We start from the raw sequence: 71,386 nt of genomic DNA, 5'->3' as shown, positions 1-71,386 counted from the left end.
TTTGAATGGTTTATTTTAAAATGCAGACGAGGTTGTATTGCAGCTTCTCCCTGCCCTGCAATGAAAGGATGGGATGTTTGGGGTCAGCACCGGAGTAGCTGAGGCAGCATTTTGGTGACCTGAAACCAGAGCTTTGGCGCTGGGTGTGGTTTCTGTTGGTCTCCCTTATCATTTTGGCAAATGCTTGAAGGAGCATTGTCTCTCCCTCTTCTATTTTTGGGCAGGGAGATGAGAACACTTTGTTCCCTTCAAGTAGTGTTTCAGTCAAGTTAGCAGAGAGCTCCCCAGCACGTGTGCTTCCACCTCGTGCAAAACAACATCCCTTCCTTTCTAGGCTATTAACCACATTCTTCCCAGCCCACAACTGATGCCAGCAGTCAAGGAGCCTGATCTGTAAAATGCACTGCTTCTCTTGATTTCTTGGTATGGAAAATAAGAGAATAAAAATATCCTCATTTTATACAAGCAAGCTTTTCTAGTTTGTATGGAAAAGCAGAGAGTTTGATACTTCTGCCTGGCAAAGTGGTCACTCGTGGATGGAGGGGTAAGGGTATCCCACAGGTTCACAACCAAATACTGAACTCTGATAGAGCTCAGACTTTTGGCAAACCTGTTCTCACATGCCTCAACTTTGAAATGGGTATTGTTAATTTGCCACTGTGAAAATGACTTGCTTTATCAAATAGGTTCAAAATTCTTCCCTTGTAAGCTAACAAGTAATTCCTGAAAGGCATCCACAGAACAAGCAAACAGAACAGTAGGGTTAAGAACTACCAAAATATTTCCTGAAAGTGCAAAAACCTGGCCTGGAGAGGGTTCCTCGGAGCCAAGGTGAGCTTGGCCTGCTGCTCTACAGAGGTATTTCAAGTGCCTGCTTGTGGAGCCTGACTCCTCCGTGGCATCACTTTTGCAGGGCTGGCAGCACTTGTATCTGTCACGAAACCCTGGCACACCAGAAGACTTCTCTTGTAAGCCTGGCATCTCTCATTTTGTACCAGTGGGTTGCTTGACTGTTTTGCTTTGGATACAGTGCAGTTCTTTCTATGAAAAGCAGGAACAAAATGTTGCTAAGTCAAATCACAGATGTAGAAATGAATTACGACATGTAGCACAGTCCCTGGAAAATTCTCCCCGGGATGTTCTTTGACTGTGCTTGCTGCTCAGTATAAACCTGTGAATACAATTCTGTCTGGTGAGACAAGGGAACAGACAAGGGAACAGAAATCTGCAGTCAGGCTCACTACGGAAAACAGCATTGAAAAGGTGTAACTAAGCATGCAGGCATGCCCGGTGCAATTATATAATCAAAAATGCAGTCATTAATCTGCTATTTCCCATGAAGTTTACTAATCCTGTAAAGCTACCTTAAAATGCTTTTGCTGACAGGTGAGTTGCTCGATTAATCCATTCAGTAAGTACGTGGAGTCTGTACCTCACTTTCAAAAAATCATTAAGATTCCTTTGCAGGATTCCTTTATTGGACGGTGTGATGGCCAGGTGTCAGAAATATATGTAATTCCCATTCCCAGGGTTTAGTTCAATCATCAGAGCATGACCATGTTTAAAACATAAGAAAAATTGAATTAAGTACATCCCTTCAGAATATGGATAGATAAAAGCAAATATAGAGCCAGCTAAATAAGCATCCTTCTGGATAGCCTTTGGTATGCAGTAAATTGCAAATTGATCATAAAAAAATAAGTTTTAAAATAGTTTTAAAAATAAATAATTAATGAAATTGTTTTATTTCCTATTTTATTTTTCTGTATGGAGAAAAAAGGTTTGTGGGGGGGTTATGCTGAAGCACAGCTGAGTAAGCAGTACATAGTCCACCCTTTAAAAGGGATTTCTTCATGTAGTGGGATTTTGCTTCCCCTGGTTTACGGCAGTAATTCACTTATATCTATTACTTTAAAATTTCTCCTTGCTCTTGGCTTTAAATAATGTCACAGAACAGCTGAAGCTGGTGTCAGCAGAAACCCCTCTCAGCAGAGCCAGTGATCCCCACTGGAGCTGCACCACTGCTGGTGCTGGCCATGGGCTTTTGTGTGGCCAAGTGAATCGCTCTGATCCTAAACACACAAATTACACTCATCTGCTACAATTTAAAATAAGCCAGGAGCTCTGCACAACATAATTAAGAGTGGTGACAGGGCTCTCTAAACGCTGCTCCCAGCCTGAAGTAAATCACAGAGCCATGTACTCGACCTCCAACAAACTGGATTTGGTTTTGCGTGAGGAACACTTTCATGTTTCTAACCTTCCCCTCACAGAGTAATTCCATCTCTGGGTTAAAACACCTAGGAGGAATTGGAAAGTACCCCAAATGCTACGGTGACATTCTGCTTTGCACTGTCCACTCTACTGCCAGGATGTCAGATGCTCCAGCATCCCCCCAGGCAGTGCCCTCCCAACAAGGGTCTGCATATGGCAGCCCAGGATCTCCTGTCCCATCAGCGATCCAGGCACCTTGCCTGAGATGTGATCAGAAGCCCACACAGCTGAAAGCTCCTGTGATGACCCAGAAACCTTGAATGCCAACAAGATTCATCACAGTAAAGACTGCACCCAGTAAGGACAGGAACGTCCCCTGAGCAGGGCTTCTCTGGCAGTGCTATTTCTGTGAGAGGGGACTTAGAATCACAGAATCATAGTCATTCAGGTTGGGAAAGACCTCTAAGATCATCTACTCCAACCCTTAACCTAGTATTAAAGTCCACCACTAAACCACACTGCTAAGTTTTACATCTACATGCTTCTTGAAGACCTCCAGGGATGGTGACTCAGCCACTTCCCTGGGCAGCCTATTCCAATGCCTAACAACCCTTTCAGTAAAGAAATTTCTCTTAACATCCAAGCTAAACCTCCTCTGGTGCAACTTGAGGACATTTCCCTTTGTCTTTTCTTTTTCAAATCAAAGGCCTAAGGAATGGACGCAGCCAGTCTTACCCTAAGCAGACATCTTTCCCTTCCATCCATCCATCCAACCATCAAACACAATGGCCACCTAATCCCACCAGTATGGGCAACTATGAGATGAGTAAAACCTGTTTCCCAGGAAAGAAAAAAAAAAAAAAAAAGAAAAACTTAATGTCTGGTTTTGTAACAGATTGAGTTCACATTGGCTGCCCACACACAAAAGGAAAAGGAAACGTATCATACGTAGCCGTGGGATAGCTGATACATCCACCAAGTCATGGCTTCCCCGCTGAGTAAGATGACCCCAACAGAAATTCAAAAACATTGGTGCTTTTCAGAGGCCTGTTGGCAGCAACCACACAAATAAATTTTGAGAAGGTTATGCATCAGCAGAGGCCCCAAATGTACAGCCTGAGTATCCCCTTGCTGATGTTTTGAAAGCCAGAAGAAATTCTCATCACAGATTACGTTTACTTCTGCGCTTGCATGTTAGTTTTACCAAGGGGGAAGTAAGCGGCAGTGTACGTCTCTGTGTTGTTTTAAAATTTCATTATTCAACCACAATTCTCTTATGCAGAGCAGTGCTCAACTTTTGAACTGACTCTATCTGAAACGGAGGAATTTTCTTTGTCCTCCATACTTTTCCTCCTAGAAAATATATATATATATATATATATATATATAGCTATAACAGTCAATTGGGTATGTCTGTTTTAAATGGTTATTTCAAAAATGCCCAGGGTTGAACATCTAAAGGCCAGGACCTCAAACAGAAGATAATACATGCATCTAAAAAAATCCCAGCTCAATATAAATCTGAGTTGTGTTTATGTTCCTGAAATAACTCTTTAAAGAATCAAAGCAAAGAGTTTTTTTGGTTGGTTCGTTGGTTGGTTGTGTTTTGTGTGTGTGTGTTTTAGCTTAATATTTTCTGGACCCTGATATATTTGATTTCTGTTAAATTTAGCTTTATTATTTTTAGGTTGTGTTTGCTTTGGACTGATTCTGGCATGCTAAGCTATTTTTATTTTTTGTTTATGGTGCATACTTACAAATTTAACATGGTTACTTTAGCTATCCTTGATTATGAAAACTTTTGTGCCATCAGTATTAAAACAACAAAAGTTGTGTCATTTGTAGTGATATAAAGAAAAGTAGCAAACTTTGAGGTCAATGGATTTTTTCATGGTAGATTAAACAATTCTTTGGTAGTTGTATTTTGTTTTGCAGTAGTAACTAAGGAATAAATATCTCTGGCAGCTCCATCTAGATCTCTAGCCTGTCCCAAGAGTGGGCTCAGTGTCCTCCTGCCCTCTGGCTGATGAAGAACAAGGGAATGAACTGCTGGGGAGCCTCAGGAGGGCTGCTCTCCTCTTAACTCCCAGCAAACCATCATCTGCCCATATCCAAAGGGAAGGAAGAGCCTTTGGAAGCACCAAAGCACCTTAGAAAGCAGATGCTGCACATTAAGGAGTGATATTCCTCCATTTTCATGCACCAGGGCTGAGACACCATGACGAGCCACCACACCTGATGTATAGCTGGAGGCATGTTCTGAGGGGATCCTGCAGAGCCCTTGCTTGTAGGTGATGCTCTTTGCCTGGGTGCCTTCGGGCTCATGGCTGCACAGCATGCTCATCAAAGCTCTTGTTCAGCACCCTCTCACCTGATCAGTCATCAGAGGGAAAGAGGTTCTCTGTCAGCACCCAGAGAGCTTGATGCTGGACGTGGCACTGACTCATTGCATCTCAACAGTGTTGTCTCTGTGTGGGAATTTTCAGGGAGACCTTGAGGAGTTTCAACATTTTTTAATATCTTTGTGAAAACCATCACCCCTGTTGCTACCAGAGATATGAGCTCCATCTTACAGTAAGCAAAAAATATTTTTCCATATGAAAAGTTGTAGTGGTTGAAACTTCAGCACTTTGTCAGCACTTGGGACCTGAATGGAACTGAAAATTGGCATCTAGGCAATGAAAGACTGACCTCAGGATAATTTTATCATCTGGGCCACGGCAATCCCATGCACAAATACAGGCTGGGTGGAGAATGGACTGAGAGCAGCCCTGAGGAGAAGGACCTCAGCGTTTTGGTTAATGAGAAGCTCAACATAAGCCAGCAATGTGCGCTTCCAGCCCAGAAAGCCAACCGTGTCCTGGGCTGCATCAAAAGCAGCAAGGCCAGCAGGGCGAGGGAGGGGATTCTCCCCCTCTGCTCTGCTCACGTGAGACCCCACCTGGAGCCCTGCGTTCAGCTCTGGGGCCCCCAGCACAAGAAGGACGTGGATGTATTAGAGTGAGTTCAGAGGAGGGCCACAAAGATGATCAGAGGGCTGGAGCACATCTCTTAGGAAGACAGGCTGAGGGAGTTGGGGTTGTTCAGCCTGTTGAAGAGAAGGCTCCGGGGAGACCTTACAGCGGCCTGCCAGTACCTAAAGGGGGCTACAGGAAAGCTGGGGAGGGACTCATTGTCAAGGGGTGCAAAGATAGGATAAGATAGAATGAATTTAAACTACAAGAGAGTAGATTTGGATTAGACATGAGGAAGAAATTTTTTACTCAAAGGGTTGTGAGGCCCTGGCACAGGCTGCCCAGCGAAGCTGTGGATGCCCCGTCCCTGGAGGTGTTCAAGACCAGGTTGGATGGGACTTTGGGCAACCTGGTCTGGTGGGAGGTGTCCCTGCCTATAGCAGGGGGGTTGGAACTGGATGATCTTTAAGGTCCCTTCCAACTCAAACCATTCTGTGATTCTACGATTTGGTTTGTAATTTGTCCTACACAGAGAGCTACATTAAGATTGCCAAGTCAGCAGTCATGGCAATGTCACGTTGAAGGCTGCCAGGCAATTCTAAACTGCCTCCTCACATGCATTATTTATGCTTAGTCACTGTAATATAGTCTTCAAATAAATACAGCTACAAATTATTTTCCATACAGAAGCACACTGAAAATATCCAGTGAGTGAACAACCAACCTATACTATGTAAAAGATTATTTGGAAAATAGTGGTATTTCAAATATCCTTGTGTCATTGCACAATGAAAATCATTCTTAGGGTTTCCCACTACTGTAAAACTTTTGGGATCTTTTTAGATCTTTTTCTCTATATATCTTCATAGACGTTGTTTTGGTTTCTGAATTTGTATTTAAAGTAAAAAAAATAAAAAAATAAAAAATAAAAATTCTAACAAACCCTTCCAGCACCCCTGGGAACAGCTGCTCTTCTCAGACCAAAGCTCTGTGATGCAAGTTCCCCATTGCCAGGAAAGGGCTGCAAGCACAGGATGGTTCATGGTGTTAGAAGTACAGAGTGTAGCTCTATTATCATGGACTGTGCTCTGGAGGTAAGGTGTAGAAGCCCTGAATGCTTCCTGACACATGGCAAACATTTCAATATTTGCTACATCATGTGGCTAATTAAACATTGTGCAAATAGCCATTGCCTTTTACATGTTTTGAACCTGGTCCCTGCCCATGTCCTCTGATATCACGCATCATTTTTGCATCAGAAGAGAAGGTAATTGCTTCCTGTCCTATAACTGCTTGTTTTTTATCATTATTATTATTGATATTATTATTATTATTTTAGTTTAATTTTTATTTGTACTTTCTCCTTAGTCCTTTCTACTTTTGAAATGAGAAGCTGTAGCTTGCTTAAGTGCCCTCTGTGTGAAATTGGTCCACAGCTTCCGTCACTTTTTTGCCCTTCTTTGAACCTTTCCATTTCTACACCATCATTTTTGAAGGAGAAAACTGCCCAGAGCTTTCCAGGTATGAGCACGCCCTGTACTTCTCCAGTGTGCAATGCTGTCATCTCATCTGTGCTCTCATCTCTACAACTTTCAAGCCATTCAGGTCAACTAGCTCAAACTGGAACAAACCGACCTTAACAAAGGATGTCATGTATTTATTCTAAACAACGCTTGGTTGAGAACAGCATTTTCAAGGAACAAGGAGACTGTAGAAAGATCACACCTGGATCTTTCCCTTATTCCTTCTTTTCAGTATTGCTTACTACTGTGACATTTCTGTGCCTAACTGTGATACGAGTTGATTCCTACACCATGATTTGAGGTCCAAGCTCATACCACTAGGTGGTATTGCCCAGTTGTGTGCTGATGGCATTGGTTGGCCAAGAGGCTGCTGCTGAGCCACCCCTTGCCAGCAAGCTGGCCATGCAAGGCCCTCGCCCAGAAACTGTCAGTGCTGGTTTGAAGGACAACAAAGACCATCCTTGAGCACAAATTAAGAAGGCAGCTGGAGAAGGGGGCCAGGATAGTTCTGTATACCTAACAGAGGAACAGGGATAACATGTTCTCATCCTGGGCACTGCAAGCAGGAGGAACCATGTGTGCCAGTGGACTTTCAAATTTCTGCTGGTGACAGAGGAAAGGGGATGGCCTGGGCTCAGCTCTGGGCTCTGGAGAGCACATAACTACCACCAAGATTGGTTTCTTCCCTCTCCTTGCTGTTCTCCTTCCTCCTTCTCATCTTTTCCCACCAGACACCCACCCTCCTTCTGGTCCTGGGCTCTTTGCTAGGTGGTGGTGCTAGTATTTACTTTCCCAGTGATTTCTTTCAGCACAGTTCTGTTCTCTCTGTGTTGTAATCAAGCACCTATTTACCTTGCTAATGCATCCCCATTTCCCTACTCCCACCCCCTTTGAGCGCTGAGCCCCCCAGTTCAGCTGCAGCCCTGTCCCTGGAAGGATGCAGCTGCCCCTGCTCCAGGCTGGTGGCCAGTGGTGGCCCATGGTAGCCAGCTCTGCTGGGGACAGCCCTGCTGGGGGCTGGCAGGGGATGGAGCGTGCCCTGTGCTGGCACAACCCTCTGCAAGCCCATCTGCCAAGCTGACAAGTCTCTGCTGAAGTACATGAGCTGAGGCTTTTTAAAAACACATTTATTACTTGGCTACGTCTTCTGGCATCAGGGTGACCTCCCCGCCTTTTGCCAAATTTCAGACTCTTGCTCAAATAAATGGTTGCCTAATCTTGCCCTGAAAACCACTGAACCATTTTTACTGAAACTGCCCTCCCCTCCCCTCCTCCTAAAAGAAAATGGAGGGGGGAAAGAATCAGCCTGAGGCCAGTCCTTGGCAGAAGACATTTCAGCCTGGGTGAGTAACATCCAACAAACTCATGAGCAACCGAAAGCAGAATCTCATAACGAGAACTGTCAGGCGGTGGTAATTACAAGCAGTGCTACCAGCCCTATCTGTAATATGCATCACCCAGAAAGAAAAGTGGGAAGTGCATAAATGGTAAAGATAATTTTATGTAACCCAAAGAGTTGGATGTGTGCCCCAAAGTGTCTGTTCTCATCCTGCTTCATCCATCGTGAGCTTCCCTTCATTGCTTCTTGCCATCATGCTCTTCCTCCTCTGCAGTTCCTGCCATCTGGAAGAGCGTTCTCATATTCTGCTCCCTAATCTCTAATTTCAGTTTTCTGTTAAATACATATGTGGGGTCCCTTGTCTTTTGGTCTTACTTTTCTCCTCATTCTGCTAACATTCATCTCTGCAATGGTTTACTCAACTCAGTTTAAAATATTTTGATTTTGTTTTAAAACGTATTAAAAAAGGAGGCAAATCATCAAATATTTATGATCCTGAATACATTAATACTTTTGTCTTTTCAGTGGACAGTTTATGTAAAGCTATTTCCTTATCATAAGCCATTATTTAAATTAGAAGAAGGCAAAAAAAATCAGTTGCAAAAAAATCATTGACATCTTAGTGTATAATAGCTCCATCTCCTAGAGCCCCTTATTAAAATTTATTCTGTCCCCAAAATTAGAAGCACTAATAAATGCTTCATCCCTCACTGCCTACTTCTAAATTATTATTAAACAAACCAACCAAACAACAACAAAAAATGCTAACGCTGCAGAAAATACCCGTGAGAAGTAAGGAAGAAGTATTAACTTACAGTTTAGCATAGAAGTGAGCTTCAGATAAAGCCAATTTAGAAAAACATAACAAAACAGCAGTCTGTAACTCACAATGAATCTCACTGGGGCATTTCATTTGTACCATCTCTAGATATAAGCTTAAAAATAAGCTACTAGATAAGCATGGCATATTTGTGAGCGGATTTTGCTGCCAGCCAGGCAGTGTGAACTTATTCACAGGTCGGCTCACCCAGCCAGCTCTTGCTTAGATTTCCAGGGGGTAACATCGTGCCCAGTCAGTTGGGGTTTGGACTGAGCCATTTTGCAGTTGTAAATCCAGGAGACAGCCTTGTAAACCTAATCTGATGTCTTGCACAACCCAGGCTGTGGGGCTTCCCTGAGTGGATGTTTACTTAATTTAGAGCAGTCTTCCTGAAAAAGGCCAACATCCAGGCACAGTTTTGTGGTAGCTCAAGGTGCTTCACACACTGAGCATTATGAGCCCCAGATTTTGCAGCCGTAATGCTTCAGACCACGACTAACCATGTGTGTGACTGGAGAGCCCTGCAAGTTCCCTAAATAGCTGGTGTCTTCTTAATGGCGAAGGCCTGCGATGCACAGTTATCCAGCTGCTAGCTAACCCCAGCAGCTTAATCACAGTGATGCTAATGAGCACCTCTGTTACCCAACAGGTAAACGTTTTCCTCACTTGGATGCGAAGTGTTCCACCTACTGCAGATGTTAAAAAGCAATATTTGCTTTGAAACGAGCCGATTGCATTTCAGTAGCAGGCTCGTTTACGTAATTTGCTGTTAAACTAATTTGCAGTCTAGTAATATGTTAAATCACCTGGGTTTTCTATCAGTGAAAAGTCTATTATTTCCCACAAACTTTGAGAAGGTGGGACACATTTCACTGAGAGGCAGTTGCCTTCACACAGCTGTTGAATCCTGCTCCAGAGACAGGTTGCAGGTGTCATTGTAAAGATGCCCCAAATGGAACTGTTGGAACAGTAGGAAAAATCAGAGTTTTACTTAGAATCACAGAATGGTTTGGGTTGGAAGGGACCTTAAAGCTCATCCACTTTCAACCCCCTGCCATGGGCACACCTCCCACCAGACCAGGTTGCCCAAAGCCCCATCGAGCCTGGCCCTGAGCACCTCCAGGGATGGGGCATCCACAGCTTCTCAGGGCAGCCTGTGCCAGGGTCTGTTTCCATGTCTGTTTTCTGTTACCCTGATAGTGGCTGGTGATTATGAGAAGCAGCTATGTAGGCTCAGGACGAGAATGGTTAATTGCTCGCTGGTGCCTCCTGGGGTGGATCACAGCCCAAAGATGGGACCAGGTGACAAGCAGGTCTCCAGAAGAAGGGAGATAGTGGGATCTGCTGAACCAGCTGGATTTAGCTCTCTAGGTTGTATCTTCCACTGAAGTTCAGCAGGGAGATAAAACACTTTGCTACATCTCCAAAAAGTCCTGCAGTATGTAAACCAGACTGAGGGCCTGATCTGGTCATGTGGCAACAGGGATAAGGGAGACCCAAGCTATGTATTATATCTGTGCTTTTTAAAGCATTCCGAATCCTCACAAAATGAAAACCTAGAGACCAAATTCCTTGGTTTCCTTAATGTCACTGCCACAGCTGAGCGAGCTGGAACAATATCTTCATTGTATTCAAATGAATTTGTGGTCCTCGCTTTCTGTTTTCCTTTTCCCTTTGCTGTGAAGTACTGAGACAGCTGTGGGGTAGTACAGGCTTAATCAGCCTTGTTCCAAGGGAGGTCTGGGAATTGCAAGGTCACAGATGCCGGGTTGTGAAACTGCTGAATGAATCAGGCAGGAGCAGGTTTGTTTACACAGAAAGCTGGTACACAAACAGCTGGGCAGCACAGGACGAGGAGGGATGAAATGCAGACACTGTGCTCCAGCCAGAACTTAGATCAAATATGCTTTCTAAACAAGCTCGGTAATAGATTTCCCAGATGTTGAGAACCAGATGTAAAACATTATTTATGTGCTTACAAATTGAATGTTGCAAAGCCAGACTTTAAGGAGCTTCCTATGCAGAATGGAAGCTGGACCCCGTGTTAGGTACCCACCTTCCCTGTGTGCAACGTTAGGAGGACTCAGCTATCTCAGAGGGATCCAAAACACTAACTTAAAGAGTGAGAGCTATCTGATGCTAGGCTGTTTGGTGCAAAACTACTTGGAATGAACTGGCAAGAAGTTCATAGCTTAGCAGTTTGTGTTTCAGGGTTCTCACTGCCTTGCTTTACTCAGGGCCAGTGGAAGAAAGGCTCAGTCTCATTTCAGAAAAGAGAAGATGGTAGAGGCTGTCATGATAGGGCATATTGCATGTGATTGAAGAAGCTCTTTTCATCTTCTTACTGATTTTGAGTAATTTCTGTGTCCCCATGTGTTCAGGTATCCAGTCCCAAGAGCTGTGTCAGTGTCCATGTGCTAGTAAAAGGCTGTGCTCTTGGGACTGCAAACTAGTGCCATCAGCAGAAGAAGATGACCCAGCAGTGGCATCAGGGCCGTCTTGCTGACCTAGCAGCCTGCTGTACCTGGTGAGAATCCTCTCCTTACTCTGAAGGATTTAAACCAGTACAACCAACAGGGCCATACAAATGGGTTATAGATAACTTGGATTAATGCCATGGTTGATTTGCCTGTCTTTGTATAGGTAGCTGTGCTGTTGAGCTGCCAAGGACTAGAGAGTGCTGGACATGACTGCCTCATCTATTGCAGGAGAGTGGCAGGCAGACAGGAGGTGGATTCTCCCAGACCAGCTCCCTATCAAACACAGAAACAGCTATCAGGTAAAACAGAAATGGTCTTAAGGGCAGGGAGTGGAATTCAGGCCTCCAAGGTACATGCTGGAAATACTAGGTTGGTAACAAACAAAATAGTGGTCAGGCTCTTTCTTGCTTTCTTTAGAGCCAAGACTCTAAGTTGTCTTTGGCTGTATTATTTGGACTTGGGCACTCAAATTTCTTACCAACAGCTGAGAAACCTACTGTCAGACCTGGCTCTGAGTGTTTGCTCGACCCCCAGATGTGTGTGATGGGGTGAACGAGGGCAAGTACGCAGCAAAGGTTGGCTAGAACTGGAGGTTGGCACCCTTCAACTTCTGAAGGGGATTTTTCTCCTTCGCTCAGAGCTGAGAGGGCCTAAGATGGCAGAAGTTTCTTAAATGCTTCTGTTTTAAGCAGGCTGTATGTGATAAGCAAGCAACAAACATGATATGAAAAGTGGAATTTGCAGAAAACGTGTAGTCTGCACCTGCACTTGTTCCAGGACAGCTCTGCTGCCTGCAGAGTTGTAGTCAAGTATCCTGAAGGATGCTTACCATTGCTCCAAACTTCAACTTTTGATAGACTGCTTTTCAGGAGAGCAGCCTCTCCTTTCCTCCTTCTCCTACACAGCCACGCAGGCCCTCTCTTGGACAGGGGCCAGCTCTTGCCGGCTCCACAGGAGAGGACATGGAGACCCTAAACCTGGGCCCTCCCATACGTGCGGCAGCCTGTCGTGGCTGCCCTGCTGCCAAGCGCCTTTCCTTTCCGTTCCTCCCTCTCTTATCTCAGCAGACTGTAAACTCTCCAGCGCAGAGACGGCGCGTGCACTTCTGGAGTAGCACAAAGGGCTCTCTAGGCTGCAGGGTAATCCAAATAGCAGATCCACAGCTGATAAGTCACAAGAGACAGAGCTGGCCAAAGTTCTAGGCAGGAGTACGACAGTAAAGTATAGAGAATATTGGGGGGGCTGAAGGCAGTTTTATGTAATTTAATAAACTATCTTATCTGGTACCAGGGGAAAGCAGCTCTTACGTTGCTACAGCTGCTACATGTCTTCATATATCTTTTCTGAACGGCATTAAAAGCTGTTCAAGTCCAGCCAGCCACCCGCAAGTTACTGCCCCAAACCCACAGAACAGTTAGGGTATAAGGAACACTTGGAAACATTACATTAATATATTTTTTTGCCTGTGACTAAGGGAAAAACTTACTTATCCATAAACAGGGCTTTGATTTCAGTGGAGGCACACAGCTGGCAGAAAACAGTAAGCAGTGTCTGGGCTGCTTCTGAGGCAAATGAAATTCTTCATTACGAATTGCAGATTTTATGTTTGTTTTTTATATTACAGTCATCTTTGTTTATTAAAGATATCGTGTTCATATTTTCAGGTGTAACACTTTCAGAAGTGACTTTCCAGACTCCAGAACTGTGTGTGGTGTAACAAAGGAGACTGATTTGGTGACAAGATGTACAAAAGTTTGCCGAGATATCTGTGGATACCATAAGAAGATGGGTGAGGATTATTCAATTATTCCAGTTAATTCACTAATAAGAACTATAGGGTGTTGAGGTTTGTGAGACCTCTTGCAGGTGATAAATAAATGAACAGGGTATTTTTGTAATTAGCCACAGAGCTGCTACTGCTGAGATGCCACATGGGAAAGGTTTGGAGCCTGAGTGGTGTATGAATGCTGACTGGTGTGGGAGCTGGTGGGCACATGGGGTCACAGGCTGAGCATCCAGGAAACATCCCCCAAAGATGGGAATCTCATGTGTCTTTTCCAATACGTGAGAAAGGGCTGTAGGGGTGTGGGATGTATGGCTGCAACGTTGGACTCAGGGTGGTTGGCACTGCTCAGGGCTCCAGCAGCCAGCACCATGCCATTGCCTTCCCAGGGACACCTGGCTACCCAATCTCAAAAATGAACTCTTTTTTCCCTTATTTGTCCACTCGGTGGTGCTAAAACAACACCAGCCCTTTTTTGGCATTTTCTTGCTGCTGTGTGTCAGGCGGAGTGTCTTTGGGGGACGTTCAAGTTCTGCCTGTAAAGATCTACCTCTACAAACTCAATAACCAGGAAACCTGATGAGCTCCTGGGTCACTGCCCCGCACCTCGGCTCTCTGTTTCCTGTGGCATAGAGATAAGCAACACAAAGCACTCGGCATGCTTAATTACATAGCAAGAGATTAGCAAACCTACAATCTTTTTCTCTGCTGTTGATTATAATTTGACTAATTCAGGACCCTGCATTGTTTTCCAGGAAAACTGACTGGGATAGTGTTGCTACCAAAATTACTTTTGTTTTCAAAAAGAGATGACCAAAAGGAATTAGTGCTCCTAGGCAAAGTTTGTGGGGAAATAATAATAATAATAATAAAATCTGCTAATCAGCTGGTAAGAAAAAAAGATAGATGAAAAAAGAAAAAAAAAAAAAGTTTAATCTGTAACACGTGACTCACACCTCAGTGTCCAATGCTGAGCCCATCTCATGTTGAACAGCTCAGAGTGAGAAGGATTAGGATCTGAGCAGCCAGGAAAGCTTCCTAACCCTAATTCTCAGAGTTAACATGCAAAACAGGGCAGGTGGATCTGCATGTCTGAGAGGCAGGAGTCTCTGAAGCTAAAATTGATGAGAAAAAAACATATAGCCTGTGACATGATCACAGTTATTGTAGCAACTCTTGCAGTATAGTGCTGTGTGGACAATTGCAGTAGTATCTCTGGACGCTGGTTTTATGAAAATGTTCTCCTGATCCCCAGCAAGCCTCAGCACATGGGCAGCCTTGCAGACAAGGCTGTACTTTGTTCTTCCTCATCATACCAGTTTTTTGTTCATTAACTTCCTGTGTCCAGAAGCAGTACTGAGGGTTAATGGCCTAATTTATAGTTTATGACTGCTGATAGCACAGACCTGTTAACCGCTTAGCTTCTGGCTGTGTGAGGGCCCAAGAACAGCCCATGCTCCAGGAGCATGGCCACGTGGTGGAGACATTGCCAGGCTGTCCTCTGTACCAGGAAAGGTGACAAGACACGTGTGGGTGTGCTGAGGCATGCAGTGCCTGGGCTCTGCCAGGGCTGGGCTTCTTCCAGTTCACAAGCATGAATTTACCTGAGCCCTGCCTCCTCTTGTGCTGCAAGTCAACAAAGCCCCATAACTTCTACTCTTTCCTCTTCTCACTTTCTCCCTGTAGATGCAGCTATTTGTGGCTCCCTGGTGGGACGCAGAAGGGGACAGCATGGACCCGTGGCCTCCATGGCCTCTGACTGCAGGAGGTGCTGAGGTGAAGGCCTTGAGGTAGGGGAACACCGAGGGGAAGGCAAAGGAGCCAGCATCAGGTTGTGTCACTGCTCGCTCTTCCTAGCAGCTTTCCATTGAGGTGTGTGGTCTGCAGTGGCTGTGATAGTAACTCCAGGGATGGACTTTCCCCACTGACTACGCTTCTGGAAAAGTAGATGTTCACAGCAGAAACACTCTGGGTCTGCAGCAGTGGTGTGCCTCTGTGCCCTGAGTCCTCAGCTCTACAGGCAGGGGAGATCCATCTTCAGTCCGTGGTCTCTCCCATCCCTCTAGCCTCAGAAGATGATTCCCACAAACTTTGGGGGGAATCCTGCCAAATCTCCTGCCCCCACCCCAGGGAAAGCTCAGTTCCCCAGAAAGCAATCTGAAACCTCACTTAGGATTTCACTGAAGCCTGCTTGGCAATAAAATTCCCCTGTTATGCTGCATGATAGATCATGCTCTGGAAAACGTGGTCCTTGGTGGGAAGAGCCAGATCATTTTGATTAACTTTACTACTTGTCCTGTGAAATTTGGCACCATGCTTCACCTCGTAAGTGTGTCAAAAGTTTCTGTGTGTCTGGACCAGCCTGTAGACTGCTCAGCTTTTCAAAATCCTGATGTGTGAAACATGGTATTGTGCTGTGCTCTGCTGCAGGACCGCCCTCCGGAGGGCTATCTCCTCATCATGCCCTCTCTGCCCATCCCAAACAGCCCAAATAGCAGGCATCAACCATATTTTGCTTGTCAGGTCAACCATATTTTACTGCAGGTCAGAGCTGACAGAGCCAACAAGAAGCAGGGGCAGTGATGCCCTGAGTCGCAGGGAGGACGCCTGATGCTAAGTAGCCACAGACCAGGGCATGTGGCTTCCCAGCCACTGGGCCTCCTGGGCTGGTGTTTTACAAGCCCAGGACTGCCAAATGGACATCTACAAATAGTTTTTACTGTTCCACTAGGAACATGTTACTGTTTTAGTTCATTCCCTGTAATTCTCCCAGTAAAATAATGACCCTTTCCAGATTATCTTCTAAAGAAAAACCCCAAAGCAGAGCATTTAAAAAAAATAAAAAATAAAAATAAAAATAAAAAATCTAGCAGTTTGCTTCTGGTCCTCTGCTGTAGCAGTGAAAAGTTTAGTTTCATTTCCCTGCAGCTCTATCAAATCCTGCCCTCGATGAAGCAAAAGTGAAAATGAACAGAAACAAACCCCAGATTTGATCTGTTGTGTTTATCTGTAACTTCCTGCTGTAGGACTTTGTGTACCTTCTGCTAGAAAGTACCTAGAAACTGCAGAACACCCCAGGCAGACCGTGGGTCTGGTTCAAGGCAACAGTTGTTGGGTTCCTGCCTGTTTATCCTACATAAACCACACACTGAAAAGCATGTAGATCTGGAGCAACCATTGACTTATTACTTTATAATTTTCCCTATTATGTTAGAGAAACAGAAGATTAAAACCAGATTTGTTTTTTGCTATTTGTCCGAGAATAGGCTCTCTAGCGACTTAACACTCTCACCTCCTTTGCAATTTTAGAGAGAAAACATAATTTCAGGGTGGTTCACGTAATGAGAAAACATCATTTCAGGGTGGTTCATGTAATCCATTTTATTTTATTTTATTTTTTTCCCTTCTGGAATTAATGAAAAACACATTAAATGTCTTAAAAGCACCTTTTAATTTCCATTTAAAGACTGACCAGTTCAGATGTATGTCTCCTATATCTCTTGTATATATATCCTGTATCTCTTCTGTATTTTACTGGATGATTCTCTCTTGCTAATTGCATCACTGTAACCTTTGTCCTTCTCTTGCATGAAATCCAAATTCTGCACTCTTTTTTCATGTTTTCAAACAGTTTTGCTGGTCAGCAGCTCTTTTTGTTTTCAGAGTTGCTGTATAAGGTCGGCCTTCTAAAGCTTTCTGTAGCGCCTGTCATCCTAGTGTTGTATTACAGAAGACAAACACACTTTGCTTTGCAAAGGCTTGTCTTTTGTCCTACTATTTATTGAGCAGAAGAAATTGGTTTACAATGAGTTTTGTAGCTTATCTTTGTCTTGAAAAAAGCGATGGTCTTTCTTGCTGGGGCTGGGCAGACATACTGTAACGCGGGGGGCCTGACAACCTGCAAGCAGTGTAGCTGACAGCCTGTCAGCTGAACAGTCCTCGTGTGCAGCAACTGCAGAGATAACACAGCATTTGAAAAACAGGATATTGTAGAAATGTGGGGGTTTTCTGCGTGCAGAAGATTAGCATTGGATAGAAACAAACAGATTGGAGGAGGGAAAAGAGATTTGAAAGGGCAGAAATTAAAAAATACCGCTCACATTATTAACGGATTTCAATCTACAAAGACTCAGCCCACAGGCCTACATGTCAGAACTGAGCAGCTTACTACGTACATGCAATGTTTGACTTCAAAATAAATTCATTTTTCAATTACTCCAGAGAAGCAGCAGAAGGGAAATCACTGTCATAACACTGAACTTGCTAAGATCCAAAATATCCTGCCTCTTTTATAGTGACTCCTGCACTTTGGGAAATGCATGATCAGAGGCAGTAACTTTCTGAACTAACTAGGCATGAATGCTGCCATTGTTTCCGAGTAGAAAAACAAGCCCACATTAAAAAGAGAAAATCCTTCAGCATTTGGTAGATGCCAAACTGTTACATGCTCTCTCAGAGGAAGATAACCTGCTTAATTTTGGATACGTTCTCACAGTAGCTTATTTTATGTTCAGAACTGAGTGTCCAAGTGAAGGAGACAGCATTCTGGAGACCTACAGCACGTCTTTGGCAGAGCTCAGGCACAAACCAGGTTCACAGTCAGACACCCATTCAAAGCTGTATTAGGAAGAGCTTTGAGATGGGATGAAAGGTAACTGGCCAGAGGGCCAATATCAAACCCCAGGATGCTGGTACTTTAATCAGGCCCTTGTATTTGGATTTCTCAGTGTGCATTTGGTGCTCGAAACAATGCTGCGTGCTTAGGGCTTTGGCATGTTTGATACAGAGACACACGGACCTCCTGTCTGCTAGCCCTTAGAAGGTAATTTAATCTCCACAGTTAGCGAGGTCTGATTAGGGCATAGCACCTTGAATCTTGTCGTTTTAAAGATGTGCCTTACTGTCAGAGCAGGATAAAGTCAGTCTCATGACCATTTATGACACTAGTATTTTGTAAAATAATGGCAACTTAAAGCTGCAGAGGATGGGGCTTCTTATTGCAGATGTTGTACAAGAATATTTTACCAGCTTTCCTTTTTGGTGCAAATATTTTCGCTTCTGTGTGTTAGGAATGGGGCATTCCAGCTGAAAATGGTCTCTCCCTGATGAAAATTGCTCAACACAGTAACAAAAACCCTTTGCTCCTCCAAGGCTGCTGTATCCTCTCTCTGCAGCACTGTGGGGTAGTGAATGCAGCAGCCTCCAGCTCCCTGAGCCAGCTGCTCTTGGTGCCACTCTGAATTTCTGACCCAAGAATGTTTCTACTACAATACAAACTTTTTTTTTTTTTTTTTTTTTTTTTTTTTTTTCCTCCAAAGCTTTGCTCATAAAATAACTTGAGTGACCTTTTGGCCTATATCACGAGTAACAACACCGAACTTTGGATAGCACCCCCAGAATATGGTATTAGAGGTCAAGATAGGATTTATTGCATAAACGGATTATCTGCTATATGGGATATCTGGTACCAGCTGGTACTGGGATAGATGGACTTTAGGTCAGTGCAGCCACTGTTGGTTTCTAAACTCAGCCCTGTCAGTATGCTCTTTGTTTTCTGAGTCTGCGGTGGTCCTTCTGAATGAGCACACCAGCAGAGGAGCAATTCCCCTTCCTGCTCCACTAGGGGGAAAAAAAAGTGACTATTCAGCACGACAACTATTGTGTGCTGCTCAGCCTGTTTTTAACATCTGGTTTATGCAATCTTTTTTGATTTTATTTTATTTTTTATGAGAATGTATCTGTCTGCCCACTCTACCCCAATATATATATATATTTCAGTTGTTTGATTTAATACCACATCTGTGGAAACTTGATAGCAAACTCCAGCCCCTCCAGCCCAGTTTTCTAACCTTTTCACTAAACAATAATTTATACTCACTCACTTAGCAACTACTGTCTTTTATCCCTCCTCCTTTATACATACCCAATGGGTATCAGTGTGCAAGTTAATATTCAATCTGTAGTCACAATAAAAAAAAAAAAAAAAAAAGCTTAACCTCTTGTCAGAGGTTCATCACTCTTTTTCCTCTCTTCACTATGCTTTTCCTTGTAATATCCTCTCATGAAAATATTACAAATTTAAAGTTTAGGAGATTTTTTTTTAGTAGGCCTCATTTCCTTGCTTCTTTGCTTCCATGTTTCTGTAAGTCATTGTCTTCCCACTGCAGTTAATAAAGTGCTAAAAATACAAAGGGTTTACAGTAAAACTGTGATTCTTCTTATTTCTCAACATATTCTTAAGGAACACCGCAGAATGCTAAAAGGAAAAGCCCAGCTTCTCTCAGGCTGCAGTTTTACTACCATTTGTCAGCAGGATTAACATAAGCAACCCCCACTCCTATTGTCAGATCCCATGTCTGCTACAAGTATTTGAGCCATCATTGTTCTAGTAGGCTGTAGAGATGATTTATGGCTCGTTCAGTTTGTGAAGAGCATTTTTGTTTGTTTGTTTGGTTGTTGTTTTAAACCACAGATCAGTTCCCCGCTGCTGCACTGGGAAATCAGGCACATAGCTCACCTCTCTGGTTTTGCTTCTGGACGTAGGGCTTTATTTTGCAATTGGGAACATAAGGCTGATGTTCTTTGCATGTAGGTTTTTGGAAGTCACTGATTTCCCATGCTCTGAAGTGACATTTGAAACTTCTGAACAGATAATACACTTTCTGATGTCAGTCTTTTAAATGGAATGCTTCATTGCAGCTGTGACCCAGTCCCACAGTAACGTGTGATGCCATCATGTGTAGCATGATTCACAAACCCCTTGTAGCCTTCTGTGCCTCAGAGTAGTCTTAGTGGTAAACCTCCACAGTAACCCTCACAAAATCAAACAGTGCCACATCAGGCGCTCTTTCAACTGAAGGAGCATTAGCATACAAGATTCCTTCTGACTCTTTGCTGTGGTTTAGCCCCGGCAGGCAGCTCAGCCCCACAGCTGCTCGCTCTCCTCAGGTGGGTTGGGGAGAGAATCCGAAAGGTGGAAGTATGAGAAGGCATGGGTTGAGATGCAGACAGTTCTCTAGGTAAAGCAAAAGCTGTACATGCAGCCAAAACCATGACTCTGCTCAAGAATGTGAACAGCAATAGTTAGTTCAACCAAAGGGAACTAAAAGCCCTAGAGAAATTTTCATATTACAAGAGCAGGAAGTAACTTTGAGTCAACATAGACAATCTGCTGTTCAGAAAGACAGCACCTCTGATGGAAGCAGGAATGAGGAGCCCTGAATTTAAACAAGTCAGTGCAGCTGAATAGCAGCCTTTCAATTTCCTCGATGTACGTGGTCCTCTTTTCCACATAAACTTGATTTATTTTAGCCCAGTCATCTCTGCTTTGGCATTTTTCAGGATTTTTTCTCCTGCTGAATGTAAGGTTTATTAAACCATCAGCAGTCTTCCTAGAAGCAAAGAATAAAAAATGGAAAAGCGAACAGCTTCTCAAATCTAAAAAGGGAACCGAATGTGAAATTTACCAAATTTTCCTGTGACTCTCCAAGCAAGTAACAATGAAAGAAAGTTTTTTATTGATGTAAAAGCTTCAGCTTATTCAGTGTGGTTCTGATATATTCTTGAGACTAATTATGTCTTGTGGGAGAAGTTCTTCTTTGCACTGAAAGTGATGAAATAAAACCCACAACAGATTTAGGCAAACTTTAACATTTGTTCTTGTGCTCCGTTGTGTAGGAGGATGTGCAAAACAGAACTGTCTGGCTGCACAGCTAATGGAAACGTTCTGGATGGTGAATGTACTGACCTTCAGTATGGGAGCTGCAAGATGAAGGCTTTTTTCTTTTTCTTGAACATTACAGGTTATTACAATGAGTCATGATACCCTTACTGTCTAGATATGATATTTGTCCTTTGTGAGATATGTGCTTTATTTTTTTGTTTTGCTATGTGCCCAAATGCAGTTAATTCAGTCTCATCACAAAATTAAAGTAATAGTTATTGCTGGTCTAGACATAGGTGCCCTGTTGCTGTGTTTAGTTGGAGCGAAGTGGGAAGCAGTTTGTATTCTTCAAACACAGTTTGTCTGATGTCATGTCTGTAAGATGTCAGAACTGCTTTGCTCTTGGGGTTTGGCTTCATTTCTAAAACAAATAGGTCCTACTACTTTATCTACAATAAATAATTTGTAGATAATAATAATGTAGGTAATAATTTGTAGATAAATAATCTGTCCCATTCTGGCTTTTCCTAAGTCACCCTTAACATCTGTGTTTTTTTTTTGTTGTTGTTGTTTTGTTTTTTTCCTATTTCATCATTATCTTCCTCTAATATTTTGAAAGAGTTGATAAGCCACATCTTCCAAAGAACATTTGCTCACTATTTTTTTCTGTCATGCTAATTGCCATCTTAGATCAGTTTAACAAACAAAACCTACCTCTTTACTGATGGAAAGGGGGCGACACTACCAATGAACTGTGAATGGCAGCTACTGATTCAAAATAAGTAGCATCAGCACAGCGGCTAGAACACGCTCCATAGCAGCTTTTGATACCTTTTGGAAGCTGAAAAGTGTGGACGCTAGCTGGCGATAACTCTTCTTTCTTTTTAATACAAGTATGGAGTTTTATAGGTGGATTTAGATGACTGGAAGAGCAGGTGCAGGAGTCTCCTTCACTGGTGGGGCTGCATGGCTCCCCGATGAAGCACTGTAAGGCCTTAGAGAAATGCTTTCTCGCTCCTAAAAGCAGCTTGGAATTTAGATACTTTTGTTAGTTTCTATAAATTGACAGCCAAGCAGGCTATAGATATACTGTACATATGGTTGAAGTTATACAAGCGATGTTCTAGGCAGTACTTTTCTTCACCTAACTGAATGTTTTTCCCTAAGACAAAAAAAACAAGTAGGGGTGCATTCTTGGCTAAAGACCAGAGCACTATTACTGAAATAGCAGATTATGTTGTATCTCATCCTTGGTAGCCCAGACATGATGAATTTGCTGCTTTGAGCTGCTTGTATCTCTAGAAATCATCTGAGAGAAAATCACTGTCAGTATCCAAGCATATCCAGAGCGGGTATTGGTAAAGTTGAAATCCTAGTGAGATACTCTGAGATAGTCACTTATGGTGGTGAAAAACTAGGTAACAGTATTACCCCTGTAATTTAAGGGAGAGCAAAGCAGTAGCAATGGAAAGGCAAACAGTGTGTTTTTACCCCCTCCCATTCAGGGATGTTTAGGCATATGTTAAAGAGGCACCATTAAAGCAAGATGTTTTAATGCTGTGGAAGATGGTAAACTGGTGAAGGAATCAAGAGATGGATCCTGGCATGGACAGACATTCATCAGGCCTCCTGGAGATTTCTGGATGTGCAGTCCCATCAGCTGCTTCCTGGCCTGTCTGTCCTACTTATTGCTGGCATTCATCATGCACTCATGCTGCAGGGTCACCATGTTCCACCTCCAGAAACTGGCTATATCACCTTTGCTATTTCAGCCAACACTGTCATTAGGTTTATTTTCACAAGCACTGGTAATGTGGCACCCACACTTTTATTAGCACTGTCACCTCTATGATTACATGGGACTTGCTAAGAGAGCAGTACCCTTTGGTTCAGGAGAGCTTTATCCTAATACAGCCTTCCTTCCCCTTCTCCAGAGCAAAGAATCTGCAAAGTAGAGCATCTTGTTTATCCTACTGTTTCTTAGGTCAAGTCTGTGATCTTCAAACTGATGCAATCAGTGAAAGGAATGCTCGCGTTGTGCATGTGCTGCTTTTAGCTTGCATAGGTCTAAAGCACTCCTCCTGCACTCCTCTGTCCCTGCCTGTCCTCTGTCTCTGGAGAATTTCCTTGGTCCCATGCTGAGGCTGGGGACGGGATGCTGCTGGTAAAGCATCACTCCTAGGGAATTTCAGTGCTAAGAAACCTTTAGTTTTCTTCTGATTTCACGGAGTGGCACAAAGCGGGGAAGCACTGCAGGACAGAGAGAGGGTGAAACATTGAATTAAAGAGCTTTGGGAGAATGTATGGTTAACAGTCAAGAGGCTACCTGGAACGTATAGCAATAGTTTAAACCTAACTTTATTTGGGAACTCCTGCTTGAAATCCCAAGCTGAGAACATCACCAGCTTGCTCCATGAAATCAAATGTTTTAGCAGCTGCAATTAAAGGCATGCATACACATATACACAGAGCTCAGGTGCTTATGTGACACTGAGTTCCCTGTGTGCAACAAACCTGAAACCCCACACTCTATCCATCTTCAGCTACGGTGTTTGGAAAGCTGAGTCCATTTTTGAACCCCGACTGTTGTCTTCTCAATGTCAGAAGCTTCCTTAAAATGACACGTCAGTGATCTGATAACAATTTTAAGCTTTACGATTGTTTTTCTTTTTTGCTTAGCAAGTGCTGAAACATTTCTATGTCAAGACTTAAGGGAAGGGAAATGGTGTTCCACTACTGCCTTACTGCACTCAGATGTCTGAAATTTGACTCGGTATTATTATTGATTAGCATCATCGCATATGACAGGAAATTTGAAACCATTTTAGAAAAGATATGAATGAGTCTTTTGCAAATTCACCTTACTGGAACTCAGTTACAAAAAAACACCCGTCAGTGTCATAACGCGCTCTTCGGTCATGCTTCCTTTATTTTTACCCTTCAGTTCTCAGTTGTGTAAAATCGCTGTCATCACAAATGCACCAAGCGGGGCTTTTTCACCTTCTAGCTGCCGTTTCTTTATAGGAAACGTCATATCGTAATTTCGCCGGGAGATTTTGAGCGCCGGTCAGTATTATGGTACCTCCTGTGGAAGTTTTTCAGACTTTTACGTGCAGGCACCGTCCTAAACCTCTCTGATGGAAACGCGCAGTTTTGCCTCCCCGCCGCGACTTTCACTGCCTTCCCCTGACACGTTCAGCCCCGAGGTTTAACCTCCGGGGCCGCCCCCCTCAGCTCGGGTCCAGTCAGGACCGGCGGCACCCCGGCGGCACCCCGGCGGCACCCCGGCGCCTCGACCCCCGCCCGCCTGCCGCCGGTCCCGCACGGCGCAGGAAGGAGCCTGGAAAGCCCCGGGGCGGAGCGGGAAGCACACCGCTCCCGGGGCTTTCCCCGCCCGCTAGGAAAGTACCGAGCGTTCCCGCTCACCCCGGCGGGGACCGAGCCCCGTTCCGGGGGGCTGAGAAGGGCGCCGAGGGGCGCTGAGGGCCCGCAGCACCGCGCCTTCCCCCGGACACCGCCACGCAGACGGAGGGGCAGGGAGCCCCCGCCGCCATCTCAGGCGGGCGGGACGAAGGAGGAGGAGGCGGTGGCCGCCCTCTGCCTTCGGGCAACGCATGCGCTCCGCCGCTCCCGGGGCTTTACCAGCGTCACCACCACCGTGGACGGACTTCCCCGGGCCGGGGCGGTGCCCGAGGGGGCTCCGCTCCCCCTGAGCCCCGTGGCCGGGCGCCCCATATAGGCTGGGGCGCGCAGCCCGGCCGCCTGCTGCGAGGGGCTCGAGCGGAGGCCGTGAGTGAGGGGCTGCGGGCTCGGGGGTGTGGGACGCGGCCTGCTGCGGGGAGCCGGGGAGACGCCTCGCGGAACGGGGAGGATGGGGACAGGGACGGGGGGTGAAGGAGGGGTCTTGAGGGGGCTCTGGTGCTGTGTGGCAGCTCCCCCCGAGGAGCTGTGTGTCCCTGCTCGGCGTCGGCAGCGCCTGAGCCAGCTCGCTTTCCCCTTGCGTGGTGTTGGGCTCGTTAAATAAGACTTATTTGGGCTTAATTAGCTTCTCGGTGTCGCTGCGGGGTAACCGGGGGGGCACACGAGGTTTGGTGGCCGGGAGGTTGTGGGCATCGAGGCACGGTAACACCAGAGGAGTGTGATCAGGTAACAGCCTGAGCAGGAAGGGATTCCTAGGGATATATCATCGTGCTGTGGTATAACTCGCTTATTTTGGCTTTTCCCAGTCGTGAGACTTTTTGGACTAGCATTGTGCACAGACCTTGACATCTCAGTCCCAGCTGCACGTGGCCTTTTTGCAGTTGTTAATCACTTCCTCAGGGATTAGGAAATTAGTGGGGGCACTAATAGGGTGGGTGACCATGGTAAGAGCTAGGAAATGCACAGTTTTCCTCTAGGGGACTTTTCTAAGGCTGTGTCATTGTGACAAATACATCCATTTTGAGTCTTTCCTGGAAGAACTTGTTACAAATAGATACTGCAGAACAGACTGCTATATACATATATATATATATATATGTTCATATAATTATATATATTTAAAAATGTGTGTTCTTGACTGAAATTTTTGGTGAAGTTCCAAATTTTTCTGAAGTTACCCTTTAAATATAAACAGACCTAGCTAAATAAGAAGTTTCAATAGCCTTAATATAAGCCAGTATAATAAAATCGGGTCTTTATTGATTGAGATTCTGCAGCCTTAAGCAAATTTAAATGTCTACTGTACAAGATTTTTCCTCTATTTATGCTGATACAGCTTGTGACCAAGCAGCCTGATTCATCCATCTGCCAAACACTTCTGTTTGTGGATTAAACAGTTTTGCATGTGTCAGTAGCAGGCAAGTTGTGAAAAATCCACTCCATGTGACAGTACGTAAAGTCGACTTCCTGAAACTAACTAGCTGACATCTCAAAAAAGCTTCCTCTGTGATTTTAGTGCTTCAGTTTGTGTGGTTTGTTTATGTCGATATTATGTGCACATTGCTTTGCATTTTCTTGAAACACTGTTTCTTCTTTACAGGTTTTGTTCCACCCAAAAGTGTTCATTGAGGCTATAGACATCTACAGTTTCTTCTTGTGAACAGTCATTATCAAATATGGAGACGTAGGCACCTTAGAAGGGACTTCAGTCTGAACTCTGGGAGGTAGTTCTGTGCACAATAAAGAAACTAAAGCTTTTTTTTTTTTCCTTTGTTTGAGGTTTGTTTGTTTTATAAATATGGCATACAGAAAAAACTTAATTTATAGATACAAAGCATTAGAATGTCCTGACACAAAGCAATTTATTTATGTTAAATGTGATAAGTGCATACTTGTAACTAAGGCACCAGGTTAAAACTGAAACGCTCTGTTCAGCCTGTGCTGACAGTGTTACAGACAGAAAAGCCTGGGGCTCATTAAGGCAGTATGTTCTTGTCAGAGGCAGTGCATAGGATTTATGCATCTCATAGCTGAATATTTGATATACTTGAAGTTGAGTAGAAACTAACTTCTTAAGTCTTAACAATGGCTACAACAATAGGCAGATGTTGAAGGTGTTTGTGGCAGTTCAGTAGTAGCAAATATACCAGATCAATCCAGTACTGTCAGTTCAGGGGCTCTTTTGAGTTTAAGAAGCTGTTACTTTCAGTTTCGTAATGAGAGTTAAAAACTAAAATTTTGCATGTGTATAGTTGTCTAGGGTGCAGTAGATCCTAAACCACTTGACATCATTTTGAACTGTAACATACTATTTCATTTTATTTGAACCCCCCCTCTCCCCCCCCCCCCTAGTTTTAGTTTCTTTATTGACAAAGGATTTTGATAAACCCATCTGAGGTTTTGCCCTCTGGACCCAGCCTCTACTAGCCTGACTAATTGGCGCTGCTCTCCCAGATACAAAGCACAAGGAAAGCATGTGATGCATGTGTAGTTCAAGGGACAGTCCTTGTCCTTTTAAACATGCTTTCTTTAATAGTTGATGGGATAGATGAGCTTTTGTGCAAAAGCAGTTGTGTAGACACAAGAACTCAGCAAATGTTTGAAGTCTGTTAATCATGTGGCTAATTCTATTCGTACCTGTATTGAAAGTTGCACATAAATATTTCATTTTCAGGTTCTTACTTTTACACAGGCAGGGGTTACTCAGAATTGCCTTTAATGCACACAACTACCTCCCAGAGGAAGACTTGTCCCATTTTTCCAATAATACTCCATTATGAACATAATGGAAAATAGCCCTTTCTTGGCTAGCATGATGAAGCAGAGTGCTCTGTGTGGTGAACTGAAATACGATGTATCCTGTGAACTCTACAGAATGTCAACATTCTCTACTTTCCCTGTTAATGTGCCAGTGTCAGAACGGAGCCTTGCCCGGGCTGGGTTTTATTACACTGGTGTGCAAGATAAAGTTAAATGCTTCAGTTGTGGCTTGGTGTTGGACAACTGGCAACCAGGAGATAATGCTATGGAAAAGCACAAACAGCTGTATCCTAGCTGCAGTTTTGTTCAGGACATGATTTCGGTGAACAACCTCGGGCTGTCCTCTCATTCTGCCTTTTCACCTCTGGTCACAAGCGGTCTCTCATCATCTCTACATTCCATGACGCTTTCTCCAAGCTTTGAACAAGTTGGCTATTTCAGTGGCTCTTTTTCCAGTTTTCCTCAAGACCCAGTAACTACTAGGGCTGTTGAAGACCTCTCACACTTAAGACCTAAGCCTCACAATCCTTCAATGAGTACTGAAGAAGCTAGACTACGCACTTTTCATGCATGGCCCCTGATGTTTCTCTCGCCCACTGATCTGGCAAAGGCTGGACTTTATTACCTGGGGACAGGAGACAAAGTTGCTTGTTTCTCCTGTGGCGGTCAGTTGAGTAACTGGGAACCAAAAGATAATGCCTTGTCAGAGCATCGGAGACACTTTCCTAACTGCCCTTTTGTGGAAAATCTCACCCGAGACCAAACAAGTTTCAATGTTTCAAATGTGAGCATGCAGACCCATGAAGCACGTGTTAAAACATTCATAAATTGGCCAACTAGGATTACAGTTCAACCTGAACAGCTTGCGGATGCTGGCTTTTACTACGTAGGTAAGTAAGGAAACCTGGTATCTCCAATTTTATTCATACTGCTGTTTCAACATTTGTTTTAAAGTAACCTGTGTAAATGTTTGCTACATACTTCACCTTGTTTTTTAAAGGTCGCAACGATGATGTCAAGTGTTTTTGCTGTGATGGTGGGTTAAGGTGCTGGGAATCTGGAGATGATCCATGGATTGAGCATGCAAAATGGTTTCCAAGGTAACTTGCAAACTATCATAATTTGTTCACATCCTTACTGCTTAAGTACTTTTAATTTTGGTAGCTATATACTGCACTGAATGTTTTTAATTTCGTCATATAGTGTACAAATTCATCCTATCACTTGGATGTATTTCATGTTCCTCTTTTTAAACGCTCTGAAGTGCTAAAGGTGTCTTAAAATGCTTCTTCATTAAGCATGATACTTAAGTCTTTCCCCTTCATAACTAAAAGCTGTGTGCATCCCCAAATCACTGTTAGCAAGTGATGCTGCATTCTTAGTGAGCATATGTAGATAACGGAAGCACTCAGCAAGCAGGCTGGGAAGAAAAAAGGCTTCTGAGCACTGAGTTAGAAAGAATTTTGAACTTCAGTCTAGTTCCGTGCACACATGGAATGTTCTTTAATGAGCCTTTCGGCAGGTGTGGTTTAGTCTCCTAGGTGTAGGAAGGATTGTGAAAAAGGTTTCAGTGACTGTTAACATGTCTCTGTTGGAAAAATGACAGAAATAACTTGTGAATATGTTCCCTATAATTAAATGGCAGTTGCATACCTGACTGCTGTATGAGCCTGTGGAAACCTCCATGTTCATTAATGACAGAAATAGCTGCACTTAATTTCAGGAAAGTGAATAATTATTCTTTACACTCTACCTAATCTTTCAAAGGCAATTTACCAGCTCCTGTTGGATACAGGATGTTTGTACAGTTAAGTGACTTCTTTGTTTCCCTCTGTTATGTCTGGTCAATAAATGTACTTAAAAAGAGATAAAACTCGACATTCGTGAAGCAGATCTGGCTTTGGTAGTGGTGTTGAATTTTGATAAATTTTTTTTGAATGATTTGAGTAAGAGAGAGAACAATGAGAAGGTGAATTAGAAACTTTATCACTGCATTTTGCAATGAAGCTGACATAGTATCATTTCTTATGATGTGTCATTTTGATTAAAAGTGGTGGCATAACATAAAGCTGCTGCATTTATATACCTAAGACTACTGACTGCTGAATGTCACTGACAAACTTTATTGAAGCGTTACCAGATACTAGGCTACGTCAAGCTTCCAGTTAAGAAAACTCTTCTCTTCCTTCACTGAGCATGAAACATGCATTTAAATTATTCTGTGCTATAGTAGACAGTTTCATTCTTCTTTGGTTTTCTTCTTACTGGGAAACAGAAAGTATAATTGAATAAATTTTTGCCCGTGTTTCAGGTGTGAGTATCTGCTTCGTGTAAAAGGAGGAGAGTTTGTAAGCCAGATTCAGGCCAGGTTTCCCCATCTGCTTGAACAGGTAAACCTTCCTATTTTGTAACTTTGCTTTTTCACTTGTTGAAGAGTGCTGTGCTCTTTTGGGGAGTGTCATACATCATTCTGCCTTCTCTATATATTTCTACTAAGTTTCTCACGTGGCAAATGCTCTTTCTGGGCACTAAAAAACAAAAGCAGTGCTGAACCATGGCTAAAGGAACTGAAATATTGGAACTTACCCTGTACAGGGTTACTCATGGAAGGAGTTTAATGAGAAATTATTAAGTAGGTAGTATAATATTATAGTAGTAATTCAGGGGTTACAACACCCGGTCATTTACAGGCAAACCTTTGCTCCTCATCACGAGGCAATGAGATCCTTTGAGCCTCTGTGTCAGGAGAAGGAAGTTATGATTATGTGAGTTTCGGCGAATAGTGCAGATCAGCAATTGGTATTTCAGAAGCCTGTCACATGGAGTTCTTAATTGTCTGTGCAGCTCCTCACAGCTGAATTATTATCCATACAAGATAGGGCAAGAACAAGCCAAAACCCTCTTAATAGAAGTGGTCAGCACTAACTTTATATTGGTTATGTAGTTGTAGAAATTGAGACTTGTGTAGCCATATGTAAAAATACTTAACTGATACCATTCAGATAAAAAGCCCAGACCAACTTATTGAGACAAAAAGTTGCTAGAATGGTATGTAGAAGCAATTCTTGGATACTAATGCAATTTCATTGCATTTTACAGCTCTTGTCAACTTCTGATACGCCTGTAGATGAAAACATCGATCCCCCAAGTATGTATATTAATATAACATGAAAAGCATCTTTTTGAAGACCCTCAGCACTTTGCAGACTTAATGATAGGCTCTCCAAAACTAATTTATTTAGCGAATCTTAGGCTTTCTTGGGAACAACAATACTGTAACTGTCTATGTAACACTAAAGAACAGACTTTAAGGAAGCTCCTTTGAGACATACCAGCTTTCATTTTCCTTGTTTACATACTGCCATATCTTGCTTAGATTTTAGTTTTGAATGCTTGGCACTTCCTTTATTTTTTGTTCATTGTTGGGTTAAACAGAAACAAGTCAAGCTGGAGTTTGCTGAATTGATCTGTGGTATTGACCTTGGTGGAATAGTTGCTGAAGGTGTCATGCAGTTAATGCAACTCCATTTTTAGGCATGGAGCTAGGTAAATAGTGAGCTGAGTGGCAGCAGTTGGAGAAAGGGTAGGACAAGCTGTTAAAGTGAAGTCTTTGAGTTCTATTGTGAGTGGAGCTCCAGCTCCAGTGGCAATAAACTCCTCCCAGAGGGTAAGTAGGAGATACTATTGTCCCTGCTGGTTGAGGATGGTGAGTCAGTCCCATCTGCCTGGTGCTTAGTAAGATGGATGGATGGATTGATCAAGAGCTAAATTGAACAATTGCTTGCACTAGAAGCCCCGAATTTTGAGTTTCTAACTCAAGATGCTTTTTAAGGCTAAAGTTAGACATGACTAAATGTGTGTGGGGGGGAAGGAGGGAATGACAACCTGAAGACACAATAGGAGTCTCTGTACATTCTTGGAGTATGCTAGGCTTTTTTTATGTAAAAGCCTGACATGAATCTAAGTTTGTCATGGATTTAGTCCAACTGAATGCAAGTGACTAAGTTTTAAAAATGGAAACCAATTACTAAAAAAAAAAAGTCTGTTTAACCATTGAAATTACCTAACTTTTTAATGTTAGGTATTGCGTGTAGGTAATGATGTGTTGACTTGTAGGTTGTGTGAGTATTCTGTTCTTCACCTTATACACAGTGATTTTCTTTTTTGATTAGTCATTCGTTTTGAACCTGGAGAGAATCATTCAGAAGATGCAATCATGATGAACACACCTGTAGTTAAAGCTGCCTTGGAGATGGGATTCAGCAGACGGCTGATAAAGCAAACAGTGCAAAGTAAAATCTTGGCCACTGAAGAAAACTACAAGACTGTTAATGATCTTGTGTCTGACTTGCTCACTGCTGAAGATGAGAAGAGGGAAGAAGAGAAAGAGAGACAGTTTGAAGAAGCGGCATCAGGTATGCATAAGGCATGAATAAAAGTGAAAGCAGAAGTGGTTTGTATTGTTCTGCTTTCTGGCCTGATTTTTATAAATGTTTTTATTCACAAAGTGATTTAATTTACTTGTTCTTAGAATCAATTTCTTTAAGAGCATTATTTGGCAATCTGTATAGCTAGCAGTCTCGTAATTATTTCTTTCCCTTTCAGGAAGATGGTTCATAGAGGTTCCAAGAGTTGAGAATCACCTTATTCTTTCCACAGGAACAAAGCGATATTTTTTAATAACTTTGTGTGCCTTTATATCACTACTAATTTAATAAATGGAAACAAAGTACTTTAACATACTTTTTTAAATTTTTCCTTCCAAATTTGCCTGCTTTTTAAGGTACTTGAAATGGTCAGCTAACATTTTCCTGTTCTAGGAGCTGGCTGACTTTTACAAGTTTAGGTTCTGTAAGATTGTCAAAGGTCAGCTTTTCTGTCTGAAACAACAATGTAGGTCAGGTATTGAATGGTATTTATTTGAGGCACCTTTTATGTTCCCTATTGCTTCAAGACTGTAAATTTTTTGAAGACACCCCCTCCCCCATGTATTTTTAGTCTTTGTAGCAGTAATGAAACTTCTCAACTACAAGTTGAATTAAAATGGCTTCCTTCCTACTTGTATATTTTGCCACAAAAGCGGAGATGGATTCAACCATTAAATCTTCAAGAGAATTTGTTTTTAAAATTGTGATAGACTATATTTAAAAAAAAAAAAAATGAATCTAGTTGTGTTATGCTTCCAGTTTGCTTGCACATAGTTCTGTTGGACACCTCTTGATCCCATCTACGCCTTGGTCATTGTTTTGACCGTCACTGACTGAAGGTAACCTGTCAGTTGTCAGTGAGTTAGCATTACTGTTATGCAGAGGTGTTCCACTTCTTTTCTTTGCAGTTCCACAGAGAGCATAGCTAGTATGAAGTTAGACAAGATCCCCTCAAATCATTTAATCTAGAGATGGGAGCAGGAGGCCTTGTTGATGAAAAGGCTTCAGCTCAAAAGCTGCTTGTATTTGGTTTTCTTAAGTACGCTCTTTATGTAAGTACTGCTAAAACTTCTTGAGGTCTTAATGCTCTATAGTAAGTGAACATTTCAAGCAGAGTTTATAGAATGTGTCAGTTACTAAGCAAAAATGCAACTTGGAGTACTGTGTTCCTAACAAGCATCCAATCCCCTTTTTATTCCAGATGATTTGACCTTAATCCGGAAGAACCGAATGGCTTTATTCCAGCGTTTAACATGCGTGCTTCCAATCCTTGGGAGTTTACTGTCAGCTAAAGTGATAACGGAACTCGAGCATGACGTTATTAAACAAAAGACTCAGACAGCATTGCAAGCAAGGGAACTGATAGACACAGTTCTAGTGAAAGGAAATGCAGCAGCCAGCATATTCAGAAACTGTCTACGAGATTGTGACCCTGTACTCTACAAAGATTTATTTGGTATGTCATTTTTCTTAAAGGATGTAAGTTTATCAAAGACTAATTAGTGCTGTCTTGCAGTCTAAAGATAAAAGTCAGATGCTGTTAGGATATAGATAAGTGAACTGACTTGGTTGTTCATTTTCTTTTAGTGGAGAAGAGCATGAAGTATGTTCCCACAGAAGATGTGTCAGGTATCTTAAACTCTACTTTCTTACTTTAAAGGGTATCTTGGGACAATTGGCTAACATCCTAAAAAGAGATTAACTGGTTAAGAAATGAACTTTTTATGCTTTACCCTCTCCCTGGTTTATATTGGTAATTTTGAGATAAGCACATCTTAAGTGCATGTTGTGCGGGCTTTTACGTAAGTCTGTTTGCCTTACTGTAAACTATACCTTGTGCCTTACATTGGTCCCTTTGAACTAGGAGGTTGGGTTTTCTGGAGCTCAAGAAATTCAGGCACATGCTGGACTTGGTCCTGGTACAAGTTCTCACGAAGGCATTTGGTAGGGATCAAGCAATAAATAATAGGCTAGCGTTTCATAGGAGGTACCATGATTTTTACTTTTCCAAAGTGGGTTATAACTGTCCTTAGATCTTGTTTTGCCAACAGCTGGACAGATAAACTTGTCAGACATGAGTTTGAGTTAGCTCTGATTCTTACTCTTCTAGTTCAGATGCATATGAAACTTAATATGTTAACAGACTTGTGGAAAAGTATACAAATCTGAATATAGCTCACTTCCACCGGCCGTTGTGCTCTGTGCTTCTAATATCCAAACACAAAAAGTACAGCATATGCTGAAATATAAACATAAGTCTCAAGAACTATAGCTGGTCTCTAGTCCCTGAGCTGTTTGTTGTCCCTTAGAAATGGAAAGTACAGACTGGTTCCTTGCACGCTGGTTTCTGAGCTCTGGAAAGTGTGCTTATTTTCTCACTGCCATCTATGTTTGGTGAACATAGTCACGTTCAGTTTCACCCTTTATTTTCCAATCTGCTTTCTAAGTAGAATGTACGTATTCAGGCTTCTTAAAAGGTTAACTTTTTTCCAGGTTTACCTATGGAAGAACAACTGAGGAGACTGCAAGAAGAAAGAACATGTAAAGTTTGCATGGACAAAGAAGTTTCCATTGTTTTTATTCCATGTGGTCACCTAGTAGTCTGCAAAGAATGTGCACCATCCCTCAGAAAATGCCCTATTTGCAGGGGAACGATAAAGGGCACAGTTCGTACTTTCCTTTCATAAGGAAGGAAACTTGCAAAAAGTCATCTGCCAGGCACTGAAGCTTAAGCCAGCAAAGTCTTGAGAATGGAAAATTGGGTTAAAGAAGATGATTAATCAGCTACCTAACACTGTTGTGTAATGAAGTATATCAACATTATGAATATACTGGGTCTTCCTTGCCAAAGACCATTTCTATTTATAAAACTAACTCACTACTAAGGTGATGTTTCTGTAGCTTTCCTTTCTAAGGAAAGTAACTTGATTAGTATGCCCTTATCTGTTTGAATAATAATAAAAAAAAGACTTTTCTTGTCAAGTTCCTAAAATGGAGCCTGGCATAGCTCTTGTCATGGGTTTCTTTTATCTGGATGTGTGGTGAGCTTAACTTGGCTGGTTGCCAGGTGCCCAACATGCTGCACTTTCACTTACCCTCAGCAACGTGAGGCAAGGAAATATGAAAAAGCCTGATAAATCAAGATAAGGACAGGGACATTGCTCAAAAATCACTGTCATGGGTGAAACAGACTTGACAGGGAGGAAGACTAAATTAATTTATTGCCGATTAATAAGAATGGGATAGTGAGAACTGAAAAGTGGAAAAAAATTACCTGCCTCGTTTTCCCAGGTTCAGCTTTACTTCTAACTCTTCTACCTCTTTCCTGCCCTTAGGGGGAGTGGGGGTTGCAGTCAGTTTGTACCACTTGTCTCTGCTGCTCCTGCCTACTCGTGCTTCTCACCTGCTCCAGCATGGGTCCTTCCCATGGGCTCCAGTTCTTCAAGAATTGTTCCAGCACAGGTCTTTACTGCATTTCCTGGCAGAAAATTTGCTTCAGTGTGTGTTCCTTTCTAGGGTGACAGTCCCTGGTGGGGAGCCTTCCTCAGTGGGTGTTCCATGGGCTGCAGCCTCCTTCAGGGTGCATCTACCTGCTGTGGCACGGTGTTCACCACGAGCTGTAGGTAGGATGGCTGCTCTGATGTGGTCTTCTGTGGGCTACAGGAGGACAGCCTGCTCCACCAGTCTTTTCCACAGGCAACCTGTGGAAACTTTTCTACAGGGCAACCTGTACTCTTGCACCTGGAGCACCTTCTCCCTCTCCCTCACTGACTTTGGTGTCCGTGGGGCTGTTTAGTTCATTTTCTTGCTTCTCTCTCACTCAGCTGCTGCTGTGCAGTTTTTTCCCTTTCTTTAACATGCCATCAGAGGTGCAACCAGGGTTACTCATCGTCTCAGTTCATCCAGCAGTGAGTCCATTCTGGAACTGACTAGAACTGTCCCTGATGTTGCAGAGGCCACCCCTGCAAACCAAGATCCTTGCCTTGTAAACTGAGTACAGGATGTGCAGTTAAGATGGCTGTTTATTAACAGTAAACTTCAGCTACCGTTACAGTTCTGTTTTGGCTTTCTTGTGGACAGGGCGGAGAAAAGAGGCAAACTGTTGCAGGAACAGTGAGACTTTTAAAAACTTTGTGTTGAGATATTTGTGTAATGTGTATTGATAATAGTTTATATGAATGCTGAATTAAAATATTTCTACTTAGTAAATGAGTGCTTGTTCATTCTGTTCCCATTGTTGGATATTCTCTGCAGGCTGCAGTGACTAAACTCTTCCTGTTAGAAGTTGTGGTATTTTTTTTTTGCTGTGCTCTTTGGAAACAAACAGCATCTGGTACTTTGTTCTGTCTTGATTTTTCAGAGTAGAAATCCTGGCCATATCTCAGGATCTTAGAGATGAAACGGAGGGTAGCTATGCAGCCGTGTAACGTTTATGCTGAGGATTAAAATGCGAAACTACTTTTCTGTATTTGAAAGTTTACAGTGATTGTGCAACTAAATAGGATCCTCCAACCTCCTATGAAGTCCTGGGGCTTGTGTTATAAACGGGTAATCCAATGTCTCCTGTTCCCTTAATGGTTGGTTCTTTACCCTTTTCTGCTCTGGATACATGGACTCGCATATTAGATACCTACGGGGGGGAAATGTTCATCGGTATTTTTCAAGGATGTTACGTTGTCAATTTGTCAGACTTTGTGAAACCGGTCTTTCCAAGTTGTGCTAGTGCCCAAGTACAGGCTTCTCGATCTTCAGCCCTGCCAGCAATAAGACGTGTTTATTGGTATTTCAGTATCTTATACTCTAGTGTGATGTGAAAATGCTGATCCTCTGGTTCCAGGATGAGTGTGCACATGTAACTGGTTCTCATCACTTCATATCTGGCTCTTATCTGTACCCGTTATCTGTTGTAAAAGGAGCAACTTGTGTATGAAGGTAGTGAAGTCTATACCTAAGAAAGAACCTGTGCTGGCCATGTACGTTGTGGTTGTAGCGCCTTACCCTGCAAAACGGTTGCTTAGTGTTTAGAGCAAGACCTGCATTAAACAGGGAGGTGCTTGTCACTAGAAAATACATTTCCATTCATATTTAGAGATGTCACAAAGTTGGCATTTGTATAGATCTTTCCTATTGTACATCTGCACTGTAACTTAGTGGAAGCATCCCATCGAAGTCTCTAAGAGAAACCTCAGGGTCTCCTGGCTTAATGAGCTGCCATCTTGGGAAAGTTTCCCATTGAGTTTGGAATTTAGGCTGCATGGAGCTGGTAACAATCACAGCCACAGCATGGAATCGAAGTTCTGGCTAGCTAAAAAGGAAACAAACAAACAAACCAACAACAACAATTTTTTTTTAAGACATTTTGTTTGAGTTAATTATACAAATGAAACTGATTTTAGCAGATTGTGTTGCCACCAGTAGTACTGTAAATCACTAAATTTAGTGGGGCAATTTTGCAAAGAAAGATACAAATGCATTTTGGTTTTCATCTGTTGCTCTTTGCCCTGTGTCCATGCAGTCCGTAGAGTCCCTTTCAGGGCAATACTGGGGATATGATTTTTGAAGTACCCTTGCTTTGCTGTCTGGGGGAGTTGAGGAGAGGGGAAGAATCGATTGGCTCTCCACTGATTTCACACTAAAAATAAGTAACACTGACTTGTGGCTTCACCCATTCTTCCATAATTTCTGCAGTGCTGTGTTTTAATGCTGCACAGTAGCTGGCACCCTGCTTACTGTAATGCTTTGATGTGCTACCTTGCACTACACAGGACTCTAACTGTGCATTTATCCGACTTTATTATATGTACATATTCCTCTTTTATTTTTGCAGTTTAGAAGTGTAAATATTTAAAAAATTGCATTTGGTTTTAAGCAGCTTTGATTAACATCCTTTTGCTTTTCTGCTTTTTTAGTTTCTACAGGTGCTTTTGGTTAATGCAGCAACTTAAGAACTTGCAAAGGATTATAAAAAGCTTGATGAAGCGTAATGTGCATGATTTGAAATTTATGTTCAAATTTATGTTCATTTATTGCTCATAAAGCAATAATAGTAGAACCATGTAAACTTTCTACCAATTAAGATGAGAGTTGGCAGAACTGGAGGGGTCAGGCTCACATGAAGTGTTACCATATAAGCCCTGTGCTTGAACAGGGAACTGGGGAAGACTAAAACGTGATGCATGGTGCCAGGACAGGAAGCAGTGGGCACAAACAGGCACCCAGAAGGCTCCCTCTGAGCCCCAGGCAGCACTTCTGTGCTGTTTGATTGACGGAGCCCTAGCACAGGCTGCCCAGAGGCTCTGGGGTTTCCTCCTCCACGAGGCACCTGAACCACTTTCTGAGCAGTGGAAGAACTTGACCTAGAAACTGCTGGGTAAAATCTGTTGACCTAGTTTTGGCAGGGAGGCTAATGTAGGTTACAGCTTTCCATTACTCTCTGCTGTGATGGTTGTGGTTGCCCTGACTGGTAATGCTCTGCAGTTGAGCAGTTACACTAGTATCTAGTTGTGAACTAGCTGACCATGCTCATGCTTCTTCCCGTATCTGTTCCCTTCTTTGAAAGCATTTTCCAAAGCTTCCACTAGGAAAGCTCAAGAGCTGTGTCTTTTTGGCAGTGCTGATACAGTAAACGTTGGTGACCAGCAGGTCACAGGAGTCTTCCAGGAGGCAGCAGCCAGCAGCCCTTCCACCTGCCTGGATCCCTGCTGCTGGTCCCGTGGCTCACGCTGCCAAATGTCAGCACTACACGTCCACCGCACGGCTTGAGCTGGTGGCAGGCGTTCATATGGCTTACAGGTGGAAGGTGAGAACTTCAGTGTTACTGGTGTTCAGTGGCCAGGTCTGCGCTAAGATGAAGCTAGGAGGCAATACTCCCAGCTGCTATAAGTGAGCAATGCCTTTACTTCAGTGAAGGCGCTTATCTGCAAAGGATCTAGCCCAGAGCAGTTGCAGTTTACGATATTGGTTTGAGATGCTGCAAGGCACAACAGCACAAGTAGCAGCTGGATCTCTTGTAAAGCTAGAGCTAAGAAACTTTATCACAATTATTTAGCAGTTTTCTGATGGTTTTGGTTTTGGGCTGGAGGTGTATCTTCTATTTGCTTTTGAGCATTGACCACCATTTTGAGCAGAGCTCTCTTCAAGTTGAAGACAGCGTGTGGTCCTAGTATCCTAGGACTTGCCAAAGCTTTCCCTGCTCGTGTGCTTTCAGGTAGTGTATGGACCTCTTCACCACAAAGATCTCTTCCTTTCAGGTCTGCATAGTTTGACTTACTGATGCTCTACTCTTTCCACAGAGAGAAATGGCCCATGGACGATAGCTTCAATTGTCAGTGAAAAATAAAGTCTTTAGAAAAGACTTTATAGACTTTTTAGACAAGTATGCTACAATAGTGGTAAGAAAGTACCCCATTTTTACAGACAGTTGTTGGTTTTCTATTTTTATGAACCCTGTCTTCCTTGGTTTTTCTTCTAAAACTTCAGAAGCATCCTTCAGCTGACAGCTGGCCTGGTGCAACACCAGTTTCCAAGCTGCTTTACATTTTCTGTGGATAAGGTCAGAACAAATAATAGACAAAGTATCAGAGTGAGATTATATTCCTCATTGTTCTTCTAAGTAGATGCTTAAGAACCTCCAGAACTTAGACCCTTTTGTTCCTTAAATTTTTGGAGTTACTGGATTTGACATTTTGAAGTATAGCATTGAAAGATAAGGTTCATCTTTGTTCAAAGTGCCTTACAGTGACACAAACACTAAACTCTAATTCAGGCCCACGCTTAGACACTGTAGGATCAACACAAGGAATATGCTCTGTACTCTTTGTGAGACCAGTCAAATGCGGACCTAAATTCATTTAGGTTTCCTGTATTTAAGACTACCATCTCTGTCATACACATTAGGGTTTGCTGGCTTGCTCTAAAGGGCTGAGTGTCATATACAGAACACGTTTATATTCTCCCCAGATCTATTTTCATTCTTACCTGCTTCTGTAGACACTTCTGCATTCTACTTATTTTGCTTTTGGCAATATTTGATTTAGAAGAAATTGTCATCTTGCTTGTATCTTTTTCAATAAAGCATGTTAAGAATGCTAGGTCTGCAGGGCAAAAATAGAGTGGCATGAGGCTGTAAGAGCTTTAAACAGTCTCTGAACATGAAGGAAAAGGTATGGAAGCAGGTTTACAAAGGGATACAAGATAATGTTACTCTGATAATCTTAATAGACTTTTTTTTTTTAAATAACTAAATACAGCATTCCTGTATTTCTGGACTGCCTCAAAACCTTTGAGACAGGGGCCCCACCAAAAAATTAAGCTGGAAAGGTTATGAATTGGTGCTGGAGTATAGGCTGAGGGAGCGCTGCATGGAAGGAAATGACCTGTGGGAGGAAGGCAGAATGCTGAAGTCTTGAGATTTGGTCCTATCACTGAGCTTGAATCATTTTTTTTGTTGCTTGGGAAGGGTGAAAGCAATATTCGTGATCTATGACCAAAAGTTCTGGCCCTGTTCTGCAGCTAGCAGCGGATGACTTCGCAAGACTGCAGTAATAAGTGAAGTAAGTTTTAATATGGAATTACAAAAATGCCAATTTTAAGAATTAAAAGTGCATGTCTAGGTAGTGTGAAAGAACTATAATCGATGTCTGGTGATGGGATTAAACAACACTGTAAATGCAGTTCTGTGATGGGTCACCAGAGGGATACCTCATAAAAAGAGAGAACTATGAACCACATTGCTCAGGGACCAGTACTGTTAGAAAACAATCAAAACAAAATAACAACTATAGAGTCCTGTTGAGTGAATGGACAATAAACAGGTAAATCATCTTTACCAGATAAAGTCTAGTTTAGGAACTAAAGATTGGCATTAAAGATGCTAACTATGGTATAACTATACCTAGAAGAGGGAAGAAGTAGCATTTATGCTAAAAGGTTTGTTACATAAACTGAGTATGCACAGATGATAGACTTATGATGGAATTTAGATGAACTAATCAGCAGGGAAGGGGAGAGATTTCCATGAGGAAGTTGTGAAATTTATCTTATCATAGGGATTATGGCCCAGGTGCCTGGGATAGTGCTAGGCCTTGGTCATATTTGCCTAAAATTTCCAGACTGCTGTACCAAATCCTTTGAAATACTCTTTCCTTGCACAAATAAGAAGTGATAATGTTCAATTAACATAATCAGGATGACTGGATGCTAAATTACTATTTGTTATTACATACTCTAGATGTATCGCTATATTCAAATCCACTGCTTGTTCCACCCCTCTGGGAGGGAGGCCTAAATAAGTACTTAGTGGAGCTATGGAGTGTTGAATAACTGTCCTATTCATCCCCTTCTAAGTCACATACGTCATTTATTGTTGGAAAGCAAATGCAAAGTCAGAGGTAAGACTTATCAATTGTACCTCACTTTGTCTAGTATCCAAATACCCGGGAGGAAGTGAAGTTTTATATTTGCACTGATGCCTCTGAAACCTTAAGCAAAGAATTTTGCTTTATCGTAGGAGTCAAGTTACAAAATAGACTACATATGATTGGGTTCGGCAGAAGTGTCACAGTTCCAGTATTCTATCATTTAAAAGTGTATACAGTGAATATATCTTACTCAATTGTTATGATTGTGGAAATAGTAATTATAAAAAAGTATAAAAAACTTTAATAAAATAAAAATCCAACTGAGACTGATAATAGTAACTCCAAAGATTTCACTTTATTTATTCATCTGTACAACAGAGGTGAGGCAATCCCAATAATGGAGTTGAATTTAATTCTCTTAATTTTCACCAAGTAAACAATTGCAGTACTGTGCAACAATTGTTTTCAAAGTGTTCAAGTTAAAAAACAAACAAACAAACAAACAAGGCAATTAATTAAAAAAGAGAATAATCACAGAAGTTACTTCAAGTCACTCCTCACAATAAAAAACAAACAAAACAGCCCTACAACCCCTGTTTCAAGTGTGGCTGGTACTACTCATAAACCATGGCTTGCTGGACTTGATTGTGCCTCAGATGAAAGCTTTATTACTCCATGCAATAAAGGAAAAGAAAATCCATCCACCCATTTTAGCATGGTTAGCAAGTGTAAGAATCAACAGTTGTCTAACAAAAAAAATAACGTGTCAGAGCTGTAGTTCTACTTCCCCAATGTTGTTGCACCCCTGACCACCAACAGACCTGTGTGCAGTTCCCTTCACGACCTTCCTCAAGTGTCACCTCCCTTCTGGGCACTGCGTGGTGGACGTGTTCCAGCAGTGACCAGGACAGCCAAGTCCCACTGCACCAACCCTGATCTCCAGGGAGAGGTCTAAAATCAGAGTCTAAACAGGACCCAACAATTTCTTGGTGCTGTAGAAGAGATGCAGGAGAAGCATTCTACTTTTCTTTATACCAGTGTAAATCAGGAGCCCATCTACTGAAGGCAGCAGTTTTACCTCAGTGTAAATGCAAAAGTAACATGGAAACAGCATCAGCTGTCTTGCGCGCGACTCCCAGCGTAACTTGGAATTTAATCTGAAGCTTTCTGGGAGATGCACTGTTGCCTTCTGTGGAGTTTTGACCAGGCTGCTGTACATGGGTAGAGCAGTACCAAGTTTAGCACATAGTTATAAAAATGCAGATTATATTCTTCTAAAAGTGTTATCCTACAGATTTTCCATTTCTGTGTAACTTTCAATGCTTATCAAATGTGAAAACATTGTATGCAGCTTTCTCATAATAATAAAAAAAAACCTACAAGTGAAGTGATTGCTACATTTAACTTAAAAACAATTTTATCAAGAGTTTTCGTATTTAAAATGGGGACAATTCTGAGTTTATTTTCAGAACAACACTAGAACATGGTATAAAAAAGAAGCTACGGATTGCATAGTCTTTTTAAAAAATATTATTAATAATAAGGACCCATTCATAAAAAGGGGTTGTGAATAGGTATCTCCAGTCTGCCTGTTGTTCCTGCAGCTAGTTTCATTGTGTAGCCTGTTAAGGGAAGTCTCTACAGGTCACGGTGAGCTAATGACTGAAGTTTAAAGTACTCCTTATCACTTTTTATACAGCTAGCAAACCATGTCCCTTTACTATCCTAATAAAAATTAACCAAAATGTTCAAACCAAAATGTTCAAACCCCCAGATTTCCAAACTAAAGTTCACATCAAACTTCAAAATAAATACAATTTAATGCAAAACACTAGGAAAAAATATTTTACTTGCCTATTCTTGGTCTCAAATGCAGTCTGTCCTATTTAGCTTACTATAGCCATTATGGAACACAACGGATTTATTGGGCTATGTGAGAAATGGTGGAACTTAAAATGGTAATGATGTGATGTACTGTGCTAGTAATGAGCCATTTCAGAGCCTTGTGTGTGTACCTGCAAACAACTCAACACGCGTATTTCTTCAAATTTGGTTACAAGTATTGGAAAAAGAAAATACTTTCTCTAAAAAGTGCTGAGTTCCTCTTGTTGTTATCAAAGCCAATGTAAGAAAATCAGGACACTTAGGGGAGAATCTCAACATTTTGCAGGATCAAACCCACTGTTTTAGAGATGGCGATCATCTTTACGAAATAAACTATTTCCAGAAGTAAGTTAAGACAGGTGTGATAGGATGGGTTTCCATTACTGTCTTCCCTGAAGTCTCTTTAAATGATGGCATCATGTTCATCACTGTAATAGAAACACAAGAAATGTTCTGCAGTACAAGCATCAGTCAACCTAAGAAACAGCCACCCAGTTGCTGCTACAAAGGATATTTTGTGAAGAAAGGCCATCTTGCTGAGAAGGCCTAAGTACACATTAGTCTGGAGTCACAGGTCTCTCTGAGCCAAGCCAGAGGCTGAAAGAACTGAATTGTGTCAACACTCCTCAAGCTTTACTAGCCTTATTTACTTGAAGGAAATATGGAAGTCAACGTATTAATACTTCCAGATCAATTGTTCATTGGACATTTTTATCCTATCTCACCTGTAACCAGCTGTAACAGCTAATCAAAAGCAGCTTACAAGCTCAGCTTTAAGTTCCTTTGTTTTAAAGACACTCTTCACCTGAATTCTACAATATCTATTCAAACACTGCTGTGGGTAAACACACACAGTGGGGACTTCTGCCGAGTGTTAATGGCAAATGAGATAGTTCTGCAGCTCAGCAATTAATTTTTGTTAATCACTTGAAGCTGATAAGCCAGGAAGGTTCAATCAAAATTGCAGCATTCATTGCAAAAGAAGTGAGATACAATGTAAAGTCAGTACACAAATGTGTTTTGCTCTCAGAAGTGAAAGCTGTACAGAAGAGGGAAGGAGTAGCTCAAAAAGGACAAACTGTGCCCAAGACAACAACACCCCCAATCTCATTTCACAAGTCAGTTTCCTGGATGAAACTGGCTGACATACACTTAATTTAGTCCACCTGGGAAAACACCTAGAGAAAATGTTTGAAATTGTGGTTTTCTACTTGTAGGCTATGTGCTGTCAGACAACTTCTACAGAATCTAAGAGGAAGGCAACCTTGCTCTCAGCAGGTTTGTATCTGCTCTGTAGGACCTATGCTACAGAGGCGAAGTACCACTGGACTGCAGCTCACAGAAGGCTGAATGAAAGTCACTGGTGCACATGAAATGAACAAGTGACCTTAGGTGGGATCTGGCCCATACCTTTCGATGTATGCTTCTCTATCTGAGGCTCTTTTCTGCCCTCATACTGGATGAATACAAACATGCAGGTTGAGTCATCTAGCAGATTTTAAGTGCCCACTTTAGGTAACAGAAATTATTTGATAGATGCAGATGCTTATGTTCTGTTAGAATGAATTTCACCTCATTTCACTTGTGAAGAGTACTTAAAAGCACATTCAGTGCATACAATTTTATGGTCAGGTTTCTGGAGATCAGAACATGATAACACAAAAATTCATGGTAGAAATCAACCAGCTGCCCTGCCTATATTGTGAAGCGGGGCAGCAGGTTGATTTCGTGTATTGACAATAATCAAATATTGTGCTTTAAAGACACAAATAATGGCACTACTTGCATGTTTTCTGTGATAAACAAATTAATTGTTTCAACAGTGGTGGCTTAAGAAAGTGGAATATTAAATGTCTGGCTTGAAAACTGGCAAACTAAACTTTGAGGGTTGTAAAAGGTGATATGAAAGAGAGGTGGTGACAGAATTTCAATAAAACACCATTTAGTAATAGAAACAATGGGGTGGGGTGGTGGTGGGGTGGTGAAGGCAAATCAAACAGACAAATGAGTCCAGGAAAAGGCATCAAGAAGAATCAGAAGTCTAGCAAATATAGCAAATATCTCACAAATATCGTTGTAAACAACACAGGGAGCGGAAGCTGGCAGAAGTATTTACAGTGCTAGCAAATAATTAGGATTAAGGATGCATGCATTTCTAACATATATGCATATATATAAGAAATATTTCTGGCATCAGGTTTCATTTAAGCAAATAGCTAACCATGAAGAAATCCAGTGTGTATCACACAGAGCAGGGTGAGGATCTAACATGAACCCTAGCTGTGGAACGGTTATTTTGTAAAGTTGGTTGTAAAGAAGATACCATCATCCATGAGACTCAGAATATGGCTAGTGAGGTGGGGATGAAAGAACTAAGTCTAGCAGGGGAAGGAGAATTGAACAAAGCAGGAAATGAAGAAGTAAAACAGATAAAACCAAAGTGAATTAATTTGCAATATCTGATGGACGAGGGTTCTTAAAAATAATAATAATTAAATAACAGATGACAGGACAAAACAGACAGAAGAGAAGCATAAGAATAATGAGGAGTAGCTGAAGGGGTGAAAGTCAAAGTATCACAGTTAAATCTCTTCATAATATTAATGCAATGTAAATTTATTAGAATTCATTCTCCTCGTTCCCCTCAAAAAAGTCATAAATTGACCAGAAACAACTGCTCTGAAACTTACATGGTTCTGTACTGAATGCCTCTTCTGGAGTGGTATGTTTTGCACCCAATGTAGAGAATAACTAGGACGCCAAGTGTCAGCACAATGCCACCCACAAAACTGCCCACGTCAAATCTGGATGTTTTTTTGTCTACGACAGTCTCAGATTTTGATGTGGCTGAAAGAAGAAAACAAAAGTCACTTTTTACATATTTAGTTTCAAGGGACTGCTTTGTCTCCTGCATTCCCCAGATGACTGTCATGTCATCTAAAGACCCAATTGGACAAATTTAATATAGGGCAACTGGCAAGGTACCAGCCAAGCACACTGAAACCTAGAGCTAAGTTTTTAAGTGACAAATTCTGGTGACATGGGAGCAGCTGATCCAACTGCTTCCTCTCTCTAGAAGACTGATTTCCACTTCTCCTCTCCAACTCTCTCTTCCCCTGCTCCCTCCTCCTTCCACGCATGCAGCTCCTGCCGTTCTTACACACCAGTTGAGTGTTTTTCAGGCTCTGTAATTTAACTTTCTAAGTTTGTCCTGAAATTACCCAGCAGAAAAGGAAGTTGGTTTTAGTCAGATGAATATATTGGGTCAGCCTACAGAGGGGCCAGCAAACACCAACTCATTCAGCATAGTTAACTGGTGGGAGTAGAGTATTTTGGTGGTGATGAATGGATTGTTCTATCATGTCTCATGGGTATGCATACTCACTGCAGAAATAACCAGCTAGACTGAGATCAGCTCCGCAGCCCAACATGAGCTTCCCCTGAAGATCAAATATTGACATAGATATCATGACCTTCAGTAAGCCCTAGTAGTTTCCATGTGAAAACTGGTTTTATTTGCCACCAGAAGACCCAGTTTGTACTGGTTTGTATTTGCTAAAAGGAAAATTACATGGCCAACAAAGATCTGATGACAGCTCCACCTACCCAATAAAGCTTCACTTGAAAGGCAGCAGTGAACTCTACAGGTGCTGTTTTTGTATTCAAGGGTACTGTCAAACTGAATTTAACAACTTTCACATGAAGTGTGACTCATTCATAGTCATCCCCTATCCTTCATTAGGGATAAAATTCATTACATTACTACAAAATGGGGCTAACAGAGCTCAGTCTCTCTACCAAGCCAGGGGGTGTATTCTGAGCCACAGGTTGGCTGTGAGGAAGGAAGTAGTAGAAATGCGTTCGTGTAAACTGTAGAAGAGAGAATACAAGAAATACAGAAGTTGGACTCACAAGCCTAGTGCAAAGTCTCATAAAAAACAGGCTTTCTCCTAACATCACTAATCTCCTCACTGGTGGATGCTGGTTCAGACTAATTGCATTTATTTTTTTTCTGAAATACATCAGGTCACTCACGGTAAGTGAAACTTTTTTAAGTACGTGGAGTGCTCAGAGGAACATTGCTGTGGCCAACTAAATAAAAACTCACTATTGCTTTTCAGCATGCAAATATATTATTTCTTTGTGACACTACTGCAAAACCAACAGCTCCAGAATTGCACAACGTGTCAATGCATATACAAGCCTTCAAGAGTTTCTTGAGGTGTGAGCTCACCTGTTACAGAAGTGAGAGGAATCTTGGAAGTGGTCATTGTAATATTGAGATGTGAAGATGTGACTGATGACGTCGTAGTTGAAGTTGTTGTTCGGCTGGTACTGGTGGGATGAGTAGTCACAGTGGTGGACGTCGTGGTGGTGGTGGGCTGGCTGGTATTGGCAGGTGTACCTGGGAAATTTGTATTTTTGATATCACTCAGAAAAATATATAAAAATAATCAACTGTATACTCATTGAATTACACAACATTTGTCACACCCACATAAAATGACAGGGTAACAATGAAACAATCATTCCATGTATATCCACGCTTGCATACAGACCCTTTACTTCCTTCACTTCCTTTAGAAAGACCTAACTCTCAATTTCTGGGGCTCAAGGTCAGGAATGGTTTTAAGGAAAAGCTGGAAATAAAACCTGGATAATATCCAATAACTTTTAAAAGTATTAAATCTTTTGGGTGACACTGTTCAATTCCATAGAAACATTCCTAACTTAGAATAGTTCAAAATGTCATAAATTTCTGAATCAAGAAATAATTTTCTAGCTTTTCAGGTAACCAAAACTTTTCTATAAGAGCAGATTTTGCATGAAAACACCAAATTTTATCAATGATTTAATCATTAATTTACTTTAATTTACTTCTGACTAAAATACTGACTTTACTAAGGCTGCATGTATTTTAAAATTAGCAGAGAGATTTCTGTATGTATATTAAACTGAAGGTTCAAAAGGTTTTCCCACACACGGTAAGAGTTCAACTAAATTAACTCTGGTAGCTTGTATCACTTATTTAAGAGCAGCCTATATTGCCATGGTTAAAACAGAGGACTGGAATGCTGTTTCACAAGTTTGGTTGACACTTAACGTCTTTAACTTTTATTGTGCTTTTACCCAATATTTCCCCTTCCCATTTCACTTAAAACAGTAATGAACTGTTCAGAATAGAAGAACCAGGAGGCAAAATGCAAGAGTAATAATAGAGGAGGTTGATACTTAGAGCAAAATCCTTAGAACCTCAATAGAAGGCACCCAGCTAGAACAATCTTAAGAATACTTACTTTTCTAAGAAGTTAAGTAACACAAAACATGAGACTCGTGTACCTAAAACTTCTCTAAGCAGACAACATGAGGCAAATAGCTCTTATGTATGAAGGCATTTTAAGGGGAAAAAGCTCCCTTTGCACTGTCTACTGCTGTATTATTTCTACAACCTCATACAATCCGGATTCATTTGCATTATGGGAATTCCAATGTCCAATGACACCTGTGTTTTCTTCAAAGTGTTAGAACAATTGCATAAAAGGTAGTGTCATCTCAATTCCACTGTAAACCTGATATTCAGTTTCTGCTTATCTGTACAGCACCTGAAATGTTTCCTAACAATGAAACACTAAGACAATGTAAGCATTCAGAAAGGAACAGGTTTACATGATGCTTTTCTGAGACATTTAGCATTAAAACTACTGAAACAGCCCAATACAGTCCCCACAGTAAACGTTACTTATCTTCTTGTTCTTTGATATTATTGTTGTATTTTGCCATAACCCTGGGAAACACTTTTGAAATAAATATTGAGATGGAGCATACGAAGTACCACACTTAGGTGCTTACCTTGTTACAATTAGGAAATTCAGTTCCTCTATGAAGCATGTGTAAAATACATCAGATAAAATTCAGGGCACATTTCAATACTGGCAGGCAAGCTCCCCAAATGTACAATGATCTATAAATATCAAATGGTTCCTCATTGTAAGAAATAAGAAAGATATAGATGTCTATGTGGAAGCCATCTACAGTCATATGACATGAAATCACACCTGACCACTACATTCTTAATATAAAGGTGCACCTACAGTGAAGAAAGACTAATCTGAATGCAAGTGTCAACCAATAACGATTTTGTTTTTTTTGAGACGTGATTTCTGAGTGTCAAATTGGCTCGTGTTTCTGAGTAACATAGTGGCTAATATGGCTGGATGAGGCCCTGGGCAACCTGCTCTAGTGAGTGGCATCCCTGCTCATGGCAGGGGGTTGGAACTGGATGATCTTAAGGTCCCTTATAACACAAACTATTCTATGATTCTTTGATAATGGTTCCAGGTATATCATTATTAAATGCTATTCCACAAAGGCGGTACTTACTCCACGGGCATTAAATTACCCTAAAGAAAACAAGAGTCAGTGCAAAAAACATCCAAGCAGCTATCATGAGGAAGTTTAGCAAGTTTGCATATTACCTTCTCCCTCTCTCTTTCTTATTAATGATCCTTTTTTCTTACATTATCAAGATTACAGCACCTGGTGATGTAACTTCTATATTAAAAGTAAAGTGTAGCGTCTATACTAAAAGTAAAGCCTGGTTAATCTTCTACAGACTTATCTTTCATGATGTATTTAGGGCCATTCGCTTCAGAACATCAGTGGGAGGCCTTCAGAGGCATGCGGGGAATTTGGGAAGCTGATATGAATTGGACACCAATCTGTTCTTCTTTGTCTTTGAGAAATTTTAGCTGTACTATTTTACCGACAGAGGTAAGATGAAAGAACATTTGCTAGGAACATCTGTCCTTTTATCTTTTATTTCCCTAATTACTTTTCCCCCCAGAAGACCAGCTGGGCTTAATTGAACATGCTAAATAAACCCAGGCTGCATGAGTTATTTTTTATTATTTAAAAAGGATGCATGCCAGTAATATAGTTCAGGTTTATGAAGCTCTATTTCAAGAGACAGGTATTTTACTTTGTAAGTTACCTGTGTTTAAAGAATAAGCAGCTATCTCATATGCATCCAAACTATACGTACAGTGTGTAATTCTTAGCACCATGCAATACACCACGTGTGTTTTAACTCCACAGGAAAGAGCACAACTAACTGTTCAAACTGCATAAGCGTTGTGCTAACATACAGAATAATTATTATTGGTCATCATAAAATAAGTATTTCCTTTTTCACAGGAGATGTTTTTTTCCGAAGAATGAGATTTTCACTGCTGCCATGGAAAAAAAATAAACAACCAAAAAAACACAAAGCAAAGACTAAGCAAAAATCTGTGAAGTTTATAACAAACAAACAAACAGACAAAAACATTGAAGGATGTGAATCGTAAACCAGGTGAAGCAAGACATGGCTGTCTGTTAGGTTGGTACTGTGCCTAATAGTGTAGGACTCAGGACTCTTTGCTATTATTACCTATACATAATAAATCTCAGACTTCTGCAAAAAGCCCACAGTCAGGGCTGGCGTGCAGGGTGGATTAAACACCTGTGTTTAACATTGGCCTTGCACATAGGGAAGGCCCTAAGGCAACAAAGGGATTACAAAAATCTCTCCTCTCCGCTTTCCAAGTTAGGCATGCTTAAACTGGTATATTGCAGGCAATGGAATGAGAAGCTGCACCACTTCCTTGCTACACAAAGCTCTTTGCAAAGATTATTTTCTCCCTGATGAGTATTTTATTCTTAAATGAATTTCAAACAAATCATGGTAGCTCAGAGGTTATCTGGAGACTGCAGATGCACTAAATGGGAGTTGTACTTGAAATGCAGTGACTTAGCTGGGACCTTATGATCAGCATAAAACTCCACAAATACAAAAGGTATTTTAGGGTAGGCACAACATTTGTGCCCTACTTTCACATGGCTGTTAGCACAAAGGGGACTTGATGTATGCACGGAACTAGCTTTTCTTTTCTTCTCTCAGATACAACCTTTTATCTGTGCAACACAGACTGAATGACTGCATGACATTAATTCTTACCCAGTCTTTACTGATGTGGTGAAATATGCCTGCTCAAGCTCTTCCAGAAAAACATTTTCTTAATTTCCGTTTTATATAATCTCACATTAACATAGCCAAAGGTTGGAACACTGCAAATCCAAGTGGATGAACTGCTTGTGTCTCAGGTTAAAAATCTGCTTTCCAACTCTAGTAATCGATCTAATAAAGTTGTTTCTCATTTCTACAAAGATGTGTTTTGTAAACACGTTATTTGTGTTGGAGCACCAGAACTGCAACAGTGTTGAGAAATCATTCTTACCTACAGTTCTTTTACCAAGGTGTGAAGGTAAGATGGTAGTGCTAGAACAGTACAAAAATACTGTGACAGACTGTCCCAGATCTGCTGCTCATGTCTTGCTTGAACTCCCATGTTTCATGCTATGAGCTCTACAAACACTAGTTTCTATTGTATAAGGAGCCATGAGTCTTACCTAAGAGGAAATGGAGTCTTGAAACTCAAGTCCCAGTGCCCTCATTATGCCCTAACTCTATATACTGTGAAGCATCATAAGCAGATATGCACTGTTTACATAATAACACTTCCAGTTTTACTACATGAAAATGGAGGAAGCTTCCTTGGAGACAAAGAATAAGCATTAAAAAAAGAGCATTCCTTTCAACTCTTCCCTGAAACTTTATTTTTTGATTCCTGTTATTCAGTGGCACTGCAAATGTCATTGCTTCCACCCATGAAGCATGCAATCTAAACTTGAAAAATAGTATACTTTCATCTTAGATTTGTTTTATATGCTGACCCCCAGTCTTCTAAAATTATAATGCCTCTCTCAAATACCCACTTTTGATGGATATTCCTTTGGAATTTGGTATGGTTTGGGGGTAGTTTTGGAGCTATCTTCTAGAACCATAGGAAAGGACAGATGAACAAATACATACCTGTTGTTTCTGATGTAGATGTAGGTTGTGTGGATGGTGTAGGAAAGGTGAATGAACTGCTGCTATTGTCTTCAAGGACAAAAGAAAACAAGAAAAGAAGTATCATTTGTTTTCATTTTTAACTTATTATAATTAAAGTACTCACAGCACAATGCTCTCCTTTACGTTTGCAGGCTCCAAGTGGGAATAGAGCAGAGAGCATTACACCTCAAACCAGATTGTTTTTTCCCTCTAAAGAATGCTTACAGACTTCAGTGCAGCAAGAACATATTTACACTGTATGTACAGCAGTGCTCAAATACTTTGCGATCTTAATTCTTCACATCTCCTTCTCTTTGCTCTCTTCCATTTTCACACTGTGGTCTAATCCAGCTGTTGTATCTGCCATGTTGTCAATGACTCTCTTGACCTACTCAAGTGTTGTGTTTTCTCTAGCTTTTATTCATCTGTTTCAGTTCCTTTTCCTGTCCTCCAATCTTTTATTTCATTTTGTTTCATCTCTATTACAAACTGGCTTCATGTTGGAGCATATCGTAGTTGTGTTACACAGGACTGATGGACTGACACTCAGTGAAGCAGCCTTCTGTGAGCTTATGCTGTCTCTGCGCAAAAAGGCTCCTGTGCATGCACCTATTTCAACTGACTTTTTAAATATAAACTGTTTCAATTTTAATGTTTTTCCCCTTCCCTCCTTTCGTTCACTTCTGCATTTCCAGTTCTCTTTTTTCCCCTTCCCACTCATGCAACTTGAGTTTCTCAGACACCCTAACACCCTCTCTTCAGTCCTCATTCCTGTGTCCCTCTTCAAAATTAGTCAAAGGTTAATGGTCTCACGCCTAGCAATGATTTTCTGGGCTGTTCTTAAACTCCCACTCCTGACAGAGTCACTGTCCATACATCCCCTCTCCAGTTCTGCGCTGTTGCCTATGTTCTGTGATTACTGTTTTCTCTGAAGTAACTGGTCTCTTACAGCACCCTCCACATTGCAAGTGTTATGTAACTAGCAGCAGCCCTACCACTTTTCATCATGGCTGGAAAATAAAGTACATAATAGAGACAAGAAGAGCAACTGCCATCAGAATCAAGCAGCAGGCATAACTCTTTTGAAAGGATCTCCTGTTCTTAACACTGAAGAAGTCTACTTTAGAACACTTTTGTCAGCCCTCTTTGCAATTGCAAACGTTATGAGTGAGTTCAGGTTTACAAGCGCCAATTTATACCATTGTATCATCTACCAAAATGGAGAAGAAAAAAAAAGAAAAAGAGTAGAGAATGATTTCATTGCCTTCAACTAGCCCCAGTGTCAAGTACTAAACCCACAACTTCTATACTGAGGTATGTGGGATACTAGGTTGCAGATTTAATTGCCTTTGAGAACCAGTCTTTGATTGTACAATTACAAACACATTCTTTTTGTATATGTTGATTTTTCTATCAGTAATAAGCCATGGATATACCTGGGGCTAAACCTTTCCCACACTGGCCCAACACTGAAGCCAGAACACAGCTTTGGGTTTTCCCCAGGTTCTGAGTGCTTGCCTCTGCAGCCTTGGGAACACATCTGGATGTGGACTGCATGCTCATACAGGTGAAAAGAAGCCATGTAGATTACTTTGAATTTGGGCACGAGTCAGTGATGCAATTAATACAATGACAAAGTGAGTCAACGAGCAGAGTATTGGCTATTCATCTCACTTGTTAGCCAACAGCAAATGAGACAAGCGAAGGAATACAGAGTAAAAATGACCCAAGGTAAAATCCCTTTTGCATGGGTGGCTTAAACATCATGCATTGCTTAAAGCCATGCACCTTAATGCAGTAAAGATGAGATCACGCTATGAAATAAACACATGCTTTAGCAACGAGCTCAAGCACGGTGGACCTGGAATCCACTCTGATGTTAAAAAAAAATTAAATGAGCAAATGCCTTGCCTTTTTCTCAGCAGAACTGAAGTCAACAGCCTAGAATTCTTGATGTGGTTCTCCTCTTTTTAACTGTGAAGTGATGTTGGCAGATATTTCTAGTTCTGCACATACAATTTTCCCACTTAATTTCATCTCTCTCTGCTAAGGAGTAACATCCTGTTGCTCTGGGGTACCTACGACCATGAGAATTGACTTTTCTTCTACTGTTCATCAGTTTCTCTTAAATAGCTTTAGTCGTCCTGGAACGGATGTGACAATCAGAGTACCTCCCTCCTGCCCTACAGCTGTTCATAAATCACTAAAGGGTCAACTATTACGAGGCAGTTTAAGACATACAGTGATACATATTACTTTTCTCAACACTACTGAAAAGCAGAAACAGAAGGGCCAGGAGTACTACCTTGCTCCATAGGGTATGAAGTCTCCTTAAGGGTTGTATTACTGATGGTTGTGTTCGTCTTTCCATCGGTATTTCCAACTTAAAAAAAAAAAAAAAAAAGATGGTTTAGTTTAGGTGCTTTATTACCATGAAGAGAAAAAAAGAAGTTAGTATATAGTATAGCAACTGTCGTTTGCTTTGGGCATCTACGTGATTAGACTACTGTGGAAAGGAGTTAGGTAATGACGATATAAACGAACGGTACCACAACAGCCCGCTCTTAGCGCATTAAAAATGGCAGCTGCACTACCCAACCATCAAATGAGCTGGAACTCCTTCCCATCCTCAGTTTTATCTTCCCCATCATCAGCATCCCAAGTTCTCTTCTTCCTTGAGATGCAAGGAGACTGAAAGAAGTAAGAGGCAAAAGTCAGGCACCTTCCTTCAGTAACAACACATGATCCACATCACCTTCTCAGGTAAATCTGAGAACTTCTCAGGTAAATTTTTTCCTCTAAAGCCTGTAAGGCTTTTGCCATCAGATGAGTGCTTGCTCTGCCCCTGCATGGACAGCATGGTGAGATAACTCCACTACGAAGCTGCGTTGCTGAGTTTGGGACTAACAGCATGTTAATGCATCCGCTGAGAGTTTGTAAGGTTAGGAGTGGGACAGAGATGGATCACATTTGCCAGTGATACCCTTAAGGGTATCATCATACCCTTAAGATTGAGGCCTGTTTAGTCTGTCCTCAGGCCTGGTCCTACACACACACGGCAAGATTTCAGCATAAACCACACAGAATGCAGTGTCTGGCATTCCCACACTCACAAGAGGACCAGCTGCAGATCCTGCCTTTGCACAGCAGTGTCTAGTTGTGATCACTTAAGACAATCTCACGTTACAAGCATGCAAATAACTTGCACTAAATATCCCAGAAATAAGGCATTTTGTAGTAGTTACAAAACCTTACTCAAGAAAGAACTCAGAATGGTAAAGTTTGTGAGTACAGGTAATAAACTACTCATTGTACCTTACCGCTGTGGCAGCAAGACTGAGGGCAGCATTGCAAGATGTGTTAGAATATTTAATTACGAAGCTTAGGGAAAACCACCACACAACCCCCTGGTTTTATGGAAGACAGCTAAGCTAAGCTTTGCCAGGAAGGTCCCAGTCCTGCAGAACGTGCCCCCCACCAGAGCCAGCGCCCTTGCATACCAAGACATCTTCATATGGGGGTACTGCAGAAGCACAGACCACACTGGAACATGTGGCAATGAATGGGACAGGTGACAAAAAGCTGAAAACACCACCATGTCTGAACTGTTCTGTATCCCCAAAACGTGGTTTTGGAATCAGAGGTGTGTGTATCACCCTGGGGAGGCCAGGACACGTCACCCAGGGAGACTGGAAGGACATCCCGTGTTACAGCCAAGGGAAAAGCAGCACGCCCTTCTGCGCACCAATGGCTCCAATGACAGTCAGCAGCTCTCATTCATGACAGTGGACTGCATGGCGCAACTGGTCCAAATCGGAACAGTGAGGGTTTTCTGGGGTCACCAGGAGCAGAAGTGTAAGGGTTAGACGGCTTGAGAGACTCACACATACACGCATGTGCTTGAAGACAGGAAGGAAGGGGGAAGAGAGCTGGCAGACAGCTGCAGCGTGGAAGACTCTGCACACACACAGAGATAAAGCTCTCTGGGTCACAGGATTAGCTGCAATGTTGGGGCTAGAAATCTTGGGTAGAGGAAATCTGCTGATGATTGCTTCTACCATGATCCAGAGGAGAAAAAAGAGAAGTTCCTTATTTTTCATGACGAAACATAACTGAACCAAGGAAATACCCGATTTAAACAATGCACCAAACGCTCCAAATACCAGAAAAGGTCAGGGAAAGGGGATAGGCAGCATTTTTGTCAGACAGCTCTGTGCTTTCCCCTCTTCAAGGTCGGGCACAGATGCAGCTACAAACGTAACTGCTTGTGGCTGGCTGTGGCGCAGCTGAAGGCGAGTGTGCTTCCTGTGAAGCACACAGCACAGTTAGCTACAAGCACTTTCAGGGCCTCTCTGTGGTTTTGTTGGTCTAATGCATAAGATGTCATGAGCTTGAGACAATTTGGATAAACAAACTTCCAAAGGACAAGATCACTCAAGTTCCTCCGGCTTTATGGCACAAATGCAGCTCCCAGGAGCGGTGCTCAGACACAGGAACTGAACACAGAGGCAGATACAAGGTAAATGTGAAAATACACAGGGCAAAATTTTAAACTGACTTAATTTTGCCATATCCTGGGGAGAAAAAGAAAAGAGGGTAACTCCCATTAACCCTTAATGTTAGAAATCTGCAGTCTCCAGCTCAGGCATGCACCATGTGACTGTTCTCTGTAGACAAAGCTTGGCAGAAGACACACATACGAATGGGTGGCATTGCTCATTCCATTCCCAGTACAAAGGACAATCTGCCCACTCCAACACTCATAGCTAAGATAAACACATTTCTAAGGATTCGCAGGCTTTCCATCCAGTCTAACCAAACCTAGTACTGCAGAAAGATATCGGAATACGATTCAGTTTTTTTCTAAGCACAACTTCACTTTCATTTTGAGGACATTTTGAGAGTCATCTACTAAATTGTGCCTGGGAACCTTTTCTTTCCACACTGGACACCAAGCAGGTAAGTAGGTGAGTTTTATGTCTAAAGAGTTCTGCTTTTGTTAGTTTAAAAACAACAACAAAGTACAGAGGCACTGACAGCACACAGTCTATCAGATCCCTGGCTTGCAAAGTAGCCTCTAAGCAATCCAAATGAGTAGAAGTCAAGGTGCTGGAATGGTTAAAGCAGCAACATGAATGTGGCCAGCCCCGTGACAGTGTCCACCATTACGATTCTCCTTCTTCCCAGTGGGAACGGATCAAACTCAAATTCTGGAGATTAAAACACGTACAACCCCCTGGTCTCAAATCTATTGCAACATTAACCAGACAATTTTGACAACCATAAATCCAAAACCCTGCTGATAGCCAGAAACTCCATATTTCTTTTCCCTTTAACTCAACAAGGTATTGTGTGTAAGTGGTCTTGAGCTAGCAAGGTTATTGCTTCAGCCTGTGACAAAGATCAGGCAGGATTATCTCTGCAACTCTTTGGACAGGTTCTCATGCCTTAACATTGTGATGTTATCTCACAATCTTGCAAAGGAAAACATGCATACCATTACACAGACACTTAAAGAAACAGCAGGAACCAAAGTAACTGATTCTCAACCTAGGTCCATTTGAGACTGAAAAATAATTACACCTTTTGCTGCCACCCAAGGATCTAAGAGAAGGATGAGAGGCACTGAAATAAAAATGCCATGCCCATTTTCAGGTCTGGAAACTACTGCTGCTGCTCTTTTCTGGTGTCATGAGCAGTTTTGTACACAAGTAAGCTCAGAGAAGATACAGAAGATCTTTTCTGAATGTGTAGGAAGGGGGTGGGCTTCCTGCACAGGAGCATCAATCAATTCTCTTTACTCACAAAGATATCATGAAACCAGATGGATTTTATATAATAGTGGGAAGGATTTTTCTAGACTGTACTATTTTGGTAAATGTTTCTTCCACTGACTTGACACACAGAAATAAACTTTCTAGCAGAGTAAAAGAACAGCATTATAGTGAAATAACCAGTTTGCCCAACAGCCTTGACTAGAATGAGGACAAATCTACTGCCACCTTCCCGTATCACACCAACCCTTGCTGAAACCAACACAGACCTCAGCAGGAGTTTCTGGAAGTTGCTGAATAAGCGGGCAGAATAAAAAGATCCAGAAAAAGTTACAATAAATACTGAAAGACATAGCAAAGTATACCACATAAGTGCTGTTCTATGACTAACTGAAAATGCAAGCTCAAGCGACTGATGCATTCTTCACTTCTGTCCAAACGTGAAATCTGTACTTCAACATGTTGCATTAAGGAACCAGAGCTAGACTAGGCCCATCAGAGCCTGACCCAAATGTAGCTGTTATTTAATTAAGTGTATCCATTCGTATTGATAAATAATAACTTCTAAGGCGCTCCCTGGCTCAGCCTACAGTAGGCACCTCAATAGATACATTGAACTGAACCTAAAAGGGCACAGTTTCCTTCACCAGGTCATAAATGGAACCTACACAACAAACTCAAGTATAAAAGGACTAAAGTTAGCCGGCCTAAAGTTAGATGACACCAACCCTCCCCCAGGAGACAGCACGGGCAGCACGCCGGGTTAAACCAGCGTGTAGAAGGAGGAAGCAGCACGATACAAGGCAGATCAGGCCAATCTCCTATCAAATGAAATGGCAGTCTATCTTTGTGAAATGGAGGCCATAATCTCAGCAAAGCTGTGAACAGATTACAAGTAACTTTCCGTTAAAAAAAAAAAAAAGTGTAAAAAGATATTTTTTTTAGGGCAATAACGTTATTTTGTTCAAGTTAATTTTGGTACCCATCTTTTGGCTTGCATACTTCTGAAAACTGTGAAGCCCTGCACGAGGCATTTCAGATTTTGGAAAAGGCGATGCTGGCAGCTCCGACTGTTGTCTCTCTCATTTTGTTCGAGCGCATTCTGGCAATTACCGCCTGAATCCCGCCTTTTAGCACCACAAAACAAGAAGCTACGCGCTTAGGAGAGCCAGTCACTGAACAGGGACGCGCTGCTGCGGGACAGAAACACACCGAAACCCACCACCTGTCCCAACAGCAAAGCCCAAAACTCCCCCGGAGCCACCCAGAACCGCTCGCCACAATGTCAGCGTGCCTCAGAGAGGGGCAGGAAAGGGGGGCACCCTCCCAGCGAGGAGGGTGCACCGAGACCCCCCGGGCCGGCCTGAAGCAGAGCGGGGCGCGGTGCTCCCCGGCTCCCCTCAACCCATCCCCGCAGCCTCCAGCCCCCTGTCCCTGTTCCCGTCCCTCGGCGGGTGCTACTCACGGGAACCGGGGACAAGGAACAGCAGCAGCGCACAGGCAGCGCAGCCCCAGAGCCGCATGGCCGCGGAGAGAGCCGGGGCACGGCAGCGGGCGCAGCACGCCAGGCGCTGCCGGGGCCGGGCCGGGGCGGGGCGAGGGGCGGCGGCCATTACAGGCCCGGCCCTGCCTCAGCGCTGGGACCGGGGGCGGGTTGGGAGCGACGGGCATGCAGGGGTGGTGTGGTGGGTGCTGAGAGAGGAAAGAGGGGGGTGTCCTGCCACGGTGCTGGAGTAGTAGTGCTATGGGTCTATGAGCAGTAGGGGAAACGGGGGCTAAATGCTAGGAGCTCTACATGCATGTCTTTCAGCTATTAATATAAATAAATGCATTTTCTGTGTGCTGTTTTAATAACTCTCGAGTCTCAGTGTTGGACTTGGATCTTCCTCTGCTGTTGGTAACGCCTGTCTCAATAATATTTACTCATCAGTCTTCTCTGCAGCGTACTGTGCTTCCTACTGTGACTTCCAGGCTGCATGCACTGCGTAACGCGGTACAGGTCGTCCATCCATCGTACAGACTGTTCTGTGCGCTCTGAAACCTGGGTGGAGGCCACAGAGCTATCCTAAAATTTCCCTATGTACCTGGAAAAGTTTTATACATCATTACCAGCAAAGTCTGCTACAAAACAGACTACAAGGACAGTAAAGTAAAAGAACCGATAATGTGTTACTGTGTAAATTTTCCTGCATGCTACTAACATTAAAGTTCGTGTCAGAAACTTAGTAAAGGAAATTTGTGAACATGTTCTTAAGAATTAAAACAGCTAGAAAAGCCTTTATTGAAAGAAAAATGTCTGCACGCTGCTACAAATTGCATACTAATAATCTGGAGAAAAATAGTTCCGATGTGGGTGATTGTAGCATCCTCATCAGCGTCACAGGAGGATGTTTAGCATGCATCACTATGTTTATGTTCCCTGTGGCACAAAGATATTTGCATGCCAAGCCAAAGAGAGAAAGGGACTGGTCTGAGAGCAGACAAGCAGGCGGTGACATTGTACTGAGGCATTGCTCAAGACCCGGGTCACTTCCTTATGATGGAGTTACCCTTTCACAAGCATTTGCTCTGTAAGTCTCAGCAAGAGAGTGGTAAACTAAAATGCTGAATAAATAACTTGCATTTGGTGAAAGTAGATGATATGTGTTATACATTGGGCATTTTCTTATGCCTTTGTTTTACATTGCTTCCCATGTAGTTCTCCTGAGTAACTGAAGACCAACGCGAGCCTTTTTCCTGTGAATTTTCTGAAATTAGCCTCCAAAGCTTTTCTTTATCGTGGCAGTAGGAATAACATCCGCAGCTAGCCTAACTCCAGTAAAACTAATAATACATATGTTATTAAGTATAAGGGCTTGTGGTTATAGAAGCAAAGCTTCTAATGAGAGTTTTTTATTAATCTAACATGTATTTAGAGGATAAAGGTATTAATTATGTAAGTCCTCCTTCAGCTCTTACACAACTCTGGCAAACATCAGACTTAGAACAGACTGGATACAATTTATTTTGGGACTAGCCTAATTAATGTTGCTCAACTTGTGTATCTGCAGGAGAAGAGTAGTCAAAATACACAGAACAAAAAGAAGGTATAGACTTGTGGGAGATAGGAACATAACTGGTAGAAGTGGTAAGTTAGCAGGAGCTGAGATGTGCTGAAAAACAACGTAGGCTCTGCTGAGTAAAGACAGAGGTGCTGTAAAACTTGGTTTTTATCATTTTGGCTCAATCAAGTTCAATTTGATGTTCATAGTCCTGTGGGAAGTGAATTTCTGACAATATATTGGGGAGTGGCTGAGAGCTGTTCATGTGCTGAGAAGAAAGAAATGTTCTGGGAAAATCTACTGAAAGTTACCATCTTCTTTTGGTACATGTTGTAATAAATGATTTCCCATCTAGATTCCTAAATAAATATAGCTGAGAGTTTTCTTTTTTTCTGTTCCTAAATTTTGTATGTGGTATTCCATGTCAGGGAGCAGCAAGAACAGGGCTAGCCCTAGTGCAGGTAACGGGTGCCATGGGTGACCGCAGCACAGGCAGGACCTGAGAAGGGTAGTGGTAGTTCCAGGTGGTCAGCTTTGGTCTCAGACAAGGCAATGAGATGAGCCTGATCCAGGGAGCCCAGCTGGGAATGGCAGGAGGTGGCTCGGAAACAAGGCTATGACATAGGTCCGAGGTCAGTGCAGGGGACAGGGCAGGACATAATGCTGCCCCCATTGTCAGTTACTGAGGGTGGCTGCGGACAGGCACAGCTATCAGGTAGGACTGATGGCCCAGGCCTGAGTTGAAATAAAGCTCATGGATGAATGAACAGAGGGCATGTGGATGGAATTTCCAGGCAAGGCTGGTCAGGGTTTATTGCTATCAGTTAAGGATCAGTAGTGCACTCATGGCCCTGATGTTCAGGCAGGTGTGGAAGGAACAACATTCCAAAGGCTGTCATCTCTCCTTGTCACAGCTGTCTTCTTCTCAAGATCTTTGAGTAATATCAGTAGTGCACTTTCCTCTTATGTAGCAGTTTTTCCACACAGATCAAAACACTTTATGAAAATCAAGTGTGGTAGACTTCTTAATTTGACTATTTGGTTTACAGTGAAAGCTTACAGATGCTTTGGTGGTGAGTGGGAGTTTAAGATAGGTAACTTCTCACTGCTGTGTTGTGACAGAAACATTGGGTTGTTGGCTAAGCGCAATGCAGCCACCTTACGGAGGTGATGCCACAACTGATTGTAAGGATATAAAACAGCAAACTGTATTCAAAACCTTGGACTCAGTATTTATTCGATGAAAGCTTTATGAGCACTGTAGTTTTCCTACATCTCATAGCATGTCATCTCTCCTGATTAACATACTTAATCAGCTGTCTTCCTCTCTCACAGTGCTTGAGTAATACTAATTTAGGTTACACCCAGAGTAGTCATACACAGCCTGTACTTAGTTTGATGTCTGCTGTGTCTGGATCCAACATGTAAGAGTTTTTATTCCCCACCCCCAAAGGTGTTATTCCAAACATACTAGATGAAACCGTGCTTTATAAATCCTGTTGCTTTTATATTCTGAGACATCAGAGTGACATTGCTAGCTCAGCAAACTGTTTTTATTTAGGAAAATACAGGAACATGCAACATGTTTTGCTGAAGCACTGGCAAGAGTAACTTTAATTCATGCTTCTTGGTGTTGCAAATGTTACACTTAAGCTCTGTAGAAATCTGCTTCTTAAGTGAGGTAAGAACCAAGGTAGACCAAACTATTTAATCAGTGTTAGCCAATCTGTATTTGCCTGGGTTTCTTCATTCATACTCCTTAAAGAGTAAGGGATCGTGTCCTTAATTATATCGATGCTATCAGGATTAGGTGTATTTTGTTGAGCAGCAGTTCCCACATGAAGCACAAGCATACTCTGAATGAAAACACATTTCCTTGAGCTCTCTATAGGTCTAAGAGTGAACAACTGTGATCAGAACAAACCGTAATGCAACTATTTCAGTCAGAAAGATCTGTATACGTCATTGTTTGGAAAGCCTTTTACTCTATGAAGTTTCTATTCCTGGATAGCCTTAAATTTTCCAAGCCACGCAGCGGATTATTCATCACTGTGTTGTACTCAGTATAAGTATGAACCTCATGCTGGCTTTTCTGTTCTGCAAACTCTATGATGCTATCTCATATATGGCTTTCTGTACTAAAAGCACATTACTATACCTCAGTGGATCCTGTGCCTGGCATGCCTGTGACCTCCTGCAGGTCCTGATATATAGATCCTTTCCAGAGATCTGGTACAGGTACATGGAGCCTGCTATGGAGGGTGCTCAGGAGTCTTGCTTATTATGTATTACCAGGAACATGGGAACCACACCTGTGTAGTTCTTATCCACTTTTTGCTGTTGTTTTACATACTGAAGAGTAAGATACTGACTACAACAGCTAGCTTCCTCTTGTATAAAGTACTGGCTTATCAGAATGAAAACAGTGATGGGTAAATTTAATGGCAAAAATACATCATGTACAGCAGTTTTTCTGCACAGATCACAGCACTTTATAAAACTCAAATATAGCGGACTTATTATTTTGACTATTCAGTTTACAGTGAAAGTTCACATACTTTGGTGGTGAGTGGGAGTTTAAGATAGGTAACTTCTCCCTGCTCTGCTGTGACGGAAGCAGGGGGTTGTTGGCTAAGCGCACTGCAGCCACCTACAGAGGTGATGCCACAACTGTCTCTAATGACACAAAACAGGAAATATTGAAAATAAATACATGTAACTGGAACTTCCGGTGAATTTCAGTGGTACAGAACGTCGTAGCTGATTTTGGAACCTGGCCAGATTGGTGGAATTGAGGAACAGCTAAGAACAGCCTTTGGTGCAACTGTACTTTGGTTCCACACTGTCCTGGACAGGGAGGTTTGCTTATCTGGCACGGACAACAATGCTTCCTTCTGTTTTGGGCAGGTGCCTCTTGAGCATGTCTGTCCTAGAGCTGGTTAAAACTAACCCCACCTGGCTTCTGGGATCTGATTCAGACTTGGACATAAATGTGGTTACGTAGATGGAAAGAGAGGGAGTGTATCAGGTTTACCTGGCAAGGTTTTGGTAGTGGGGGGCTGCTGGGGTGGCCTCTGTGAGCAGAGCCCAGCAGCTGCCCCAGGTCAAATCAGAGCCAGCTCCAGACGGCTCCAAAAGGGATCTGCTGCTGGCCAGAGCTGAACCATGGGCGATGCCGGTTGGGCCTCTGGGAGAGCAGATTGAAGGAAGGGAAAAATCTGCCTAATTAGCCAGAAGCAACAGAAGCAATGGAATTTGTAAAACAAAACAAAAATCAAAACAATATTAAGAGTAGCCTTTTAGAATTTAATGTCTAAAATTCAGTCTGAGTATTGGAGCCTCAGTTTAGAGTACTATGAAGAAAAAAAAAAAAAAAAAAAAGAGAGAAAAAAAACCGCAAGCATCCTCAGCTTTCCTTAGGCTGACTAGATACTGACCACATCTGAAAGTCCATGCTTTAATGAACTGACAATCAGTCAAAGTTCCTTTTTGCTGAATGGGTTTCATAATTTTAGAAATTCTAGTAAGTCATAGTTTCCTCTTCATGTGGGAGAAAGATCTATGGGGAAGTTCTTTTTCCCCTGAAGCAGAGCTATTTACAGTACATTAACCTTTTGGAAACATGGGAAGGATAGGCAACGTGACACATTTGATTGTACTGAGATATGTTTGAATGGACAAAAAAAAAATCCTTGTAAATACTTTAAAATATAGAATAAAATGACAGGAAGTGTTGTTTTTATTGTCAATATTATAGGCTAAATTTTATTCTGTGTTGTCTGTAGTAAATCCAGGATGACTTTTATAAACTTACTGGAGTCTTTCTGGGCTTACACTGATGTAATTCAGGGATTAATTTGTCTGTCTCTGGTTTGGTCAGATGGTTTCTATTTGGTACTCCCATGAAATATAATTGTTTTCTTTTCTCATTTTGATGCTAATCTCATGATACATATACTGGAGTATGCTTATGTTTCTAGATAAACCTTAAAATATATATTTCTAATCACAGCTTCCGAGAAATTGGCTGCACTCCCTCACAGAATTTACTGTTGTATGATATTTGACAAGAGACTAATATATCCAAATGCTTTTCCTTCTAGTTCCAGTAAGTGGAATTCTGGACCAGAGTACTTTTGGATTAAATATTATGGGAGTTCATCATGCCTTTGTAAGTGATATTTGAAAGATATGTATGGAAATAAAGGGGTCCCTCAAAACATTTTAAATCCACATTGATTTGATGCAATTTAAGCAGTAATATTTTACTAAAAAAGGGTCTGTTGCCAGGAAGCATTCAGTCCAGCGGAGTGAGGCTACTAACAATGGGCATCCATTGCTAGAAGTGCCTGATTCTCATAAATCTGTTGGTTTGCCTTTACATTATTACAGCATCATGAGATAAAAAGGGCCTGAGCCCTCACTGTGGTCTCTGTGGCTCTTGTGTGACTGCTGCTGTTGCAAGGAGCGTTTCACTCTTCTGTATTTGTACCGGGGCTGGGGCTGCCAGCCCTCAGGGGTGCCTGTTTGTGCTCAACGGTTCATTTTTGGCTGCTTGTGTCATGTTCAGGAAAGGGAGGATGCTAGGGCTCTCTTTGTTTCCATTACATGCCTGTTATGAACACGCTGATATGTTAATTTTTATGAAACAAATGTTCCAGAAAGTTAAATATGATCACCATATAAAGCTAAACATGTGAAGAGATCCTGGTTCCAGACACACTAACCTGACCTCATAGCGAGGGTGCTAGAAAATTAATGCCATCAAGGACATTCACTGAGTAGAAATCTCAAGATTAAAATGAAACAACAAAAAATAATTTGAAATAGAGGCAGGAGGGATATGCAGAACACACTTCAGAAAAAAATGATGCTTTCTTTTATATTTCTACATATGGCATGTTCTGTAAAACAGTACAGTATCTTTCTTTCCACAATTCTTTCTTTATACATTTTCTTTATACATTTTTTTTTGTATCTTTCTTTATACAATACAGTATCTTTCTTTCCCCAGCTGAATACTGTGATGATCATGGCAATGATTTCTACCTTCTATTTTGAGCAATCATATACAAAGTTGAGGAAACAGTAAATAATAAATCATTAAAATAAATAGTAATAAAGAGTAGGTTATTTTTATAATGTGTAATAAAAAGAAATGAGGAAACTATCTTTCACTGATGTGTGATGATGAGCTCCTCACAAAGGAGCTGGCTAGCTGCAAATGGGTGTGCTAGTCACGGCAACCGTTTGCTTTGGGATGCTCTTTGCTTAATATGGCAAGGTCTCTCTGATGCTGCCTCTGGCCACTTTTTGCACTCTTCCTAGTGACATAAATCCTGATTCCAAATTACTTAGGTCCAGAGTTCTTGTTATCTCAAACTTACTATGTAGCATGTATCATCTCACAAGCTGGCATGCCATTCCCTTTAAAGAGTAAAAAGCAAGAATATTTCATAGTACAATTTTGAAGCATGACTAATATTGATCATGATTGATCCTTTTATAACAATATTCCTATGTTAAACCAATATTTCTTCTTGACACTTTGAGGAGCAAGAGCATGTCACAGCTGGCTTTGCAAACACAACTTCTATGCACTTCCTTTATAAGCATTGACATTTCTGGGAGAGGTCTGGCTTGGAAAATCAGAGCAGAGGGAAACAATGGCACAGATGTTAAATCACCAATGAATTTAAGGCTCTGAGTCTCTTATAGACAATATTCTAATTCTGTACATTAGTTCCATCTTATCATCCAGTTAGTAGTCTCATTAGTTCAAATAGTAACAAAAAGAACTGTAGAAAGGCAGCAAATGAGATCCTATGCCATAGGAATTAAAAGGACACTGTGCTGGCTCTCATAGCATGGCTGACCCCAGAGACATCTGGATCACAACAAAATGGCTTTGGTTAATTGGTTAATTGGTTAACCAAAAATGGTTTTGGTTATTTGGTTAGTACATTGGCTAAACTAAGATTCTACCATGACTTTGAGATGTTATTAAGACACCAGTACTGTATTTTTATTATTGATTTTGACTTACAATTGGCTCAGAAGCTGAGTTTTTTAAAAAATATACATAATGAAATATTGGGACGCTTACACAGGACATTTCCATACTGCTCTCTGTCTGGCTGGATGCCCTGTTTGAAAACAGTTATGCTCCCATGATCTCAGGGCACCTTCTGATTGTCTTCCCACTCCTTGAACATCAGTGTGTGCTCACTCATAACAATATACAGATTTATATATAGATTCTTCTGTACATATATATGAGTATACAGTTATGCACAAATAGATATTTTAATACAGATACACTTTAGATATGTTTTTATATACATGCATATACATATATATTACTATGAATAAAGGTATCTTTATATATGCACATACATATGTGTATACAAACAGACATAAATATACATATATATCTATCTTTATATGTATGAAGATATTTAAATTGAATATAATAAGGAAATAAGGAAAGTAAGGGAACACCCCAAAAGGTTTCCTGAAAAAGACCACAAAACCAAAAGAAGTAGCCAACAGGTTCATGAACTAGAATATATGTATATATTTTTGAGATGCATTTCCTTTTCAGAGTTTTCATATATAGAAATAGTGAGTGTGGGTGGCACGGAGCTCCCCTCATCCATGGCTGTGGGATGTGTGTCCCACACCTGTGAGCCCATGGCACAGGACAGTGCAGGGCAGTGTGAGTTCCTCTCCCTTATGTCCAGGACACCGCAGAAAGTTGCAGAAAGCTGCAGAAACCTCTGGCAGAGTGGCTGAGGAGGGGGGCCAGGAGTGCGTCATGGCCCAGCTGTGTCCTGGCCTGGGCCTGTGGCTTCACAAAGCCAGGTAATGCCGACAAGCACAGGGAGCAGCCACCCTCAGTCACCATGGGCAGCCCCTGCCCCTGCCTGGGACTCTCCCCGCCTCAGGCCAAGGCTGTCAGTCCCACATCTCCCTGGTGGCTGGCAGACACCCGTCCTGGGGTGGCCGTGTCACACACTCACAGCAACGTGGGCCACCGCCAGCCTGCTACCTGCTGTGGCATGGGCACTGCATCACTGGGGTTGGTGCCCAGAGATAATATTTTTGATGCTTTATCTTGATGTTGGTGTCCTTGTAGAAAGTAGCAAATCCCTTCAGCTGAGTGGCTGAGGACAGGAGTGCTCCATGGTCTGGTCGTGTCCCTGTGTGAGCCTCCAGCTCTAGAGGATGAAAAAGGAAGAGCCGACAACTGTCTCACCAGGGACAACCCCTACATCCCTACCCAGACCCAGCCGTTCCTGTCCTTGTCCCACTCCCCACCTCAGCCCTTGCTCATCTGCTCCTTGCCTCCATCCTGGGTGGCTGTGTCATCTCTGACATGGGCCACAGCCAACATTCTGCTGCTGTGACACAGCCACCACATCACCAGGGCAGGTGCCAGGAGCTGATGGAAGGCCCAGCCCTTGGCTGCCCAGAGGAAAAGGTCTGTCGCTCTTTTGCCTTGCTCAAATGTAGTGGGAAGGACAAATCCCATAACTCATGCCCATGAGGAAAATAACTGACATGGAGAGCTCTCTGTCACTCCTGTCTGTGGGGACAGCCTCTTGACCAGGTTTGTGGTCACCTCGTGGCCCTTCACTACCCTGTGCCACCTCATGTCACCTCCCCTGGGCCTCCTCCTTGCTGTCAAGGCCAGGACAGTGGGAGGTGAAGCTCAGCACGAGGCTGCAGACCTCATTGGTAAAATAAATAAATGGATTGTCTAAACACTGGGGGGCAATTCAGGTGTTTAATACTTACCTAGTGGCACTTTGGCTGCCTTAAAGCCTAATACCCTATGAATATACATGAAACTGGCAGATTGGACACTGTACCTGGGAAAAATGCATGCCTGTAGATCAGCCAGGAGGGGTGCACTAGGGCATCTCATATTGCATTAAATATGTATTTTAATCCCAGTTATAACACCTAGAAGCACACTGGCTTCATCTAAGGCCAGGTAGCTCACCCCTGTTGCACAGAGCAGGGCTCAGCTGGCAGGACCAGGCTGTGCAGCATCACTTCAGGGTTTGTGAGAAATCTCACCTGACCTGAACCTACAACAGCCACCTACACCAGAACAGGGCAGGGCTGACACAAAAGTGGCACCTGGAGGTCTCAGACACCCCACAAATTTCCAAATGACACTGGGTGTTTGTTGGTTAGGAACTGAACACTTTGTACAGAATAATTCATATGCTTAAAGTTAGGTGTCCAGTGCACTTCAGATATCCTGGGGTACCTGGTCTGATCCCCAATGGGCACTGCAGGGACCTCCCATAGATCCTGTGTCATATAGGGCAGCTCTATGGCATGGGAGTGTGAAGTTGAGCCTGAAAAAGGGCGTGTGCTGGATGGACGGTGTTTTAATTTTTGTTTCTTACTACTCAAGCCTATTTTAACTGGTGAAAAAATATTTTTTTTCCCAAGTCAAGTCTCTTTTGCCCATGACAGTAACTTGTAATCAATCTCACTGTCTTCACCTCAACTCATGAGCTTTTTTACCCTATTTCTCCCCTGTTCTGCTGAGGAGGAATAGTGAGTGAGTTTAGTCATTTTAGTTTACGAACTCTTCTGCTATATGGTCCTAAATTGGTTAATGCTTGTAATGCTGTAAAAATTTGAACACATATTTTTTCTGTGTTGTTGATTGCATTCCACTGGGAAAATACAGAAATGGTTGAACCAAGAGATAAAGGAGATGGCGTAGATTCTCCAAAGAGGAACATCTCCACAATATTACCTGGGAGAACTGAGAACAGGGCTCCCCTATTTTGTTGGGAATTTGTGTTATTTCCCCATGGATGTAAGCTATGCTTAATGGACTGACTGGTAGCTCTTTAACAGTGTATAGAACTAATGCTCATCATCTTTTTAAATCAATAAACAAAGTAGCAAACATGCAATAGAAACTACACAAACCATATCCATAAGGAGGAATGCAACACTGGCTTTCATTCCACATTGTGAGGAGCTCAGGCAGTTTCAGTTCAAAGAGTTTCTGGCCATTCATTCCTAAATCTGTGTTGCATGTCTTAGCCATTTCTATGCTATATGGGGAGGTTGTGCCATGCATCAGATCAGTTTAATGAATCCCATCTGTTGTGAAGAGGCAGATTCAGTGTTCTTGCACTTGGGATATCTATCTAAAGATGGCACTCTCTTTTAATCTCCTCCAGCATATAAATTTGAATTCTTTGGTAAACCTAAGGAGGATCTATTGAGATTGCTAAAGAATCCACAGGTGAAATATACTAGGTAAAAAATAAATGCAGAGTTGATGATTGCCACATATGACAAAGCACAGTGATGAGTCCTTATCCTTCTTCTGTAGGTGAATAACAACTCAATCAAAAGAGATAAAAGGTGTCTGAAACCAAATGCTACTTATCCTTTCATTTTAGTGACTACATGCTTACTAAATTATTTCATTTTTTTTAATTACACAGCTATCCAAATACAGTTTTTGAAAATAACTTTATTTTCAAATATGTATTTTTCTCCTGAAATATTCAAATAATTACCCTGTCAATTTGCAAACAGATCAAATCTTCACAACAGCAATTGGTAATTTCTGTTTCATCATTTTCAAGTGGTTTAGCATTTTTCTGTGTAAAGAGTCATGGATTACCCTGCTGCATGTTTACATTAATGCAGTATTTATGTACATGGCTTCAGTTGAGTATGCTGGCTCAAGTTAAAAAATCTCCAGTACTAAGTTTTGAGCACTACACACGATTTAAATGAGCTTTGTATCAGACCAATAATGTGAAAAGCATATGTTACAAAGACATTGTAAGAAAGATAGTAAACTAGCATAAAACATTATCTTCAATTTATTTGGGAGCAAACTCAGCTAAGTATGTGTACATAGATCTAAAACATGTATACAATTTGTTCAGACTTGAAGGGAAAAGAATGAAAATTTGGTGTGTATTTTTATAGGATCATAGGACGCTTACCTGATTTAAAAATAATGTTTACTGGATGAAATTTAAAGAAAATTAGATATAATGAGGTAACAAAAATAACGAACATTGCTTGTTTTAAAGGCATGATACGATTGTATCATTCATTTTCAAAGCAGTTATATATTGTCTTCTAATGTAACATACACAGGTTGTGTAATGAAGTTGCATGGTATACAGAGAGATGGAGAGACCCCTATCACATAGATTGTTGGAGAGTAGTTTTTTTGTTGTTGTTGTTTGTTTGTTTGTTTGTTTATGTAATACAAATGTATGTGTGTAGACACATACCTGTGCCTATAATTTCTCATCTTGTATTTTAGGAGACATACTATTTGAAGATAATAACAAATCCTCAAATCCAATAAACTATTAAACTATTCACAGCCATATGCAATAAACATGCTTTGCATTCCTTTGGCTTCATACAAAAAAAAATATTTTCAGATCAGTAAAATAGTTTCTATTTTTAAATAGCCAAACTTTCTGGATCAGTTACAAAGAATTCTTATCTTCTGACTTCATGAATTTAGAGCCTAGCACTCTGTGACAGTGCACTGTAATGAAGACAGTGTTCAGCAGTCTACTTCAGTTAGTCAGGGCTGTCAAATTTTATTCATTTTGTTGTTGTTGTTGTTGTTTTAATGTTATAGAGTATCCTGAAATGTGATGGCTTTTCTAGTACAGTGCATGCATTTTTTTGTTTATTCTTATCTCTGTTAATGAAAAACTGTCAAGGCAAGTGAATCAACCACTGATATAGAGAAAACAAACTGAAACCTTTCTAAAAGCAACAAATACTGTTTGTGATTTAGCAAAAGAAAAATCCATAAATGCTGTCTCTCATATACCTCAACACTTTCACTACTAATAGTCTTCAAATGCTTTCACCCAGTTTAGCAGATCCTAATTATTACTGATGTCTTCTAAGCGAACACTAATCATATGTCTGTAGTTGCTATGAAAATGCGTGTGAAGTAGGTCAGTGCTGCAGTATGCAAGAAGC

At 41.8% G+C, this 71,386-nt stretch overlaps 2 protein-coding genes and 1 long non-coding RNA gene across 6 annotated transcripts; 1 reads left to right on the top strand and 2 right to left on the bottom strand.

Moving 5' to 3' along the window:
- Positions 1 to 2,910: 2,910 nt before the first annotated feature.
- Positions 2,911 to 8,948, bottom strand: LOC118167988. The gene is made up of 2 exons (XR_004751321.1): positions 8,846 to 8,948; positions 2,911 to 3,567 (listed from the first exon to the last, which is right to left on the bottom strand). It is a non-coding gene; the product is annotated as an uncharacterized LOC118167988 (long non-coding RNA).
- Positions 8,949 to 24,346: 15,398 nt separating this feature from the next.
- On the top strand, positions 24,347 to 34,338 carry LOC118167957 (inhibitor of apoptosis protein). The gene is made up of 9 exons (XM_035327964.1): positions 24,347 to 24,565; positions 25,797 to 27,846; positions 27,957 to 28,056; positions 29,268 to 29,346; positions 30,056 to 30,104; positions 31,129 to 31,371; positions 32,585 to 32,839; positions 32,971 to 33,012; positions 33,877 to 34,338. The coding sequence occupies exons 2-9, from the start codon at positions 26,973 to 26,975 to the stop codon at positions 34,068 to 34,070; spliced, it is 1,836 nt and encodes a 611-aa protein (XP_035183855.1). The 5' UTR covers positions 24,347 to 24,565; positions 25,797 to 26,972; the 3' UTR covers positions 34,071 to 34,338.
- A 6,736-nt stretch (positions 34,339 to 41,074) lies between these two features.
- On the bottom strand, positions 41,075 to 58,937 carry TMEM123 (transmembrane protein 123). Of its 4 annotated transcripts, none has more exons than XM_035327965.1 (6): positions 58,798 to 58,936; positions 53,864 to 53,941; positions 51,538 to 51,606; positions 46,861 to 47,031; positions 45,317 to 45,473; positions 41,075 to 43,054 (listed from the first exon to the last, which is right to left on the bottom strand). In XM_035327965.1, the coding sequence occupies exons 1-6, from the start codon at positions 58,853 to 58,855 to the stop codon at positions 43,030 to 43,032; spliced, it is 558 nt and encodes a 185-aa protein (XP_035183856.1). In that variant the 5' UTR covers positions 58,856 to 58,936; the 3' UTR covers positions 41,075 to 43,029. The 4 variants fall into 4 exon arrangements, with proteins under 4 accessions (XP_035183856.1, XP_035183869.1, XP_035183865.1 ...); XM_035327978.1 differs by lacking the exon at positions 58,798 to 58,936 and adding an exon at positions 54,158 to 54,221; XM_035327974.1 differs by lacking the exon at positions 41,075 to 43,054 and adding an exon at positions 44,042 to 45,155 and having other exon boundaries at positions 45,280 to 45,473; positions 58,798 to 58,937.
- Positions 58,938 to 71,386: the final 12,449 nt, after the last annotated feature.

The sequence above is a fragment of the Oxyura jamaicensis genome, chromosome 1 (assembly GCF_011077185.1).
Source record: "Oxyura jamaicensis isolate SHBP4307 breed ruddy duck chromosome 1, BPBGC_Ojam_1.0, whole genome shotgun sequence".
NCBI lineage: Eukaryota > Metazoa > Chordata > Aves > Anseriformes > Anatidae > Oxyura > Oxyura jamaicensis.
This window is presented reverse-complemented; position numbering and strand designations above follow the sequence as displayed.

What these genes read in the sequence shown, in the direction of transcription:
- LOC118167957 (XM_035327964.1), top strand. Translation starts at nt 26,973, where the DNA reads ATGAACATAATGGAAAATAGCCCTTTCTTGGCTAGCATGATGAAGCAG. An exon ending in TGAAAACATCGATCCCCCAA is followed by an intron (nt 30,105 to 31,128) that starts GTATGTATATTA and finishes TTTTTTGATTAG; the next exon opens with TCATTCGTTTTGAACCTGGA. An exon ending in TCCCACAGAAGATGTGTCAG is followed by an intron (nt 33,013 to 33,876) that starts GTATCTTAAACT and finishes ACTTTTTTCCAG; the next exon opens with GTTTACCTATGGAAGAACAA.
- TMEM123 (XM_035327965.1), bottom strand. Translation starts at nt 58,855, where the DNA reads ATGCGGCTCTGGGGCTGCGCTGCCTGTGCGCTGCTGCTGTTCCTTGTC. An exon ending in GTTCCTTGTCCCCGGTTCCC is followed by an intron (nt 53,942 to 58,797) that starts GTGAGTAGCACC and finishes TTTTTTTTTAAG; the next exon opens with TTGGAAATACCGATGGAAAG. An exon ending in TTCATACCCTATGGAGCAAG is followed by an intron (nt 51,607 to 53,863) that starts GTAGTACTCCTG and finishes TTGTCCTTGAAG; the next exon opens with ACAATAGCAGCAGTTCATTC.